This window comes from Cheilinus undulatus, linkage group 5, assembly GCF_018320785.1.
Source record: "Cheilinus undulatus linkage group 5, ASM1832078v1, whole genome shotgun sequence".
NCBI classification, from domain to species: domain Eukaryota; kingdom Metazoa; phylum Chordata; class Actinopteri; order Labriformes; family Labridae; genus Cheilinus; species Cheilinus undulatus.
In genome coordinates this window covers 51,599,115-51,671,203 of record NC_054869.1, presented here as the reverse complement: position 1 = coordinate 51,671,203, position 72,089 = coordinate 51,599,115, and the positions used below count along the sequence as shown (strand labels likewise).

Here is a 72,089-nt window from a genome sequence, read left to right as displayed (position 1 = left end):
TAAAACGCTATAAATACCTGTAAAAGGTTATTAATCCAGTCAAAGTCATATTTAGAGGTGTTAATAAATGTATTATTTTATCAGAATACTAACTGCCAGCTGCAAGGAAATAATTCTGCTGAGAATAAAAAACATCTTTAGGAATTCTAGTGAGTTCACAACTTCGCTAGCCTATTGTTAGATAGGGAAAACAGACAAAGTAGCTTGTTAAGTTCAAAACTACTGTTATCAAATGAAGAGAAGTTAAAAGATCTTTTCTCCAGTATTTTCTGTGTATTTTGATGCACTTCAAGTCATGTTTTGATGCTTTAGAGACTGTAAACAGTAGTCGTTAGCTAGCAATGCTAACAGCTAGCGTGCCATGCTAATCGCTGATTTGTGATGTAAATATTGAGCAAAAATGCTAACTGCTACTGCGGGATGCTAATGCATGGTGTTTATGTTGAGTTATATGTTGTGTCACTTAATGTTGAAGCTTTTTCCCAGTGTATGCCACTTTTTGACCACTTTTGCCACCTTTAACTTATTTTTGGTCACTTATCACCCATATTTGCCACAGTCATTCCTTTTTTCGGCACTTTCCTCTTAGTGTTTGCCGATTTTAGCCCTTTTTTCCACCTTTTTCCTGATTTTTCCCACCTCTTTTCATATTTTTGCCACTTTTTAACATTTTTTTGCCACCTTTAACTTAGTTTTGGTCACTCTCCACCCATTTTTGCCACATTCTGCCCTTTTTCACCACTTTTTTCCCAGTGTTTGCCAATTTGTGACCACTTTTGCCACCTTTAACTTATTTTAATTAACACTTTTTTCCACTTAGATTGTGGCTCTTGCAAATGTATTTTTCAACAATTTGGCTCTGTGGTTGAGCAGGGTTGAGTTACACTGTGTTAGATAAACATTTGTAACAATGCCAATTTGAGAGTACCTTATAGTAAAATGTTTCCCAAAGCTGCATCTCTGACCATAGCTCACTTTCTCTCCTAGAAACTCCCACAACCCCCTGCAACGAGAGGGCGGGTCTTCATGCACAGGCTGCAGCCACTAAGGTTTCTGTGCTCCATCTGTATCTGCCTTCATCCCTCTGTGATGATGAGGAACAGGACACAGAGACAGCGGAGATGAGGTATGATCTGTCAGAGCCGTTTTTGGGGCGTGGAGCCCATTATGAGCCATTTGAGTGCAGCCATCTGCACCGCTCATAAACTGCTCCTTGGATAATATCTTTCACGTCATATCTGGGGTTTTCACCGTCCTTTTCCAAAAACTAGACCACTGCTAAAGCCGGTCTCAGAGGTGATGTCAGTTTGAGGGTGGGGGGATAAAAAATATTTTCCCAAGCAATTAGAACAACTGCAGCCGTGCATGCAAAGGCATGCCCACTGGGTCTAAATCAGATCTGCTTTATCCACAGAGACATTCTTTACATAAAAACTAGGAGGATGGAGTTACAGAATAATCTGTGAAAAGGGTTCTGTGAAATGTCAGTGATGAGTGGTGACATGAGGATGTTACACCTAATAAATCAGAGAGAGTCACCACTTTGTCTATCAAAGCTTTACTGTAGCAGGCGCAGCAAAGCCACAGCAAATTATTGGTTAACGTCGCTCACGCAGCTTTAACAAGGGACCACTTGTGTCTTCTAAAGACAATATTCACCCTTTAAGTCTAAATACCAAACTCCATTCACCAGGTCGTTTCTCTGGCCTCTCTGGGGACTGTCTGGATTAATGTAACTACCTCTTTCAGCGCCGCTTGACTCTGGACCACTGCCCAGTTTGATGACTTGTTAGCCAGGTCAGGCACAGCTTGGCTCAGAGCCAAGAATCTCTCAGATGGACGCTAACTAGTGTTGTTCTGTTTCAGCTGTGAGGCGCCTGTCCACCTGTCCCCGGTGAATTAGGAGTTTTATGTAACTAGAAAGTCACACATCAGCTGCAGTTTGTTTCAGTTCAGTAAAATGAGTCTAAAGGATCTGAATTTGCTTTGATTTAATTGCCAGGATGGGTGGGAATCATTATGAACAAATAAAAATATGTGAGGTCTGTTAGCCACAAAACAACTTTCACAGTGCTTATTAGAAATCTTTCATTTAACGTACAGATTGTTGATTTCTAATGCAGCAGTTCTAACACATAAAGAGAAATTCTATTTACAGGCTAACCAATAAGATGGAAATTTCTGCTTAACGATTTGATCTAATTTTACTGAACACACTTATCAAGCAACACTGTACACACTCATACTTAAAGACATTAGAGCTTACGTTAGGCCTAAAATTCCAACAGTTGTTTCAGTGACAGAAATGTGTTTTATTAAAGCGTATTGAGTGAAACACAGAGGCTTGTATTACAGATGTGACCTATTTGGGTGGGTCACTTTTTAACAGCTTTTCTCCAGCGGTATTTCAAAACTATTTAACTAAAATAGTAACATAATGTGAAGGCAATATACCACTTGTAGTGTTGTTTTTTAATTAACATTTCATGAAAAGTATATTAGCTCATTTTGAATTTGATGGCAGCATCAGATTTTAGAAAAGTAAGGACAGGGCATACCATTGTGTACCATCCGCTCTTCTTTTAACAACAGTCTGTAAACGTCTGGGAAGTGAAGAGAGCAGTTTGAGTTTTTGTAGAGGATTGCTGTCCATTTCAGCAGGGGTTCTCAACTTTTTCAGCCTGCTACCCCCAAAATAAAGGTGCCAGAGACTGGCCTGACCCAGCTCCAGGCTGCGGGCCACATTAGGCCCGGTCTTGGACTCAGGCAGAGTCCATCTAACTTTAGGAATATATTTCATAAAGCTTGTGGAAACAAACTTAAAAAGAAACTGTCTTCAATACTAGTCTGTTACAGTGATTCATCTTTATGGAAAGTCTGCTCTGATCCTACCACAGTTATTGGGATGTGTCTCTCTGCTGCCACCTGCTGGCAGGTAGACTAACCTGCACTACACTCAGAGCTCCTACCCCTCATACTGAATAGGAGCAACTATGAACAACTTATAACAAGAGTCGATGGCCCAGTGCCTTAGCTCTGGACTCTCATGGACTTTAATGATGCCAGGTCTGCAGTGGATGAGGGCTTATTATTATTAAAATGGTTAATGGGACAGCCATCATGACATCAAACTTTGCCTTGGAACAAATACCTTGAACTGTGTCAGCCCGCTAAAAGACAGTAGTTGAAGAGCAAGTTAATACTTTATGAATATTTGACTGGAAAGCACAGACAAAAATTCAAACATGCTATTAAGAACTAAAATATTTTGTGTTTTGTCACCTATATTCATTGCAGGACTACAGCAGAGGACGCTAACACTCAGGGATCAAAGGTCGACCCTGACTGTGCAAACCATCCGTCACTCCTGAACTCTCTGCACACCACTCAGGATGAGACTATCACAGAACCAGCTGAGCATCCTCTGCAGACATCAGCCAGGACCGAGAGAGGTGTGAAGGACAAAGGACAGCAGAGCATCCTGAAGATAACAGACTGAGCTAATTTGACCATTAAGAACCTTCACATAGACGTGACACCAGGCCTCTGCTGATAACTCTGCAGCTGTCCACAGATGGAGGCCTCACACATGCCTGACAAACACACATAATGAGAACACTTTAGAGAATAAGAACTGTGGGGGAGCGTGTATGTGCTGCTGGGTCACTTGAGAAAACACAGTAGTAACAGGATGCCTGGTGATGACTGATCTGGGAAAAAAACAGAGAGGAGTGGAACAGTCTTTCAAAATAAGACTGAAAAAGAGAAGAAACCATCAAGACAATGTTTTTCAACAAATTTATCTTAAAGATAAAGGCAGTGAGATAGGGCTGGGTGATTATGGCAAAAATCAAAATCATGATTAGCTTTATACCTCCATTACAATTGATGAACGGGGTTGCCTGGCGGCGCATGGGTTATGGTGTTGCCTCACAGCAGTAAAGTTCCTGGTTTGCCTCCTGGTCAGGGCCTTTCTCTGCAAGTTCACATATTCTCCCTGTGCATGCGTGGGTTCTCTCTGGGTACTCCAGCTTTCTCCCACTACCAAAAGACATGCTCGTTAGGTTAATTGGAGACTCTAAATTGGCTGTAGGTGTGAATGTGCTTGGTTGTCTGTCTCTATATGTCAGCCCTGCCATTAACTGGCGACCAGTTCAGGGTGTACCCCACCTCTCGCCCAATAACAGCTGGGATAGGCTCCAGCTCCACATCTTCTTTAAAGTATACTATGTTGCCAAAAGTATTTGCTCAACTGCCTTGACTCGCATATCAACTTAAGTGATATCCCATTCTTAACGGTATCTTGCTTTGTGCACTGGTGCACAGTCATGTTGGAACAGGAAGGGGCCATCCCCAAACTGTTCCCACAAAGTTGAGAGCATGGAATTGTCCCAAATCTCTCAGTATGCTGAAGCATTCAGAGTTCCTTTCACTGGAACTAAGGGGCCAAGCCCAGCTCCTGAAAAAACAAGCCCACACCATAATCCCCCCTCCACCAAACTTTACACTTGGCACAATGCAGTCAGACAAGTACCGTTCTCCTGGCGACCGCCAAACCCAGACTAGTCAATCAGATTGACAGAGCGAGAAGCATATTGGTCACTCCAGAGAATGAGTCTTCACTGCTCTAGAAATTCTATTCTCATATATTATTATAATTATACCATAACTAGATTAAAATGTTTTTGAGTTTACATCGACTAAAGCTCGACAAGAATTATAAAAGTCAAAATGACTAGAATAAAATGCTTTTTTGTTTTGTCACATTTTAAAGACAGACTAAACAGAAAATAGCTGCAAAATAAACAACACAGAGCTAAAAAGTTCATCTAACTGGAAACAGCCCAGCAGCAGGCCAATCAGAGAGCCAACAAAGGGTCCGTTTCATTAAATTTATTGTATGTAAAATAGAAGGAAATTATTTTATGTGCATTACTACCAAACAAAAATGCAGTTATCTATTATTTATAACTCTATAGCATTCTGTGTAAAGGTTTACAGAGGAAAAGCCTGTCACTTTCAGCTAACTATAAAACAATAACACCACCCTGACTCCAGGCTCCCTACGGGACACGACACCTTCAGGTCAAAACATTTGACACGCTGGGATGTCCTGTCGTGTTTCTGAGGCCTGCAGCTGCTTATCGTTGGCAGTGTGTCATGTCTGCGTTGTGTCTTCTAGCCGGCCTTCTCTCGGTGCAGAGGTAGCAGATCATACACCACACACTGTGCTCCGGAGAGATCTGAACTCCGTTGCTGCTCCGGAAAGACCTGAGAGCGCAGGAGCCTGCAGAAGGAACGAAGGAAAAACAGCTCTGCTTCAGTCTGACAAAGTACATTTGGATCTTAGGATCTCTTGTTTATATATTTTACAGTGAGGCAGTCGTGGTAAAAGCAAAACACTTAAGAGGACAGCGTGAATAAGCCCCGACTCACAGCCATCAGGTAAATGAGTTAGGTCATATAAATAACCTCAATTATTTACAAGTTTTATTTTTGAGGCCTCAATTCTGAATGCTTTATTTTAAGGTCCTTTGACACACATTTTTAAAAATGAAACTTTTCAAGACCTGAAGTAAGAAAAATGAAGACCACTTTTTCGTGGCAAATGATCAACAATGAAGAAGCATGTTTGATTTATCAGTACACCGATGGCTGAATTTCCTGATTTAATGAACTGTTCATGAAATGTCAAATGGTACAGGACAAATTTCTCTTTTGGCCATAAAAACCCAAATTTGATTATTTCTGGCCCATTTAAAGCCTCTATTTTATAACTATACTGCGTGTTGATATTTATCATGACACAGTTTTAGCAGGTGTGCGAACTGATTCTAAACAGTTTTATTATCAAAAAGCCAAATACTGTTTTATGTGTAAAATTAAGGGTGGCATTCATGGGTTTTTAAATCACCAACCTGGTAGCCTAGATGTTAGAGAACTGGACAAGCATTTCACAACAGTTCACAGTTTATTTAATCACAGGGGGTAACGTATTTAAATAAAATTAGAGGGCGGTCTGGGGGTCCTTCCCCAGGAAATTCTGCGCATCCAATAATGGAGAATATTTATGAAACTATTTATGGAAGAAATCCAGTTACACTATAAATACAACATCACTGATTATTAATCAGTAAAAGTGCAGTCTCCTTTATAAAGCTCACATCTTAGTTAGCTTGCATTAGGGATTTTTAATATGGTCATTTTAAACTGAATATTTAACACAAATCACATGAGAGGTCTGTTTACTTCTTCAAATAAAGACTATCTACAGCTAACCTGAGATTTAGCCTGTATAATCAACAGATTTCACCCAAAAAAGGGGATAGCTTGTAAATGTTGGACAGAGGTAATTAGCAGCACCATGCATAAGAATGCATGCAAATAGTTAAGAGTAAACAGAGTAAACAGCATCTCTGTCAACCATTTATCACATGAGCAAAAATGCTGGAACATGTGACTGCTAGGTGTGTTCTTTAACATCAGGAGTGTCAAACTCAATCACAGAAGGGGTCGAATTCTGAATTAAGGTCTAACCTGAGGGTCCAACAGGGTCCACATTTGACTGTCAACCTCATTTTTCACCAGTAATAAATTATGGGGGGGGGGGGGGGGGGTTAGCAATGATGATAGATGATTTTGAGATTTAAAAAGTCTTAATGATAAGCTAAGGCTCAAAATCTGAGACAAAAAGTCAAAGTTATTTGTTGAAAAGGTCAAAACATGGAATTAGATGTTAAAATAATGCTTTTATAGGCAAATATATATATAAAAGAAAGTCACAATCATGTTTTTTAGGCAAACATATGGCTAAAAAATTGAAAATGGTGCACCTAAAAGGTCAAAGTATGACATCAAGGTCAAAATAGTAAATTTAAGGTCAAAATGTGAGATAAAAAGTGAAAAATTGGCAGTTTAAAATATGAGATAAAAAAGTGAAAATAATTAATTGAAAATGGTCAAAATTTGAAATTGAAGTCAAATAAATTTGTTTTCCAACATTTCTTTTTGATCTATCTTTATTTTTTTTCACATTTTTATGACTTAAGGAAATTTCATATCATCAAGGTCAAGTTTACATTTTTATACTGCAGGAAATCTGCAGACCTCATACTTCAGGGCCAGTTATAATAAGAATATGATATGACCTTGCAGGCCGGGTGTAACTGTACCACGGGCTGGATTTGGCCCCAGAGCTTTGAGTTCGCCCCCTGTGTGTTACATTGATTATTTAAACAATAAATAGCACTGAACGTCTGCGCTCAGGTTCAGATTTAATGTTCCGTCACAAATAAAGCTATCTTCTATGTTTTCTATCAGATCTAGATTAAAATACCTGGAAATAAAAGCTGAAATGTTGATCTCTTGTCTCAACAAACCAAATGTTCACAGTCTACAGGAAAAATAAAGGAACTGTGTATAGTTTGTTTTGTTTTGTTTGATTTTTTGTAAAATGTCTGTAAATATTATGTTAACAATAATCATAGTATAGCCTGGGGTTAAATCAGAGTTGAGATGCAGAATTTCAACACTGCATCCACATGCGTGGAGACAGTCCGGAGCCATTAAAGATGAAAATATTTCTGTTATTATTTCTGTGAGTTGTGTGTGGACAGAACTGAGCTTCTTCATCATGAGAGTAAAGTTCTGTGTAGAGTAAGCTTCACAAAGCATGATGTGCCTATATCTAAATGTAATTAGGACTTCATGCTTTGTGAATTGCATGATGGGAGGTCAAAGGCTGTGGAGCATGAGCAGGATGCCTAGTTTAGTTTGAGTCTGTTTAAGGTTTTTACATGAAAAAAACAAATCAAACTAATAAAGGTGTGCTAGTCCATCCAAGAAATTCAGTTTTTGACTAAAATAATTTAAAGATTTTTACACGTCTAGTTTTAGTTGGACTAACCAAATAAAATTACTTATCTAATGTCCCTTTTCGACCGAGCTGGTGCTAGGGCTAGTTCCAGACAACAAAGCACTGGCTCCAGGTACTAAAAATGGTGCTTAGCAGGCACCAACTCTTTGCTGGGCCAGAGCGAAGCACCAACCACGTCAGGGGGCATGAGGCGGGGTTATCGTGACGATCATGACGCGGTGGAAAACAGTCATTCTGAACTCGGCCACAGACGGAGTACATGCTGGTCAGCTCTGTCCTGCAGACCACCGTTACTGATCCTGGTAAGTTTTATTTCATCCTGTTGTTCGCCTACTATGAATACGCTTGCTACAATATTCCCTCATCAATATTATGAACGTTACGCCAGCTAAACAAGTAAATGAAATTTCAACAATAAACTGTGTGGCATATTTTAAATGCTGACTTAATCACCTTTCACCCTGACTGCTCAGTGAAACATGAAACAGTATCTAATGTTAATGTGTATCAAATATTAAACTCCATAAAGGGTTCTAGTCAGTAACGGGTATTTTTTCATTCTATCAGCATGTTTATGCTTTGATATAATCAAAAGCTTTACCAAGGATGAAGTATGCCGCAGCACTGACAGAGAGGATGATGAGGAAGATGGTGCCCAGACCCAGATCTCCCATGGCGCAGGCATTCGGACACGCACAGGGGCTCTCCACCCAGACCTCCAGGGGCTCCTCTGTGCTGAGACTTAGGTCCTGGATGTACGAAGCAGACTGGTCTGGATTACAGTGATAATGTACAACTGTGAGCAGCTGCTGCTGGTGGGCTGGGACAGAAGAAAGACATTTATCCATCAGATTATCATGAAACAGTATGACATGATCAGTGATGGGAAATAAATGTTTGTGTCAGAGCTTACAAAAGTAAGAGACAGACAGCGTTTTCAGCGTGTCGTTGTAGTGGAACTCGTTGCCCTCATGTCTTCCATAGCTGAAATATCGGCTGACGAATCTGTTTAGCTTGTGATACCTGTTGATGAAGTCAAATATCAAATTACAAGACATGTGCTTTTCAAACTTTTAAATGAATAATATCAAAAATATCCATGTGTTGATCTTCATTGATAAATAAAACCCAAGATGTGTTAATAAAATAACCAGGTCACTAGTTGCCATTGTTTAAGCCTCTGAGCCCTAAGCTACAGTATATTGCCAAAAGTATTCGCTCACCTGCCTTGACTCTCATTTGGACTTAAGTGACATCCCATTCTTAATCCATAGGGTTTAATATGACATCGGTCCACCCTTTGCAGGTATAACAGCTTCAACTTTTCCATGAAGGCTTTCCACAAAGTTTAGGAGTGTGTTTATGGGAATTTTTCACCATTCTTCCAGAAGAGCATTTGTGAGGTCACACACTGATGTTGGACAAGAAGGCCTGGCTCTCAGTCTCCGCTCTAATTCATCCCAAAGGTGTTCTATAGGTTTGAGGTCAGGACTCTGTGCAGGCCAGTTAAGTTCATCCACACCAAACTCTCTCATCCATGTCTTCATGGACCTTGCTTTGTGCACTGGTGCACAGTCATGTTGGAACAGGAAGGGGCCATCCCCAAACTGTTACACAAAGTTGGGTGAGTAAATACTTTTGGCAATATAGTGTATTTTTGAGCCCACTGCAATCGTTTCTCCTTGTGTGCATTGGTTAAACGTGGCTGAAATACAGCTTTATGCACACCAGCAATCCTCTGGAGGATCCTGCATCCAGAGGTTCTTGGGACTCAAGAGGCACCAGCAGCTTCAACTACCTTTCTGCTACTCATCAGCAGATTTTCTCACAGCTGCCCTCTTGATACCATGAATTTGGCTGAGAAAACTTTCCTTAATACACCATTATCTGAACGAACCTGTGCTCAGACTCACATAAATCTTTCAATGTATGATGATCTTTCTTAATTTTTCCTGAAATATCCAGTGTTTTCATACCTTTTTCAAGATACTGCACTTTTTCATGCTTTCCATCTGCAGAAAGATCTATTTTATCCCCATACTGCATGAAAACTGTGGCTTGATTAATAATGTGGAACAACCTCCTTAAGTAGTTTCCCTTGAATTAGGCTCACCTGGCAAAGTAATGACCACACCTGTCTGAGATTGATGTCAGTGATGGAAACTGACAGAAGCAGCACAACTGATGTTTGTTTGTGACTCATGCATTACATTAGACTAGAGCAGAAGGTGAATCTGTGTTCAGAGGGATGAAATCAATAATCAATAATAATAGGGACTTCAGAACACCAAATTCTTGTCTGCACACAGAGCTGCTTACTTCTAATTGTTCACTATAGTGATAAACCCCATGCAATCTTACATTAAAAACTCCACTCTGCTCCAAACAAACAAAACAAACATGCAGAAATGCCTAAAAATATTTAATAAAATCTTGTCCCCAGAGCCTTTTCAGCAGTGAACAGAGATTTACATCAACATCCCATGAGACTGTGGCCGAGGCACAGCATTGAGAAATGGACCCACACATTTTTGAGGTTTTTCATGGAATTTACAGGCACCAATCAATTCACTGAATCCCAACGACATCTCATAACTAACAAGAAAGCAGTGAATAAGCCGTGATGTAGTAAATGCCCCATGTGTGTTTGACACATATGCAGTAAAATGCTGTAAATCATCAAATAAAATACCATCCCAATTTGAGGTTCAGGCCATTTTTGCTGCAAGTTTTAACAAATTAAGACAATTAGAGGCCCCTGTATATGTGAGTTTGGTGCTAGAACAGTTTGATGACAGAAAGAATAGAGATTAAATTCATTATTTTCCAATACTGAAATCATCATTTAGTATATGTGCCAGTGTGAGAAATATAAACTTTAGCACAAAAAGTCAGTAAATTAGTGTTCAGTAGATTATTTCTTTGTTGTATCAATGTGTCTTGCATTGATACAACAAAGAAAAAGCCTATTTATTTCCCTTTTAAACACAGCCACATTTGTGAGGAACATGCATTTGGGGGATGAGCAGCAGAGCTGAGTGTGTGGGTTGGGCCTAGGAAAAATATGCCAGATCTTCTCAGGAAGCATGTCAAGCAGCGCAGGTAAGAGCTTCAAAATAAAACTCTTCCTGGAAAAGACAAACAGTTGATAATAGCAGTGGGTGTGTGTTGGATCAGTAGCATTGGTGCTAGCTATCCTGGTTAATTCTTTGGAGTTTGGTAACAATTTAGAGCTGAAAAGTTTGTAAAGCTTGGATCTGATTTTGTTTTGCAACTTTTAACCACTTTTTCAGCACATTTTTGAAGCTTTTGTTTGCCACTTCTCATCTCTTTTGTGTACTTTTTACCCAGTTTTCCTCTTTTAAATAATTCTTGCCACATTTAAGCCCCTTTTCATCACTTTATTTCCAACCATTTCACTATTGATCCATTTTTGACACTTTTAACCGCTTTTCACCACAGTTCTGATATTTTTTGCCTCTTTTCTGTCATTATTACCACTTTTTGGCTCATTTTTTTTCTCTGTTAACCCTTTTTTTACCTATTGTTTTGCCTCTGTTAACTTTATTTCAACTTTAAACCAAATTGTTGCCACTCTTTATCCCAGTTTCACCACTTTTTCTGCTATTTTTGCCACTTTTTTACCTATTTTTGCCTCTGTTAACCCATTTTTGCCACTTTCTACCTAGTGCTTTGCCACTCTTCTCCCTATTCTCCCACTTTGAACCAATTTTCGCCTTTTTTTCAATTTTTTGCCCCTACTAATCATATTTCACCACCCTTTGTGTTCATTTTGGGAGATTTGAGCCATTTGGCTACTTTCCCGCCACTTTTCTGACCATTTTGCTTCTATTAACACATTTTTTTCCACTTTTAATCCATTTTTATTCCGTTTTAAGGGGTTTTTTTAATTTGAAGAATGTTATATACTATGGCGCTGGTTCCCAACCTGGGTGTCCCGGACCCCTGGGTCACCCAGCTCATCTTGTTTCAGTAGTGACATGAAAATGTGACCTTTTTTTTTTTTTTTTTTTACCTATATTACCAAAATTCACAACAAAACCACAATACAAGTTTGAGTATTTCAACTTTCCTTTAAAACAAATCAAAAAGGTATATAAATAAACCCATTTGAATTTTTTCTTAAAATGATTTAAATAATATTTTCATTCAGTGAAATTTAGGTGTTGGGACAGCCACCTCCCAATACAAAATCACATAGAAAGGAGGACATTTTATATATTAAATTTAATGCTATCTGAACTAATGCTTTTGTATTGAACATATAACATGAACTTAATAAATAACAAAGGTGTAAACATCTTATTGTATTTTAAAATGTGCTTTTAGTATGGGACTGCGATTTGCACGAATTTGGTGAATGGCCTATAGACAGAGAAAGTTTGTTTGCAACTTGAGCACAAAGTTAGAGAGAATGAAGGTAGAATGTCAGTGAAAGAACCAAGAGTGAAAGGATTGTGGGTATTTCTACCTGACAATAAGACACGCAGCGACGTTGGTGCAGTCGGCCGCCGTCGTCTCCTCTGGCAGTGAGAAGGGTTGGCAGGGGCTGAGGGACAGGAGCAGCTCCACATTCACCGGCAGGTTCTCTGCGGACACAGGCCTCAAACGCCCCAGGAAACCGTCTGCATCTCCCATAGCTTTCAGGTTAATCACCCCGCTGCCATCTTTCATGATGCATTTGCAGCTGTTGACTTTGAAGCAGCCTGACTTCTTCACTGAGTGAGGATGAGGGGAGAGGGACGAAGCAAACGTGTAAAAACAAACCGAGACCGCGAAGAAGACCGTTTGAAAGCTCATGGTGAGAGTGTGAACCAGTGCAGGGGAAAGTGACAAAATGTGTGTAGTGAGGTAACGCCAGAGCAGCTGACAGCATGTTGATGGCAGGAAAGTCATTAGAATAAAGGTGATTGCCATTCTCTGCATTCCTCAGGCCTAGCGTGCTCAGATCAACATCTTTCTCAACACAGACGTGCAACTCTGCAGCCAGACCTGGACCCAGACTCACCCAAAAAATATTCATTAAAGAACTGATGCCCCTGAGCTTGATTAATGTCACTGTAAACACCAGAAAGTCACTTAATCTCCACTGTTATTAAATAAAGGTCAACAGAGTGAATAAGAAGTGAGTCATACCTCTGGGAGCAGAAGCTGAAGTGTCTTAAACCAGCATTCTTTACAAAAGCCAGGAGAGGGCGCCATCTAGCTATCTAGAGACCCATAAAGCAATCATCAGAAGACTGCTTATACACAGGAAAATTCTCTTTTTGATGATAATTGGGAACTATTGTTTGTTATCGTGGAAGGGGGGGTTAAAGATAATGGGGGCTGTCAGTCTAAAGTTTGATTTTGATCTTGAGATGACCCCAAGGTTCAGCCTGCTGTCATTAGCTTGTACATCTTTACGGATTAAACACTGTGACTTGAGAATCATTGGGACCAATGCATGAAAATCCTGACTTGAATAGTTGACTCTATAGCAGTGACACTCACTCAACATGTGGCTCTTTTTTGATGATTTGTGGCTCTTTTATGTCTTAATTTGAAATATTATCCCCCGACAATCTTAAATGTGGAAACTTTGACCTCAGAAATTATCCAATACTAATACAGTAGGTTTTAATGGTCAAACCTTTATTTCTTTTTTTATTTCTGTTTCCATTACCATTATTTGCAATTTTGCCCCCCCCCCCCCACCCCCCACGCTTTTTTTTTTATTTTGTTTACATTTTTGCCACTTTAAATCCATTTCTGTTGCTTTTAGCCCATTTTTGCCATTTTCATCCCGTTTTTGCCATTTTTCATCAGTTTTAGCCACTTTAATCCTGCCCTTTTGCAATTTCTCCCCCTTTTGCCACTTTTAAGCTGCCTTTTGCCATTAAATTGCCCTTTTCCCCATTTTTCCACCTTTTCTGCCCATTTTAGTCACTTTTCACTTATTTTTTGTCACGTTTTTGACCACCTGTAACTCAATTTTTTGTGACTTTGCACCAATTTTTGCTACGCTGTACACAATTTCGTCCGTTGAATGGCTATTTTGCCCCCTTTTCACCCCTTTCTTACCACTTCTTTTGCTTAGGTTGAGCGGCTATGGAATGGTTTTTGGTACTGTGGACTTAACATGGAGGTGTGAGTAACACTGCTCTATAGCATTGGTTCCCAACCTGGGGTCCGGGACCCCCCAGGGGAGGCGCCTAAGATCTTAGCGGGGCACAAGGCTTTGTGTGCTCTGAGGCTGCCAAAATTAGATTTGCAAATATTTACTAAAACCATGAAAAAGTAGTTATTAAGTAGTTCATACGGAGGTCTTTTGGTAAGAAAAGCATGCATCAGTCTCTTTTAGGGTTTGATCAGTGAAACAATTAAAATCTATGTTGATTTTTGACCGCAGTGTGTCACTTTTTTTCTCTCTTGGGTCCTGGGGGGGGGCTCTGCTTTTCTTTGGTATATGTAGGGGGGGCTCCAAGGAAAAATGGTTGGGAAACACTGCTCTATAGCATAGTCCCTATAGTAACAATAAGTCTATCCATTTTGCTCCATGCACAGCAGAAATTAGCAAAGCAAATCACCTTTTTTCTGGTTCCGCACCTCCCCTGAAGTTCTGTGGCACCCCCCAGGGGAGGCCCGCCTCACACTTTAAAAACCACTGCGTTTAAAACCATCTTGTTTGCTCCCTGCTATTAGTAAAATAACTGCATGTGCTGCCGCCCCCATGTGGCCATGTAGTGTTACATCACCATAAAGCCCCCTGTTCCTGGAGACTCCCAGTGAGGTATCAAAATGTTTCTATTATTGTTAGGATTCCCCATGTCAGTCTGAAATTGTACTTCAGAAATATAAAGCCACAATATGTCTCTCTCTTTTTTTTTTTTTTTTTTTACTAGTGAGAGCTCTTGAAGTTTAGATGGCACTTTGATTAAACCTTGTCTTTATCTTGCCCTCTTAGAAATTTTTTTGACGGGCCTTCCATAACAAAAACTCTAACCATTCTTAGTAATAATTTAGTAACAGCTTAGAGTCAGGTTAGGAAGTTTGCCAATATATGTTATGATAAATATCAGTATGCTGATAGAATAGAGGCAAAACATTTGCCAGAAATCATCAACGCTGGATGCCCCAAAATTTCTTAACCCTAAATAAATACTTCTTAAAGTTTTTCACAAAACAAACCTAAGATCAAGCTAAAAACTTAAGTCACATCATCTGTTGTAGGAATAACATATGATAGCTCTAAATTCTGTATCACAACCTGTCTACCTTAAACTTTTGTTTGTTTAGCCATGCTAAAATGGCACCATTTTTCCCTGTAAGTTTAGGTCTTAAAGTCTTAATTTTCACTTAGGAAACTGTGTAGGAACCCTGTTTGTGATGAAAGAATGCATTGACTTTATTTCAACACTTCTTCTTTCCATGCCAGCTACTGATATTATTTCATAAAAGGCTTTGTCAGATGCACCTGAATGCCTGGTTTATTTATGCACTGTTGGCTAAACGTGTATATTTGCTCAATCGTTTCTTACATGCTGTAAATTATAGTTTATGATGCTGGGATATACAAGTCTGGCCTACGTCTTCTGTCAGAAAGACGCCAGCACTCCAGGAATTTTGTCAACAACTTTAATAAAGTCCAAGGATTGAGCAGTTTCCATGTGTATGTGCATGTGTGTGTGGTTTTCTGAAATAAATACAAAGAAAAACAAATACAGCTATCAATAAAGCGCTCATACGAAACTATAAAAACGTCAAACGGTTCAAACCCAAATTCCACAGCACATGCACATATTATATACACTACCCCAAAACGTCCGGCAGAGGTCTCCCTACTACACAAATGGCTTTTGGTTAGCCTACTTAGCTTGCTAAAGGGGTTATACACAATAAAGAACAGCGTGGCAGGTCTCCCAGCTGTGGCTATGTGTATAAAATTAACATTCAAGTTGGTATGAAGCTATAGGAGGTATGGACTACTGAAATACAACGGCTGGAAGAATTTATAACACATAGAAGGTCCTCCCCTGATGTGCCATCCTCGGCTTCATAGCTGCTAAACTCGCCGTTAGCCACGGGCAGTGTTAACAGTAATTTATGACAGTAACCGTCGTCTTCATCCGTTTTTATCTTTACTGGTGTTTGAGGATGAGCTAGATGAGCGGTAAGATGTATGAGAAGCACATGACGCTTTTTAATCTTCCATACTCTGTTGCTTCTTAGGTTTTAGAGCCCAATGCGTATTTTCTCCCCATTTTTGTGCAAACAGGATCAACAAGAAGCTTAGCACGGCACATCACATAGTGAGCGTTCATCAATCCCATGATGCATGGCGCTAGACTTTAAAGTATTTAGACGTATTATTTGCTTCCCAAAATGCAAAAGTTCCTCATTCATTGTTGTTGTTTGTGGCGTTTTTGTTCAAAACATTACGATTTATGTTGACTGCAGTCACTTTTGTTCCATTTTTCTTCCTGCACCATGAGTGAGAAAGCTGTTACTGAAATTTATATTATCTTAAACGGTGAAGATTACTTCCTTTTCAGTAGATTCCGATGAAAATAGGTGCGGACTGGCACTTTGATAGAGCCTCGCATTTAAGTTATTTGTCCTGAAAGTAGGTGGGAATAGGAGATCTAGTTAAACCACACCCTATGTGAAGATTAAGAGCAAGGCACAGGTTAGACTGAGGAGGGAGAATGAAGACAAGGTCGGTCAGATTGGGGACAATGTGAGGCTGGAAGCAGAAAAGGCTCCAAGAAAACAGCAGCAAAAATCTCAACTCTGGAAACACCAAGTCCTCAAGCATGTCTTAAGACCCTTTAAAGTGAAATCCAAAGTTTTTGTCTTAGCACTCAAGAAATGTTGGAATATGGTTGCTGTAAACATGTGAAAACTCTGAGATCTACATGAGACTGAATTCTGGATTCAGGCCATTTCATCTCTTTCCTGGCTTGGTTTCATGTGGGCGGGGCCAATATGTGGACTCACGATGTCATAAGCCCACAGTCAGAGAATGACCCCGCCCCTAACACTACAATATTGTGGAAGGAAGCAGTCACCTGGAGCAGGGCCTTCTGGCTCATTTTGTGCAAAGGAATTCAGTCTTGTACTCTTGTACCCTTCTATAATGTTAATGTTTCATTGCAAAGTTATAGTTATGCATGTTTTGTTTATTGGTTCATGTTTTTAGGGGAAAATAGTTTTCCAAGTATGACACCATGAGTGAGGGGGTTAATGCTGCAGACTACATATGTCCTGAGTGGGCGTGGTTTTAGCTCATTCAACGGTTATGCCCTCACCATCCTGGAGCAGATTTTACTGCCTCATTTTTCATGATTTCAAGTTTCATTTCATAAACTTGGAGATGCTTTATGTGACTGATATCTGACCTGGGGGGTTCATAACACAGTGATCTATCATACCAAAAACCTAAATACAGATTTATTTTTACTTTATGACATGTAAAGTCGTGTACTTTCCTTTCAGTTCCTTTCAGTTTATTTTCAAAAATGACTTTTGTTTGTCTCATTTTTTAATTTAAACTGTTTAAACGGAGCCTGTGTGCTCCACTTCTCTCTTACATTTAATGTGACGTACTGCTCTGCCTCAAAGAGCTTCTTTTTACATCTGCCTGATTTCGTCTACTACTGTATTTGGCCTAATTCACTGACTAGACTAGGCTACAAAAGCTGATCTGCCTAAGGTGGACTGATGTTAGTGTGTAAAACAATTCAAAATTAGAGTTGGGGACACATGTACAGCATCATCTGCAGAAAACAATCACTGAAAATGTTAATATTTGGCATGAGACTTGGCACTCTCATGAATGAACGAAGGGACAGTGCTTCTTCCTCTCTGCTGCTGATAGATGATAAGAGAGCTGGGAGAATTTCAATCATTTATTGATCATGGATAGCTACAGATTAGAATTAAATGTACAATGTAGAAATGTACAGGATACACAAAGGAAATGTTACCTGCAAACGCTGTGTGCTTTATGTTGCCTTTTGTGTGGAATTAAAAACAATAATGAACTGCACATTTTCATTGCAGATTTCATGCAGCACCTCCATGTTTTCCACCAGAATTTTTTGTAAATTCCAATATACCACGACTTATCCTGTGCTAATATACCAACACCAAACAATGAAGTGAGGAGAGCATTTATACTTTTTATCAGAGGTCTCCAGGTATTACTAATCCTATGTAATAGTTGAAAAGGTTTACTTGGCTCAATAAGTGACATATTTTGAAATGCATAACATAAAACAGGATATATAAACTAATATAATGTTGGGAATAAAAATGCCTTTATTATAAGGTCCCCTTAAGAATGCTCTGCCCGTGATTTTGACCAAAAATGAAATCTAATAACACATTTCCCTAATATTTAAAAGAAACTACCTAACATTTCTATGAAAAAATTCGTAAACACTTTTTTAAAGTTTCCTACAAAAAGTACCCCAAACTTTCATAAAAAATTTCAATGACACTTTATCATATTGCCTGAATTTTTGTAAGAAAAAAAATCTCTAAAAAAAAAAACATATTTAAATTCCTGGAAAATATCCAATAATTCCCCTAAATGACAAAGCAAATTCCTCAAAACATACAAATATATTCCCCAAGGTTCCATGAAAAATGAAAGAACATTCCAAAGACTACCCCACAACCCGATTCCCAAATTAAATCATTGAAAGATAAATTTCTATAAGCATACCTAAAAATTCTGATGCATTTCTGCACCCAAAAAAATCAAATAAAATTTCCCAAAGATCACAAATACTTTTCCCAAATTAAAACAAAATACTGAAAATTCAAAAAACATCCCCTAAATGTAAAAAAAATCCTAACCTTTTCATGCCAATAGTGAATAATTCTAATGAAACTCTATTTTATATTCAATAATATACCAAAATGGCCATAAAATTATTGAAAATTTCCCCCATATAATCCTAAAAATATCAAAGAAAACTCCTGAAAATTTCAGAGTAAAGTCTCACAGTATTTGAGGGATTTACTTAAAATTCAAATGGACAGCCGGAATAATTTTCTCAAAAATTCTAGTAGTATTAATTTTTGCTATGTTGTAGGTAAGCTAGAATGCGATGTCCTCATATGTGTACGCAGGGTCTTAGGAGGATATATATCTAAAAAAAATAAATAAATATTGATCACCATAATAGAACGCTTGTGAGTTATCATTCTGGATTTATGGTATCATTCATATAAGGAGGATTGTATTGCAGATGGATCTACTGCCATGCTTCTGAATGCTTATTTCCAAAACATGTTTACATAGATTTAAATTTGGCTCCAATTTCCATCATATTAAGAGAAAATTAACAAAAGAAATTCTTCAGCCACAATGAACCAATAATGGATAGACTTAATTCATCACATTTAAAAAGCTGCTGAGGAAGGTTATATGACCACAGATGTCAGACAGAGTTTAAACTCTGCTTGAGTTTAATGCATTCATTTTTTCTGACATAATTCATTCAAACTAATGCAATATTTTGGTAAAATTACAAAGAAAGTAAGTATGCTGACATGTTTTCTCTCCTCTCTGCAGCATCGTGGGGTCAAAGGTCAAACCTCTGCAGGGCAGCTGTGATCTCTGCGGCAGCAGCACCATCTAGTGGCCATTGTACAAAGCTGCATCCAGACCAGGGGTGTCAAAACTTTGTCATGCAGCACCTTTATAAGTTTCCTTGTTTTTTTCAAATAACTGATCAATCTTATGGTTGGTTTATTGTTTTAAGGGTCTTTTTGTGAATTCTTTTATGTTGTCTTTACAATCAACAGCACAAAAAAAGAAGTCAATTGAAGGTGTGGGAAGAAGATGTTTCAGATTGAAGATGCTTTGACTGATGAGGTTCTTCTTTGTCACCCAGAATCAGATTGAAGACAAAAATAACTGGGTGATGGATAAAAATGATACAGATGAAAAATTATGTGGAAAAAGAAAACATCCCACTGGTAGGTGTTACAGACAGGTGAGAGCTGAGTTCAGTTGGCACTGCAGTGAATGACACCACCTCTGGGGATTATGGTGAGATTTATGGGAAATTTTCACTGGATTTCTTTAACTGTGTGAAACAATACTAGTCCAATAGAGAGGAGACATAACAACTTGGAAGTCTGCAAGGGGGGACAGGGACCCAGAAAGCATCATTCTCTAAGGCAGGGATTCTCAACCTTTTTAGCCCCTGACCCCCAAAATAAAGGTGCCAGAGACTGGGGGTCCCCACTGTACCTGAAAGTGGCTGAACAAAGCCATGCACATTCAAGTACAGTCATGTGCAGATTTTGCTGGCCCCCAGCCAAACTGGGGGCCAGCAAAATCATGGTCCACTGTAAAGTTAAGCTGTGGTATTTTATATTTAACCTGAATAATAACCACTCTTATCAAAGAAAAATATTTTAATTCATTTGTGTAGTAAGTAGCCCCCTTAAAAATGTTAATCCTTTTGTTTAAAACAGAATTAAAATATGTTAAATAGCTAAAATAGGTTAAAAATTGCAAAAAATGGTGGGAGGGTGGTGTAATTATATTTTAAAAGTAGCAGAAATGTGTTAGAGATGCCAAAAGTTAGATAAAAAAAGTTGCAAAAAATAACCAAAAAATGGCAAAAATGGGCATATTGAGTGTTAAAAGGGGATTTGAAAGGGGCTATGATGGCGTTAAAGTGACAAAAATAGGTGGAAATTTGGTAAAATGGGATGAAAATTGATATAAACTGGCAAAAAAGGGGTTAGCTGAGGCAGGAAGAGTCAGAAACAGGCAAAAATGGGCTTATCAAATTATGAGATGTGGCTTAAAAAGTGGTAAAAGGGGTTAACAGTGGCAATAATGCACCAAAAGAGCCAACAATAGGCAAAGAGTGGCAAAAACAGGCAGAAAAAAAGATGTGGAGAGGGTTTAAAATTGACCAAAAAAAAAAAAAAAAAAAGGTTTTAAGTTGCAAAATTAGTTAAACTTGGTGGGAAAATGTGATAAAATGGGTAAAATTAGGCAAAATTGGTGTAAAGTGGCAACAGTGTAATTGAAAAATGTTGTTAGTTTTTGTTTTTTTTAAGGCATCTGGAGACCCCCTCTCAGTGTCTCACCACCCCCAATGGGGTCCCAACCCCAATGTTGAGAACCCCTGCTCTAAGGGACTGGTCATTTCTGGTCAAACATCTGACAGGACCTAAGCTCCAGTGCGGTTAGGGTGGAAGGCATCCACATTCCCAATATTCATTAAAATTACAGGTACATCTCAAAAAAATTAGAATATCATGAATCAGTTAAATATTTTTTGTCACTCATTTCAGAAAGTGAAACCCATGTATTATATAAACTCATTACACATAGAGTGAAATATTTCAAGCCTTCATTTCTTGAAATGTTGATGATTATGGCTTACAGGTAAGAAAACCTAAATTCAGTGTCTCAGAAAATTCAGAAAAAGTTCAATATTATAAAGTCATGGTGTCACACCCTCATCAGCTAATGAACTCCAAACACCTGCCAAGGTTTCCTGAGCCTTTAAATGGTCTCTCAGTCTGGGTCAGTAGGCTACACAATCATGGGGAAGACTTCAGAATGATAGATGTCCAGAAGACAGTCATTGACACCCTCCACGAGGAGGGTAAGCCACAAAAGCTAGTTGCTAAAGAAGCTGTAACTTCAATTTTGTCTAATTCCACCACTGATTTCTACACTGGATTAATATTGTTAACAAACAAGACTGTCTCAAAGTTTTGGAGCACTTTTCAGCAGCAGCTGAAATAGAGGTATGAGAGCATGTTACTCCCAGCGCAGGAGGATATGAGTTCATGTGACTCGGGGCGCAGGTGGCCGAGTGGCTAAGTCGCGCAGTATGTACACGGACGCTCGGGTTCGAATCCGGCCTGAGGCCTCCAACCGCATGTCGCTCCCCGGCTCTCATCCCTGTATCCGACTCTATCCACTATCCTCCTCTATCAAATAAAGGTCCAAAAATTAACCTTAAAAGAAAATAAATGATTTCATTTCATCCCTCTTCTTCTTCAGCCTGCATCTCTTTCAAATCTCTTCTGTCTTGTCCTCTATTCTCTCTTCGTTTGCTTTAACAAACTTGAGCACTTGTTGTTTCCGGAGGTGAGATTTTTGCTGGTCTTTTCTCAGAGCCTCTTGTGCCTCCAGCTTCGTATTCACCCCGACCTATCTGTCCCCGTCTTCTGCCCTCCTCTGTCGCTCTCGCTTTACATTTACCGATGCCTCATCGAGCTCATTCATTTCACATATCGTTAGGCTATCTGACGTTGCCTCTTTCACAGAAGAATTCGATACCTGTCTCTGTCAAGAACCTGACAGGCATCAAGTCTCTTTTATGCCAGCTTGCGAAGTGCAAGTTTGCTTGATAGCCAGATATGCAAAGCCCCAAGATATAACATAATAAAAGTTTATTCGTAACGTAGTAGTTTAAGATCATTTTAACTACAGCAACAGCCTTCTCACTCATGGTGTTGAACATAAATAGAACAAAATTTACTGCAATCAACATAAATCGGAATGTTCTGAACAAAAACCCCATGAACAACAAAAATCAATGAGGAACTTTTGCATTTTGGAAACAAAATAATACCTTTAAATACTTTGAAGTCTAGCCCCATGCACCATGGGATTGATCAACGTTCACATGTGATATGTTTATATATGTGATAAGCTCTCTGTTGATCCTGTGTGTACCAAAATGGAGACAAAATACGCGTTGAGCTTTAAAACCTAAGAAGCAAGAGAGTAGGAAACATTCAAAAGCGCCATGTGCTCCTCATACATCTTACTGCTCATCTAGCTCATCCTCAAACAACAGTAAAGATAAAAACGGACGAAGACAACGGTAACTGTTCGAAACTACTGCTAGCACTGACCGCGGCTAACGGCGAGTTTAGCAGCTATGAAGCCGGGGAATGCACATCAAGGGAGGAGAACTTCTACACCAGTACCTGGAGAATCCTATGAGATGGAGGATACCTGTCCACCAGCCACCTCCGTCCCGTCAGCTGAACAGTTCCTTCGTCTGAGGTTAATTAAGAGCTGTTTGTGTTTGTGCATGGAAGAGGTCAGACTGTCACACCTCGCTGTGTTGTGTTTAGTGAGGGGCATAAACACTGACAGGGACTAAGAGGTTAGCAGCTTAGCCATCATGATGGAGAGGAGGATGAACCGGGACATGTACAAGTTCAAAGTTTGTTAGCTAGCTTGGATTATTAAGTTCAGTGCAGGATCGTGGACACACGTGGACTACAGTAAACACAGCAGACTGAGCAGGGACAGCGACTCATGAGTGAACCATAATTACCCTTTATTATACCATTGTTTCTTGCTTTCTATCTTCGATTTAAAAACGCTGGTCAGAACGTCAGTTTCATAATTACATGTTTAAAGTGACGTCATATTATGAAGTTAAAAACATGGAAGGGAAACAATATGACCCAAGGAAAACACAGGAGATCCACGGGCAGGTAATAGCGGTCTCCACAGGTGTCACGGCGGCTGCTATTTGGACGTAAAAGTTAAGTTACTGTGTTGCGCCTTAACCAGGTGCACAAATTCATAGTCCATAATGTTCCAGCTAATAATGGCCACTAAAGGGACACAGATCAGAGCAGGCACCATGGAGAAATGGAGCATTGAACATTTGAAGACAGGGACAGCTGCCTGGCAAAAACATAAACGCACAGTATGTACGCTACTTCTGTCCTACGATAGAGGAGGAGGTGGAGGAGCCTATCAGACAGCTGCGACCGCAAAGGAGGACTAGATTAAAGACCCTGTAAAGTAAAAATAAATCTGTATTTAGGTTTGTGGTATGATAGATCACTGTGTTATGAACCCCCAGGTCAAATTTCGGTCACATAAAGCATCTCCAAGTTTATAAAATTAAGCTTCAAATCATGAAAAATGAGGCAATAAAATCTGATCCAGGATGGTGTGGGCGTGCCTGTTGAATGAGCTGAAACCACGCCCACTCAGGACATGGGTAGTCTGCAGCATTAACTCCTTCACTCATGGTGTCATACTTGGAAAACTATTTTCCCCTAAAAACATGAACCAATAAATAAAACATGCATAACTATAACTTTGCAATGAAACATGAACATTATAGAACAGTACAAGAGTACAAGACCGAATTCCTTTGCACAAAATGAACCGGAAGTCCCTGCTCCAGGTGACTGCTTCCTTCCACAATATTGTAGTGTCAGAGGGGCGGGGTCATTCTCTACTGACTTTACAGGGTCTTTAACGTCACAGCCACCCTACGATGGAGGTGGCTTCCGCTTCATGTTGGAGGAGCCATAAAGATGAATGAGAGTGGAGGTCTGCATCTGGACCCCTTTCAAGAAAGTAGACACACTTACCGAGGCACAATCTCCTCCATTGGCTGACATTGCTGATGAAGCTTCGCAGCTCTCTGTCACATGACCGAGGGAGCGTAACCTGATTGGCTGGACGTTAGATCAATTGAGACAGGGATTGATTGCTTCCCCCTGGTGTACTCGGTCTCTTTGGATGCTGAAGTTGAATTTTTTGCCGTTGAATTTTTTTGAGACGTTGATTTTTTTTAACACTGATTTTTCTTTTTTTTTTTTTTTTGATTGAATTTTTTTACACTGAATTTTTTATTTTTTTTGAGATTGAATTTTTTTACACTGATTTTATTTTTAGATTGATTTTTTTAGCACTGATTTTTTTGAGATGTTGAATTTTTAAAAACTGAATTTTTTGAGACATTGAATTTTTTGCCACTGAATTTATTTTCGCATTGGATAAAAATTCAGTGGCAAAAAAATACAGTGCGAATTTGATGGTTATTCCAATTCAAAATCCAATTTTGATGCTAAAAAATATTCAGTTTTAGAAATTCAAATTCAAACTCAGATGGCACTGATTTACTTCCATACTGATGGACAACAACAGAAGGAGAACAAGAGGAAAAAAGATTTCAGATAAAATATTTCAGCACCGCAGACAGCGCAGTGTGCTGACAGGCAGACAGTGACAGCTGACTGACAGGTGCTGAACAGGTGAACAGGCCAGGTGTGCTGTCCAGTCAGCACCACAGCTATCTCACATAGAATAATAGAAAGACGCCAAACTTGACTTTAAAAACAAAACAGACACGGTGGTCTGTAAGAAATATTCACGTAAATTCAGCCTAGGTCTGAAACGGCGCAGGCAGTGTTACAGATACAGGCTAACATGTTTGAAACATGTAATTATGAAACTGACATGCTGACCAGCGTTTTCAAATCGAAGATAGAAAGATACAAAACAAAGGAATAATAAAGGGTAATTATGGTTCACTCACGGCTGTCCCTGCTCAGTCTGCTGTGTTTACTGTAGTCCACGTGTGTCCACGATCCTCCACTGAACTTAATAATCCAAGCTAGTTAACAAACTTTGAACTTGTACATGTCCCGGTTCATCCTCCTCTCCATCATGATGGCAAAGCTGCTAACCTCTTAGTCCCTGTCAGTGTTTGACACTGAATTTTTTGAGATGTTGAATTTTTAAAAACTGAATTTTTTGAGACATTGAATTTTTTTTACACTGAATTTATTTTCGCATTGGATAAAAATTCAGTGGCAAAAAATTGGTGCTGATTTGATAGTTTTTTAAATTCAAACTCTAATTTTGATGCTTAAAAAAATCAGTTTGAGAAATTCAAATATAAACTCAGATGGCACTGATTTACTTCCATAATCAGAACAAACTTGGAGGTTAAGTGGCTTTATTGGATGTTTTATCAGACATAAGTTCTGTTAGAGATCATGTAGGACGTGTGTGTTTTTGATCCCCCATAATCCCCCATATCTGTACGTAAATTAAAAATTCGAGGGCAAATCACAGACCATATTTTATCGCACATAGGTCCTCATGTAATAGGCTACTGATCCCGTGCATCTCGGTAATTTGAGGTGGTGGTTTTATTATGGTCCGTGCACTTTTTCTGCTCCGTTTTCTGATCGGTAAAAAAATATTATTAACAGGCTGTGTAGAACAATGTGAACAAAGCTATGACATGTAAAGTCTCGTTATAGTACTTTTCTTCCAGTTCATTTCAGTTTATCTTCAAAAATTACTTTCGTTTGCCCAATTTCAACCCAAACTGACGTCATTTCCTCTGTTCTTTCTGCCTGTAAATCGATGAACACAACACTGCTCAGTAAAAGTTCTCACACATCATTCTCTGAGGCTGATCATTTTAAAGATCTCATTTCAGGCTGTCCTGAAGCTGCTGACCAGGGGACCAGAGGTGTGAAACAGAGGAGACATGGACGTTGTTGCTTGCTGCTGCTGGGAGTCTCTAACAGTGAGTGGTTTGACTTAAAACTAATGACACATTTCACCTTTAATTTCTTGTACAAAAATAAGTTTTTTAAGGACACAAAGATAACATTTCCATCTGTTAGGTATCTGATAATTCTATATATATTTCTTAGCTTTGGTTGCAACAGGGTTTAAAATAATTTTTGTATTTAGGTCTAAAACACAATATCCGTCAAGCTTTTAGCACCTTTGTTTTGATTTAATCAGATGGCTAGTTAACTAACTATCTAGATACACCATTTAATTTTGGTCATATTGCAATTCAGTATAACTTTTAGTAATTCAGTATGATTAGAAATGAAGTTCAAAACATTAAATATGTGTGTGAGATTATCAAACACAGTGTAAAAGAATTAAGCTCTTATTATACACAGTAGGTTTGCATCAAGCAATTTCTTTTCAGTTGCGTTTTTGCACCAAGCAATTACTTGTCATTCGTATACTGAATAGTCGATAATCAATAGTGCTACAAAAAATATTATTAAGAGTGTTTTTTAATCCCCAGGTGTAGAAACACACTGTGATGGCAGACAGAATGGAGCTGTGTGTTTTGGTCCTCTGGGAGGAACTCTGGTCCTCCAGCTGATGGATGATGCCTCCAAAATATTTAGATATGGCTGGAAAAAAGGAGAAACAAACATATTACAGGGGAGGAAGGATAGGTTTATAACTAATCTGATTAAAAATAGATCCCCATTTACTCCCAGTAATGGAACATTTAGGATTTTTAGTTAAAAACTCTGTTTCTGTTTTATTTCAGCCCACTTCTGCCTAAAGCTAAATGTGTTTATGTAAATACATTTTGTGTTTTTATATACATTTTCTGATGGTTTCTGTTTCCTGCATCATTTAACTTAAAAAAAGAAATTGATTCCTTCAAGTGTTTATTGGAGGACTAAGAATTGTCCTGTGGTTTTCAGAATGCTCTTCCCTCCTTCATCTTCTTTGAACTTTGGATATGAACCCTAAACTTAAGGTCATATAATACACACACATCAATGTTCAAGCTTTATCTTCTTGTATTATTATTATTATTATTATTATTATCATTATTATAGCCTCAGGTGTGTATTGCTTATATGCCTAAGGAGACTCATAATAAAACACATCTTAAACAAATGAAACTGTCAAAGCCTTTATTTGGTTTCTAAAGTTTCGTGTCTTTAAACCTGTCAGTCATGCCACCTTTTTCTGAGCAAGGTTGTCAGATGTCACAAGGACAATGAAGACTAGTGCAACAAGCAGCAACAAAACAAGGAACTATTTTGTCTGACTTTTGAAAGCAGAAGACTGGGGTTTGACACTTTCATGAAGGCGATACAAACACATCAGTTTTCTTTAAACAGTAATCCCAGCAACCTGCACAATTCAAAAAAGCCTCCATGGATATAGAAAAAAAGTTCAGAGCACATTTTCCTGTTGACTTTAAGCAGGGGTGAAAACTAACTACTCAGATTACTGTAATTGAGTAGGTTTTTGTGTACTTGTATTTTTTTAGTACATTTTGCATCAGTACTTTTACTCCGACTTAAGTAGGTTTTTTACCAGAGTAAATATGTTTAACTTGAACACATATCCTTGTACTTTCAGTACAGCACATAGAGAGATTGATTCCTCATCACAACCCAAAATAGCTGCTGTACACTGCAGTGACAAAAGGTAACAGGAGATCATATTTCTTCATGATGCACCAGATTTAATGCAAGCAAGACTGATTTCAAAGATCCACATACCACTTTAGTTCAGATTATTTTTCTAAATGCGCCCTTATTCTCTCACATTTTACTGTAACTTTTTCAGTAGGTCACCATTTTTTCCCAGGCATTGTTAGCGACTTAAACATGAGCTAAAGGTAGTCTGTAAATGCAGTGATTTTGTCATCACTCAGTCCCTGTTTCATTCATGGTATTCATAGTAGTGCATTCATAGTTTGTGTGTTTCTCTTTCCTTGTTCACTGATGATTTGGATCAGGGGTGTCAAACTCAGTCACAGCAGGGGCTGGATTCTGGATTTAGGTCTAACCTGAGGGCCTACTAGGGTCAACATTTAACCAGACCCGTCAACCTCATTTTCACCAGTAATAAAATATGGGAAAAAAAACAGCACTGATGATAAATCATTTGGAAATTCAAAAGTAAAAAAAATTAAAGGCTCGAATCTGAGATAAAAAATTCAGTTTTATTAGTTCAAAAGATCATAACACAAAATTGAAAATAGAAAAATAATGTTTTTAAAGAGCAAATATATGAGGAGAAAGCTGAAATCATAAGTTTGAAAGGTAAATATACAGGATCAAATTTGAAATCATGAGTTTGAAAGTCAAAATATGTCTTAAAATTTTGAGTTGTGAGTCTGACAGATCAAAATATGGAATTAAAAAGCAAAAATTAGGAGTTGAAAATGTCAAAATATGAGCTAGAATTTCAAAAAGATGACTGAAAAATTAAAAAAAATGACAAATTCAAAATTGGGAGTGTAAAATGTCAAAATATGATAGAAAAAGTAAAAAATATTAATTTAAAATATCAAAATATGAGGAAATAATTGAAATCATGTGTTTAGAAATCAAAATATGGTATTAAACAGCCAAAGTAAGCAGTTGAAAAGGACAAAATAGGACTTCAAGTTTAAAATTGGGAATCTAAAAGATAAAAATGTGACATATAAAGTCCAAATTATGAGTTGAAAGGGTCAAAGCATGAAATGAAAAGCCAAATCATAAGTTTGAGTGGTAATCTTGAGATGTAAAATTGAAAATATGAAATTAAACACAAATTAGGCCCCCCCTGCAGACCTCATAGTGGTGGGCCAGTTATAATACAAATATGATATGATCTCACAGGCCGGATATAATCGGTCCACTGACCGGATTTGGCCCCCGGGCCTTTAGTTTGACACCTGTGATTTGGATAATTCATTATTTAGTACATTCTTAAAGATTTTGACAACATTTCAGCAGATAATCATGATGAACGGATCATAATCACAAAACTCTCACAGCAGGTTGCCTCCCCTCATTTGTGTGTGTCCTTGCTGCCTGCTGCCACTGGAGGGCGCCACAGTCTTAAAAAATACAGCACACCGCCTATGAGGAGCTAAATACACAAGCTTCAAACCACAAGTCAGTTCACATCTCTGTGGGCCAACAGCAAAGTGTGGAAACATATTCTGGTTTTTGTATTACACCATCATCGCTGACACCAGACATGCAATGATCTTCTGATAAATATGTTTACCCTCAAATGACAAGAGAAAATTGGATCAACACATTATTGTGCAGAGACCCCTAAAAACAAAAACCAATCATTAGGGGTAGCAACAAGTTTTTAAAAATTATGAAACTAAGTCAAACCTGCAACCATTGAAGCCTGAAGTCAGGTCTGACGTTACACTATTACTCCAGTATGTAAGTAGCTTTATTAAAAATTATGTTCATGTATTATGCATTTAAAATCTTTGCTTGTTTGTTTGTGTTTCTGTTGATCTGGTGATCAAAACTTTGATGGGAGGTTGTGTCCATTTCATGCATTTTGCATTCTTCATTTTGTGATCATTTTGGCTGTGTTCATGTATATGGCATGGATTTTGGCAAGATTGTGTATTTTTTATTAGATCTAGTTATTTCTAGCTCAGCTCTTACAGTGAGACTAAAATACACTGTTTAACCCTCGCTCCCTTGTAATTTTTAGCTCCATCTGTCCTTGTTTGTCCAGAAAACGAACATGCAGAAAGGTGTTAATAAAATAAACATTTTTTAACATTTTTTTTTTACTTTCACTGCTTCAAATCTCTTCAACAACTTCAACCCTGACCACTAACAAAAATTAAAATAAAAAAATTCAATGTTACACCCTTTTTATGCCAGTTATTGTACACCATGTCACTGTTGTTTTTATGGTAAAAACACAAAGCACCATATTTCCCATATAAAATGATCTAGATTAAAAAAACTTTTTTTCAATCAATACAGGGCCATGTCAGTGATAAGTAATAAAATTGATTTTGATGCATTGATTTTTTTTTTTTTTTTTTTTTTTGTAGTGCCAAATTCCATATTTTAGCTCCATCTGTCCTTGTTTGTCCGAAAACGGACATGCAGAAAGGTGTTAATAAAATAATGAGTTTTCAAATTTATTTTTTAACTTTCACTGCTTCAAATCTCTTCAACAACTTCAACCCTGACCACTAAAAAAAAATACAAAAATAATTCAATGTTACACCCTTTTTATGCCAGTTATTGTACACTATGCCTATGACTTGGATTCAGTGAGATAGCGTCCATGCTAAACAGATGAGTCTATCGGAGTGAAAAACACGCCAGTTTTACCATTCTTTTCTCAAGCCTCCTCCTCTACCAAATCATATGGGAGCGAATGCATTTGTTCATGTTAGGTTTATTTTATGTGCAGGCATAAAGAATCAGAGGACATATGTAGGATATGAATCACTAACACGCGCATTTCCACCTCTAACCAAAATGTGAACACAAATATGCCAATTACGCGCATATACTAGTATAAATTTACTGCACATTTGAGATATAATATATTCTTACCTATTGATCAAATTTGACTGAAACACAAGATATTGTGCTCTATAAAGAGGATCAGTGCTCAGTGAAGAAATCCCTAATCCATTACTATTGCCTCCACAAATCAACCGTGCAGACCCATGGGTAATAAGAAACCAGCACTTCTCAGGGGTTGTCAAGTGGGAACCCTCCTTCGTCAGTGTTTCGTTCAGTTAGTCCCACGACACCTCCAGAGGGCTGAACAGTGATCTCCAGCGTCCCAGAGCCACCCCCCTCCATGCCGGCTCTCACCACATGCAGGTCCATCCACTTGCTATGAAGTGAGTCATGCAGGTGCAAGAGGGGGCAACGCCCCCTCAAACAAATGCATTGCCCCCTTAAATCAAATCCGCCGAAAAGGGCACAAGTTTCCTCATCGCTCTCTCCCCTCCGCTCCGTGCTGTGGCACTCAGTCGCCCGGCTCGGGTGGCTGTATGGGATCACTGTCTGCAGTCAGCAGAGACCCTCCCCCCAGGAAACACCCAGCGCTTCTGTAACCTGTCAGTCACTCCGAGTATCCTGTAGAGTTCAATGGAGGGAGCCGTGATGTGATTGGGAGAGAGTACGTTGTAATGGTTGACTGTTGTTGCATGTCATTAGAGGAGCTATTTTTGGTGTACTTAAGCTGTCAGTGGACTTTTATGGAGTTTTGTTCGTTCATCAAAAGAAAAAGGATTACATGTTGATTATTGGGATTTTTTTTTTGTGCATTCTGGCGGTTTTTGGACAAGTTTTAGGCTGGAAACTATCAGCTGTATCTGGCAACACTGATGCGCAGTGAACTGTATGGAGAGGCTTGGCTGGTTAGCATAAACGGCCTGTCATACATAAGTGTGGTCTGAGGTTTGTCTTTGTCAAGGTCTGTACTTGATGATAATACTGATAGGCCATTTGCACATCTGAGCGACTACATTAAAGTTGTGCTGTTGCGCATTTAATGAGAGAAGTTGTCAGTCTCATTTCTTGTATAGCATAATGTGACCATGTATAGATAGATACTTTATTATACATTCATACTGACTTGTAATTCTGCTTGATTTTTTTCTCAAAATGCATCAGATTGACGCTTTTAAATATGAAATATTCAAAAATTTTCTTATGGGGAGAATTCCCCCGGGCCCCCCTAAAGGGGTCGTATCCTTCTCACCTTTTTCACCCCTGACCCGTTTTCATGCCTGCTACAGAAAGCTCCACCCAGTCTCTAGTTCTGCATGCTGGTTTGAGGTGGTTTGATGATAATACGAATAATAATAATAATAATAATAATAGTAATAATAGTAATAATAATAATAATCACAGTTATTTTTATGCTGGAGCATAATGTGTACGCATGCTGCCCCCTTCACATTTCTGCCTGCCCCCTCATGTATGCATGCCTAGAACCGGCCCTGGAATTGAGGGTAAAGTTGCAATTGTCCAAAGTCCCCCTTTCTTAGTCCCAGACTGCAGAATCCAGATGTAACATTTCCTACTGTAAACAAACCACTTATGGCATGTCCGGTTGAAAACATAGGAACAGATTCACACCCGAGCACACACATAGGAGCACACAAACTTTTCCTTACACATGTAGCCCACTCTCAGACATCAATATCTAGTGGCATGAATCAGTTCATTTAATTCTGATGATGTTTAGTGGGTGAAATAGCGCTTCAAACAGTCTGAGTCCATGGAGGGAAAACCATGTGTGTGTTGCTGAAGGGGTTAAAATGGTGTGCTGGGACCATCTGCTGGATCACTATGGAATGGCGAAATTTAGATCCCTGGTGATGGAGTGACTGCAAAGAAACAGTTGCTTTAAGTTGTTTTGGTGCGATAGACACAAAGTAAAAAAAAAAACGCGTTTTTAATGGAAGTCCTATTTCGGACAAACAAGGATGATGGAGCTATTTCGTGTCAATCAAGTTCTATGGGCAAGATGTTTTTTTTTTTAATATGAAGAAAAATAAATAAAAATTTAAAATAAATAAATAAATATGAAGAAAAATAATAACTTTGGCCAAATTTGATGCCTCAATCTATAAAAATGTGACTATCAAGTAAAAAAAAGATGATAAAAATGATCAATGTCCTCAAAATGGACAAAGTAGGATCCGAGGGTTAAAGTGATAATAAAGGTAAAAATTGGGCAAAAAAAGTGGCCAAACAAAGGCAAAAGTGGGTGAAAATTGACAAGAAGGTGGCATAAATGGGTTGAAAGTGTCCAAAAGGTGGAAAAATAGATCACAAGTGGCAGAAAAGTGGCAAAAAGGGTTAAAGTTGCAATAAGATGGTAAAAAGGGGTTAAAAGTGGTTAAGAAGGAGTAAAAAATGGCCAAACAACAGCAAAATTGGCTGAAAAGTGGCAAAAAGTTAGCAAAAATGGGTTAAATGTAGCAAAAGTTCAGAAAAAGGGGCAAAAAATGGGTCAAACGTGGTAAAGAGCAGTGGCAAATATGCAAAAAAGCAGCAAAATGGTTTAAGCTGTCAACAGAACCAATCCAATCAACCCAAAATTAGCTTGCCATGCGTTTTAGCTCTAAATTAGGTAACTGTTAGCCAGTATGCTAACACCAATGCTACTTATCCAACTCACATACACTGATATCATCTATAAAGTTCCCAAGGCACACCTAGACTTGCCTCAAGGCACACTAGTGTGCCCTGCCACACCATTTGAGAGCCACTGGTGTACAGTACAACGATTAACTGCTAAATATGGTGACATATTCCCTCTTATGATGGACCCAAGCTGTTTGGAAACGCATCAGAGGCTTCAACAAGGACTTTAACAGGCAAACATATGCAGCCATGCAGTGCATGAGAAACAAACTGTAAGTGGATGCTGCAAAATATCTGACAGCAGATGAATCAAATCTATAGGGGTAGTCTTTAAAACCCTTTAAATCAGGGGTGTCAAACTCAATCACAGCAGCGGCTTCTGGATTCTGGATTCAGGGCTAACCTGAGGGCCTAACAGCATCACCTTTCCAATCATAGACCGTCAACCTTGTTTCACCAGTAATAAAATATGAGAAAGAAAACTTAGCACTGATGATAAATGATTTAAAAAGTTAGAAAGATAAGTTTAAAGGCTCACAATCTGAGAAAAGTACATTTATTAGTTCAAAAAGGTCAAAACATGAAATGGAAAAAATAATGTTTTCAAATGCAAATATATTAGAAAGAAAGTCAAACTCATGAGTTTAAAAGGTCAAAATATGAAATAAAACTTGTAATCATGAAATTCAAAGGGAAAATATGATTCAACATTTTACTATGTGATTATGAAGTTAAAGTTTGGAGTTGAAAATGTGAGGTAAAATACAAAATAATTGGTTGAAAAGGTCAAAATATCACTTAAAAATTAGAATTATGAATCTTAAAGCTCAAAATATTATATGAGAATTCAAAATTATGAGTTTAAATGCTCAAAGTATGAAATAAAAGTCAAAATCCTAAGTTTGAGTCCTAATTGTGAGATGCAAAATTGAAAATGTTAAATTAAAACACAAATTAATTTCTATTCCCATATTCCTGACTTGTTATCTAAATATTTTTACTCCTTACTTTTTCAGATTTTGTGACTTAACAAGGATATCTTAAATCATCAAGGAAAAGTTCACATTTTTTTTCATTTTTTCCACAGGCTTTCTGGGGCCCAGCCAAACTGGGGGCCAGCAAAATCATGGTCCATTGTAAAGTTAAGCTGTAATATTTTATATTTAACCTGAATTATCAAAGAAACACATTTCAATTCATCTGTGTAGTAAGTAGTCCCCTTAAAAATGTTAACCCTTTTGTTTAAAACAGAATTAGAATATTTTTAAAAATAGCTAAAATGGGTTAATAATGGAAAAAATGGTGGGAAGGTGGTGTAATTAGATTTTAAAAGTAGCAGAAATTAGTTAGAAATGCCAAAAGCTGGATAACAGTGGCAAAAAAATAGCCAAAAAATGGGCATATTGAGTGGGAAAAGGGGATTCAAAAGTGGCTATGATGGCATTAAAGTGGCAAAAATAGGAGGTAATTTGGTTCAATGGGATGAAAATTGATAAAACTGAAAAGAAACGGTTAGCTGAGGGAACAGGCAAAAATGGGCATATCAAATTATGAAATGTGGCTTAAAAAGTGGTAAAAGGGTTAACATCAGCAATAATGTGCCAACAGAGCCAACAATAGGAAGGGAGTAGCAAGATTTAGTTTAAGAGAGGCAAAAACATGCAAAAAAAAAAAAAAAGTGGCTGCCAGGGTTTATTAGTATTATTATATTTTGTATACAGCGCTTAACAAATTTATTAGACCCCCTGTCATATTTGTCTCAGAGACCATCCAGCATCATGAAGTGCTTTAATGCGGACTCTTTCATTTTCAGTGGGCACTCCACGTTTTACCATTTTGAACAGGAATGAGGAATTTCAAACTCAATTCACCTTTTTATACCCAAATTTGAGCCGGCTCACTGGGCTTCTCTGAGAAGTCAGAAATGAATCAAGCAAAACATTCAACCACTAAAACTATTTTTTCTGTTCAGGAATGCAAGTAAATAACTATAATTTAACATATTAATCAAGAAATAATAATGTGCTTTAATATTTTTTCCATTTTATTGTAAATCAGTAAATTTAAAAAATTCTAGATAATATTTTAGCATTAAAAATATAATTTGGGTTAAAGAGCTTCTACATATTATCTTATGTATTAACCATTGCAGAAACATAAAAAAATGATTTTGGTAATTATCAATGCTGTTAATTTAGGGCTGCTGTGGCATAAACCTTACTTTGGGTGGTGGTCTAATAAATTTGTTAAGCACTGTATATATTGTACAGTAACTTAACCATGGCATGTTATTGTGAAAATAATTTACTAGAATTTTCTATGAGCATGTGTCATTTTAGTTCTAAAAAGCAAAATACACATACACACCTCCAGTTGCAGTATATTAATACGTCAATTATCTACATTTTCTGGCTCTTTGATAGTCATTTTGAATCATTTAATTAACAAAAAATATACCTGTAAACCACTTTATATACAAACGACTCATTAACATCATTTAAATGTAAACGTGTGTTTTTAATCAAAATACTTAGCAGCACTTCACTATCAATATTCAATCAGCACTTTTTACTGCACAGCGTTTGTTCCAGTCATTGAAAAGACTCCAGGAACCATTTTTGGCTTTAACAGTTGAGAACAACTTAAGAGGTTTAATTAAAAAAAAAAAAAAACATTACATTCAACTAAAACCAATAGTATTTAATAAAAAGCTTCCTTATTGTATTTCTCACAATTAAAAATTGCCATTAGTTTATAGATGTTAATCACTGCATTGCTGTGGTTGCACATCAACAGGTTTGTTAGCTGCATCTGCACACTGATCATTAAATTTGCACATCAGTAACACTGTAATATAGTGGAGCATTTTTAACTGATTTCTTTCTCATTTATACATTCAGACTATTCCCTTAAATGCATAACTCAATTTCTGCACGTGCATTTCTTGGTTTATGTTAAGGTTAATTTGCCATTTGTATTTCTGATGCTTTTATTCCCCATCCATCCCTTTCTTTATGCCGCATGCAGGTGTGATTTTAATGTTTTGATATTCTTAAGAAGAAACTACACACATTTCTGGTGTTTTACACATTTTATTTTACCAATAGAAAAAGCCTCTAAGCTTTGACAGCAAATTTGCGGACCGAGTACAGGAGATCTTTCCTCTGCTGTTTCTTGGTGCGCAGACCCTCTTCATACTTGTTGAGCCGGCGACGCAGAGCTCTGGTCTTCTTGGGTCTCAGATCCAGGGGCTTGTACTTCTTACCCTTCAAGATATGATATTAACTTTGAGTCGAGCAGGAAAAAACAATGTCAGAAAGAAAACCAAGTAAAGGAAAAGGTCTGCAATGTTGCAAAAACTGCACTTTCTTAGAACTTGTAAATAAATTTGGGTTTTTTTAAGCATGTAGTTTTTCATTTGAGCACATTCCAAGGCTTTATATTTTACTTTTAATCAGTAACATGCAGTCACCACAGCAAATGCTGGAAAAGAGCACCTGCTCAAATTAGAGGCCACCTCAAGGACAGATGGCATGCAAAGGAAAGAAGCCAAGTATCCCAATGCCATGTAAGAGAACGCTGAAAGGTCTGCAACTCTGAGCAGAGCAGGTACAGAAAAGCGTTTTATTGAAGGACGGCAACATCACTGCTTTGACTGATGGACTCATAGGCTTAACTGGGACTTCCTTTTACAAACTAGCTGTAGGAATGTGAACTAAAACCCCAGAATAGAATCAAATCAAAGTTTAGAAATGTTGGGAGTCCAGGCTAACATGTTTATGCAATACAAGGAACATTTAGGTCGTCTCAAGTCTCAGTCTTTTGGTAAGCAAGTGTGAATGCATCAGCAAACATCAGCTCAAAAGTATCATCTTTAACAAGAGCACCACGTTCCAAGCAGGCATGTCACCAAGGGTGAAGCTTTGTTAGTTTAATCCCAAAGGTAACATCTTCTCTTACCTTGTAGAACTTCCTCAGGTTCTCCTTCTGTGTCTGGTTGATGACCGTCAGGACTCTGGCGATGGATTTGCGGACAACACGGCTGCAATGAACAAACAGGAAAGTAAAAAACCTTTTCTAGACTTCATGTTCCAGTTTACAGTTCAAATAGATTCAGGAAATAAAACTGTTCAGAAGTCAATCAGCTGACAAAGGCGGCAACTATCTGTAGGTTTTAAATTGAATATTCCTGATGGAGAGTAGTCGTTTACTTAAAAAAATAAATAAATTCTGAAAAGTTTACAGAAATCTACAACACTGAGTGTGTATTCAGTGGTGTTTCAAGGCTGGATATTTGTGTCCCAGTTAAGGTTTTGCCTTCACTATAAACGATCTGAAGGCAAGATGGGAGACAAAGTGATTGCTTCTGTGTTATGCCATCAGAGGAAGTAAGGGAGGTTTGAGAGAGGTGAGAATGGGATTGGCATGTCTAGAGGCATAATGATGGCAGAACTTCACTACAGAACATGGAAAACGCGTAAATTTGGACAGAATAGGGCCTAAAAACGGCCATCTACTGTTTCCCCTTATGCCAAAATGGGAGAGTTCAGTTTAGATAAATCTCTTTTCAGTTTAAGGGTTAAGACTTAATATACATGCAGATGAAAGATGCTACTCTAAATATTGCATCGACAAGATGAATTATTAAAGGCAAAACTACAAAGTGTACAAGAAAGCACTTCCTGGAATTAAAAGTATCTGAGGTGCTTGTTTAAATTTGGACTGCAGTTGTAGAACTGATAGAAAGTGCCTTGGAGTTTTTTCTTTCAGTTATATGGTTTATCACCATAATGGATGATTACCATCTGCTTTGACAGACATCGGCCAAGCAGCAACCTCCGGTCCTGAAAAACGAAGCCAATGCGGAAATGCAAAAATTTGCTATACAGCGAGTGTCCACTTGACGCTGGCTGCACAAACACCAGATGTCATGTGCACAACACATGTTAAAAAGCAGTTATTACAATACAAACATGTTTACAGTATGGTTAAAAGAAACAAGACATGTCTCATTAGCTAATGTCTTCATGTTTTTTTGTACCACAATTGTTTCGATTCAAGTGAGGAAAAACCTCACTGCGCACTGGTTGGTGCATCTCATTTGATTGACAGATAGCTTGACAGGCAGGGACTTCCTTTTACATACTAGCTGTAGAAATGAGAAATGAAACCCCAGAACAGAATCAAATCAAACTTTTAGAGTACAGGTTAATGTAGTTATGCGATATGAGGAACATTTAGGTTGTCTCAAGTCTCAGTCTTTTGGTAAGCAAGTGTGAATGCATCAGCAAACATCAGCTCAAAAGTATCATCTTTAACAAGAGCACCACGTTCCAAGCAGGCATGTCACCAAGGGCGAAGCTTTGTTGGTACAATCTTGACAGGCAGGAGGCTACCCATCTGTCCACCAGAATGCTAGCTAGCCAGCTGACAAGAAGTCAAGCTAAGTGGGCAAGCGGTAAGGTTGATCCAAAGTTTGGCAATTTCAATATGGAAGCAGCAGCTTTTAAATGCTCCAAAGCGGTTTGAGTGAGCCTATTTTAATCAAACAGCTGACGTCACACAGGCTTTATTTAATTCTTTCTACAGTCTTTGATATCAGCCTTTTGGCAACTTATGTGACAAACAGGTCTATGACCAATTAAGCTTTTTCTGTCTTATCAATTAAAGCTGGCATCTACTACAACTATCTAGTTATTTAAAGAGGGTTTATAGGGCATAAAAGGTCTGGATAAACTGATGTTTTTATGCACACGTGAAATTATACAATTGTATATCAACTAGGGCTGAATGATTTGGGAAAATAATCTAATTGCAATTTTTTTTTTACCCAATATTGCGATTGCAATTTTATATGCAATTATTTCTTAAGTTACTCATATCATGAATTTTCCAACAAAAACAAGCAATAATTCATTCTATACTATAACCAACACAATATCAGATTAAACTAGGGCTGGAGAATTTTGAAAAAACCATTTAATTGTGATGATTTTGACTCATCTTGCAAACTGAGTAGGAACTGTTGTATTACAGGGAGTGCTGACTTTTATGTAATTCTCATATTTAACAAGAAAAACATACAAAAATGAAGAGAACAGGCATGTAATGCATGACATCTCTGCTGGAAAAAAAAAAAAAAATTAAACTGTTATTTTGTCAAAAATTTCAGGTTCAAGAAATATTGCACCTTCTGCGATTTGAAAATTGCAGCAGTCCATATCGTATATTAAACATAATTTAATCTCATGTGCGATTAATTGCCCAGCCCTAACATCAACTCTTAATTTCGTTGACTAAAACTATGACTAAAATGTTTGACAACCTTTTTCCATGAGGATGGTAAGACAGGCTCGCAAAAAATAAATCTTTGATTTTAAAAAAAAAAAGACTCAAAATTTATCTTCCCTCAATGAACTAAAAAAGACTTTTAAACTGGACTGAAATGTTTGCGTTTTCAGCGAAAACAAATAGACTATGAAGGGTAAAAATGTCTAAAATGTGACTAAAACTAAGCATGTTCACCTACAGTCAAAGATTAAATTGATCATTTCTGACAAAATTAACTTTGCATCACCACTATTGCAACATCTTTACATGGGTTACTAATTAAATATTTATATTTACATTTTCACCTATTTCTACATTTTGCTTGTTTTTATAAAGTATTCAGAATGCATAGGTGTTGCTTAGATGCGGTAAAATCAAGAGGTTATAGTGTTGAGTAATCACAATCTCAATGACAGAATGATTAAGATTTTTCCCACAACTTAGCAGCACAACTGGTTATTCATGACCACAGAATGGTAGCTTTACAGTAAAACACAGGGGGAAGAATCTGACATGTCGGCAGGTGGATTGGAATTTTCTTCAACCACACACCTGTACTAGAAAAGCGCTTCGTTATTGACAATGACTGATGGTCTCGGCCCATTTCTTGGTACAAGTAACCTAGAAAGGCAACTTCATGGCCGCTATCGTTAGTTTCATAGACTACACGAGTGCTTGTCATGGTTCTCGGAGTACGTCTTTGAGTGTCCACAAAACGCTATATAAGTGTGATGTATTATTATTATTTATTATTACGTACATCTTGGAGAGCTTGGAGGCAGCTCCACCGGTAACCTTGGCCACACGGAGTTGGGACAGCTCATTTTTCAAGTCGTCCAGCTGCTTGAGCAGTTCCTCCTTCTTCTTACCCCGCAGATCTCGTGCCTTGATCTTAGCCTGGAAAACAAGAAACACAGTCCCTTACTACCGACATCACCACATTCAAATCCGACGTCCGCACTAGTCAGTGCTATACCATACTACCCCCGTATAACAGAGGACTCCTGCCGCCATGTGTTAGCCAATCTAACACTATGTAAACTTAACATTACGCTTCTAATGATTATTCGTTTGTTAAGACTAAGCGCGACCAGCAGTATTCACATGGACAGGCTGGTTCTGTAGACTATTATCATCGCAGCAGTTAGAGCTAACAGGCCGTGTACAGCCTGCCGTATCAGTAAAGCTAGCAACACCGCACAGCGTTCTCAGTCGCTACCATCGCTACATAAAATCACATTTTAATCAATTATTACGACAGCCAACTAACCAACGCCAGCGGGTTCTGCTGCATAATAATCTTATCTCAACATTAACACAAAAACCAGAGAATAAATATGAGTTAGACACGGTTAAAATCATAATTAAGGCACGAGTATCGATTCCTCACCATGTTGCCTCTCTATGCCCTGTTGGAAAGGCCGGACACACCGCGTGCAACGAAAAAGTAGCTTCCGGTGAATTTCTTCTTCGTTGGTTTTGTTTTACTCATAAGAAGTGTACACAGCGCCACTGATGGTGAGAGCCTGGTAGACAGCGTTAATTTGAACAGCAAGTATTTTTAATGACATTTTCATACATTTCAGTCACATTTAAGTCACGCGGCTAGATTTGGTTGGTCAAATCTTAAAAGTAGATTAGTCCAGTTTAAGTCGGTAAAAACTTCGCACCTTTTAGTCCTTACTTAGTCACAATTTTATTTATTTTGAACTAATTTAATGAGCCAAATTCTGAAAGTAATATTAATGTAAGGCACTCGGATTAATGCGCTAACTAATTAGTAATTGACCAGTAATTAGTACTTAATAACATTTAATGTAATTTATTATGTGAAATATTATAATATCAAAGATTATTTTGAGATATTAATTTGAACATCATTATAAAATTTTAAATTTATTAATTATATATATATATAAAGGCATTAGTGCCTTTGTTCAGATAGGACAGTGATTATATATATATATATATATATATATATATATATATATATATATATATATAATCACTGTGCTTAACAAATTTATTAGACCACCACCCAAAGTAAGGTTTATGCCACAGCTGCCCTAAATTAACAGCATTGGTAATTACCAAAAAAATATTTTTTATGTTTCTGCAATGGTTAATACACCAATATGTAGAAGCTCTTTAACCAAAATGATATTTTTAATGCTAAAATATAACTATTATTGTTATCCATGAATTTTCAAATTTACTGATTTACAAAAAAAATGAAACAAAAGTGAAGCAAATTATTATTTTTGATTAATATGTCAAATTATAGTTATTTACTTGCATTCCTGAACAGAAAAATTATTTTTAGTGGTTGAATGTTATGCTTGATTCATTTCTGACTTCTTATAGAAGCCCAGTGAGCCGGCTCAAATTTGGGTATAAAAAGTTGAATTGAGTTTGAAATTTCTCATTCCTGTTCAAAATGGTAAAACGTGGATAGCTCACTGAAAATGAAAGAGTCCACATTAAAGCACTTCATGATGCTGGATGGTCTCTGGGAAAAATATGACAGGTGGTCTAATAAATTTGTTTAGCACTGTATGTGTGTGCGATAAAAGGGAACTTTTACTGGAGCAAGGTCTGAAGGATTTATGTAGTAGGGTAACATTTTGTTGAAATACCTTTTATTTTTTATTAACTTGCAAATGTAAATTTAGCCCATGTATTTGAAATTTGTTTATTTCAGAAGAAGCACTGATTTTGGATCCACACTGAATTCTGTATGTCTTGCCAGCTGGTCTAGAAGGGCTTCATAATAACTCAACTTAGGGCCTTAATTTGGCCAGGAGTAATTATTCTTTAAGCTACTTGAAAGGCTGGGCTGTCTTATTTATTTACTTGTTTTAGTATAAATAAGCACAGGGTTGGTAAAAATTAAATGGGTCCTTTTTAATATTTCAGTTGTAGAATTTCACACCAAACAAAATGGAAAAAAATGTAGCTGAAGCTAGTGGACATGACTTTATGATTAATTTATTATCAATAGATGAAGGACAATGAAGCATTTGTACTTGCAGGAAGCAAAATCCAAACAGCAAATCAATCTGTAGTGATTGCACAGAAATGTTTCAGAAGAATTAAGAAGGTTGAAAAGTGCATTAATCAATATCTTGTTTATCACTGAGATTGTATATTCCCCAACAAACTCCTGTCAACTCCATCGTTCTGCTACTATCAGTGACACAAAAAATGATGAGCTCTGCTTTTAAAGATGTACTCCTGCATCCTGACACACTAACGCTGTTTTCTGCAGATGACATGATCACATCTTAAATGTGGGTTGTTTTTTGTGACTGCTAATGTTATGCAGTCAGCATATGTGTTTACCTTTGTATGTAGATTTCTGGAATACATAAAAATTCAGAATCCAACAGTTTCTGCAACATAAAATTGTAAAAACCAAAATAAAATAAAATAACCAGTTGCTTTTGAAATTTAAAAACAGTTTGATATCAGGCATGCAGAATCCTTGGGCTTCCCACTGATGTAAACTTAACATCATCAAGTATGTAGAAACTCATCACACTGAGGGGGAAAGACAGTGGGACAAACGAGCAACACGCTGAGGCAGAAACATGTAGGGGTCATGTACTATGAAGATGATAAATACTGCAAACTGGTCACATCAAACCATTTACATCCACTGATTTATAAAGTTCTCAAAGCATACAGTATGTACATACTTCTATGTATAAATAGACATGTGGAATGTACTTTAATTTACATTAGCAAAGGCAGGTAAAGGTAGAGCACGTCCTCCACAGTTCACTTATATCTTCACATTGTTGTTATTGATTTCCAAATGGGCAAATACAGTCTAAAACCATTCTCAAAGGTGTCAAAGGAACTAAAACAGATGAGAAATTGCAACGGTTGTAAAAAAAAAGACATTTTAAACCATGAACTGAGCTCTCACAGAAGCACTTCCTCTACGTATTTATTAGGTCTACTGGACAGATCTCTGTTTATTTCAACGCCACGATGACAGGAAGTGAGGACTCCTAAAGGCTTTAGTTCATGGTCATTTTTTTAACAGTCAAATGGCCAAGCAGGAAGGGTTTCATTCCTTTTCTCAATGTGCTGTTAAACCATAGCCAGGCTAATTTTTAGTCTCCAAGTATCATTTGAAAGTATCAGTCAGAAATTGTAATGCTCTTTCTGCGTTAGTCCACCAGAGGGTGCTGACAGGAAGCTTTCTTCAGTTTTAAATGATTTGTCCGCAAGGTGTCTAGGCCACTATTTTCATTAATTAGGACACCTGTCCCTAAAATATTGGTAAGAATGTATGTAAAATCACAATTCATACCAATAATATTAACCTCAAAGCTCACAAGATAATTTTAGTAATGCAATATGAGGAAACATGATGAATTTGTAGCTTTTGTAAGAGAGGAGTTTGCCTAAATTACATCAACAACTGACTTATTTGATCATTTCAATTTTAACAAATTCAATAAATCCTCATCAACCATGGCACAGTTTGGGGATGATCCACCATGGATTCCTATGATCTTTAGAAAAGCTTTTTTTTTTGTTTTTCACTAGTGGCATTTTTTTTAAAGTGACTTGGCTATATATATTTTTCTTTCCTAGAAATACGGAGATAAATGGCTCTTTTCTGACAAATTCAGAAAAAAAAAACTCTAAAGTTTTTAACAAATCAAAACAAATTGAGACTTTTTTGACACACGTGTGGTATCTATGTCTAATGAGCATACTTTCATTTAACAGCCTTTAGATGTTTATAATTGTATTTTAATAAAACTAACAGGTCCTTTGTCTGTTAAAGGCAATAATATTTGTCCAGTGATGACTGTCAGAATAAGACCCTGTTTATATTTTGCATTAACATCCGTGTTGGGCGATCACAGGCCAAGCTGACATGCTAATGGGGTTTTAGGTCACTGAAAACTTTTGGAAATTTCCCTCCAGGGAGAAGATTTTAGAAACTCTCTTACAGCACCGTGATAAATACCATACTGTGGACTTGTTATCGAGGTAATACCGAAATGTGAGATTCTGATACCATCACATCCCTGCCCCTTAGCTCATGGCTAGATCCCTGCATGCTACTTGCAGTAAGGCTTATTACAATGATAATGAATTGGTAAGAGGCTAGTAGTGCTTTTTTAACAGCTTTTCTCCTTCATTTTGTCACAAGTACAAAGTAAACAGTGTTATACTATTTTTTAAATTAACCTTGTGTCCAATTCAAGATGAGTGACCAGCAAGACAGGATGAGCATAAATAAGACACTGACGTCAACCTAGGGTGTGTTCACACCTAGCATTAAGGAATACCAGTTGATCCCCAGCATAGATATTAGTGCAAGGTGTAAACAGGGTCTAAATAATATATGTTTCAGTTATTAGAAAAGCAAATGGGACTATGTTATGAATAGAAATGAGGCTGTTCCTTGAATAAAACTGAAGTCCTTTTTTCTTGTTGTTTTTGGACGACTGAACATCTGATCTTTGTCTTAGGTCCAGGAAGAAAATGATCATTGAGACACTTATAACTCTTTAACCGTCTTTACCATGTGGTTACAAGTCCATCCACCTTCACTATTAAAGAGAAACATTTTCAATTTAAAACCCACAGCTGATTATGAATGGGCCTTTATCCCCATTTCCCATTGTGTGCAGTCCTTCTCCATCTCCAGGGAGCAGAAAACCACAGTCCCTCCCACACAGGGTCACGGTAAACTGTGGAGGCCTGTTAAAAGTTTAAAGCTAGAGTCCTGCTCAGTGATGGGAGCCATAGCCCAAGGACTTCTGGTGGTGGTCCAGAGATCCTTCCTCTCCATCACTTGAGCTCTTTGAGCTGCTCATCAGCTCCAGTGAGTGAAAGAGCCTGAGACTGAAGGTCGGATGATACCCTTTGGAGAAGGTTTGGATCCAAACCAGGACATCTAGAAATGGAAACGCACCAATCACAGGGTTAGAAAACAGTCTCAAATCAGGGTCATTTCTTTTTAACCTGTCAAAACCACAGTAACAATGTTTGATACACAACTTTTTTAGACCTCTGCATCCTCAGTGAGATGAGCTTTTCCTTAAAAGAAAAACGATAAATATGATTGGTTCCATAAGGTGCACAAAAATCCACCAGGGGGCAGAATGCATGCCCCATAGCACATTTACACAGCAACCAAAAAAAGGTCAGTTAAGTCCATTATTCTTCATTTAATGGGGACATATTTTACCCCTTTAAGACAAGGTTATATTGACCTCAGAGGTTTCAAAAATATGCCTGCGAATTTTGTCGCTGAAAAAACACTCCAGTATTGGATTCTTGCAGATCTACAAATCCCTCTATTTCAGCTCTGCTCAGAACGAGCTGTTTCTGTGTCTGTGGCTTTAAATTTGCTGAGCTGTCTGACTCTGCCCATGACCACGCCCATCTCCAGAAATGGATAAGACTGAATTGATGTGGCTTTCCTGATGCTCTTAAGCTGCCAGCTGAGACATCAGGAGAGAGGGGGGAACTTCCTTCCAAGTGGGGAGGGCCAAACGAACTTGGGGGCAGGGCTAACTCCCCAAATGACATCATGACGGGAAAATCTGAGAACGGTTTGTTATAGGACACATTTTCTGAAATGTGGAGAAAGAAAGGCGGGGATGGAATGGATTTTTCTTGTACTTGAGGGGATTGTGGACAGGCCAGGGGCAGATATTTTTGTTAGAAAAGCCTGAAAAAGTGATTTTTGCACCTTTTTGCCACCTTTCAGAGGATACTGGTCTCTTTTTCTCCTGTTTTCACCCACTCCTCATAGAGCAGACAGTCGTGTTTTGGAGCGCAGCAGAGCAGTCACGTAGCATGCTGAAAGTGACATCAGTGCAAACCTCTATCGTGTGTGTAGCTCCACCTATTTGGGACGGACAGGTATGGGTCGTTTTTCTTGGGCCCCATTCCAACTCTTGATAATGGAAATGCAAAATAACACGTACTGTGCTATACTGAACTGAACTGGACCACTTAGTAGAAACAATCTATGAGTCTGATTCAGAAAACTACTAAATACTAGTGGGTTTTACATTAAATGTAACACCAACCTTGTACTCCAGAGTTTGTTTCAACATGTCCTCTTCCTCACGAGTGAAGTTCAGCAGCACAGAAACAGCTCGAATCAGCTGGAACGCCTGGGAGTGGGAGACACACGCTCAGACTAATTTTGGAACAGAGCCATGGTCATTCAGAGCTGAATAAAAATTCTTTAAGCCAAGTGAGGAACTTCAGTAACAAGTGCTTAGATTTACCTCAGCCTCCCTGGATGACATAAACTTGAGGACCACGTGTTTCAGATACTCAAAGTTGATTTCCCGTGAGTCGTTGAGGTCTGACGTGTTGGTCACTGTGGTGTTGGAGGTCGGGGGGCTTGGGGATGATGCTGGTGGAGGGTCCAGACAAACCCTCTCTTGTTTTTCTACTTTACACTCTGGTAGCTTCTCTTTTACTTCTGCTTCTGGCTCAGGCTTCAGCTTCTACAGGACAGAAAAAAAGACAAATATAAAATTTATCTACAAAATACAACTCCTGCTGAATATGGCACAAAGACAAGATATCTCATATTTAGACAAATAAACTTTAAGTCTGTTTACTTTTTGGAAACATACACACATCCTGAATTTGATGCCTGCAACACAATCCAAAAAATTTGGAGCAGGAGCATGTTTACCCCTGTGTTCCATATTTTCCTCACCAGTTCTTTTTGCAGCGTCCTCTTCAGTTCTGCCAGTCTCTGTTGCAGCTGCTTGATGGTCTGCAAAACAAAAGAAATGTGTCATTTTCATGTGTGATGATGGTGTATCTGCTAAATCAGCATCAGCATGAAGCTATGCCGATGTGTTATTGAAAGACACAAAGATCCACTGACCCTGTTCTTGTCACTGAGCTGCTGCTCCAGCTCTCTGTTGACCTTCTGAAGCTGATCCAAGTCGTCCACCGTCACGCTGCCGTTCTGATCCTCCTCACACACTTCTGGTGTGTTTAGCTGCTCTGTGAGAGTCTCCACCTCTACCTCCAAGTATGAGATCTGGGCAGCAAATGCAAAACAACACTGAAAACACTATTTCCAAAAAAGGCTAACAATTTACTTTAAGTCTTTGAATAATCCTTGTAAGGAAAAAGTTCAAAATTTGAGAAAATGGAAGTATAACCTGGCACAGAGCTTGATGGACGTTGAGCTAAATATCCTAATTTGGCTAGCTCAGTTTCACAACTCATGAATACTGTATGTACTGTGTGTGTTGGTGCTTACCCGTGCCTGGCAGCCATCGAGTTGCTGTGTCTGACTGAGCAGCTCCTCCTTCAGGCTGGTCAGCTGGGAATCTTTGTCCAGCTCCAGCTGCTTCAGCTGGGTTCGCTGCTGCTCCAGCTCCTCCTGCAGCTGGATCAGGGATTCTTGCCGATGCTGCACCTCTGAGACACACAAACACAAGAGAAACTGATTTAGGCCAAAAAAAGGCACGTGAACAAGTAGACATTATGGCGCAAAATCTGTGTTCATTAGAGAGATCTATGGAAATATCAGGTCTAGTATGAGTGGAGAAGCCTTAAAACAACACTGTTAGAAATGTCCTTGCATATGTGTGCTTATGTACCATCCTGGAGTTTTTTGATGGTTTTCTCTCTCATTTCTAGCTTCTCACTGACGGAGGAGAGCTCCTGCTGTGACGTCTGCAGAGATGAGGTCAGCTCTCCAACCTGACAATAAAGAAACATACACACTTTTTACCACATGGTTCATGCTTTGATGCCCAAACTCAAACTGACAACAAGCTTTGACAACCCTGAACACTTTCTTATAATAAGAAGGTGTCTACTGAGAAAACATCCTGTCCTGAAATAAGAACATTTGTGCCCGACTATTTCAGAGAAGCACAGCTAGATTGTTTTGGAAAACTACATGCTAGCTTTGCATTTCATAAACATTCTGTACGTTTGCCCTCAGACCTGTGTTTGCAGATCCTCTTTCTGTCTTCTGCTGTCCTCTAGAGCTTTGGCAATTTCTGTGCTCACTGTCTGCCGGCTGATCAGCTCCACCTGAAGGAACACACACCAAGAATAGAGACAAGAATTAGGACAAATACAGGCTTCTGGCTGGTGTCAGTCAAGACATACAAGCTGGAAATACAAAACCCTCACCAGTCCATGTAAAAAAGTAAAGCTCATGCTATCATAATTTATATTTAAGATAATTTAAACAGACGTAAGGAAAATGATCCCAGAGCAGCTGCCTGCTGGTAGCTCTTACATATGGGATAAAACAATGAATATCAGAATAGAATACAAGTTCTTTTTATAAAAGTTAATTATAAGTAAATTTCTGTAAATGTACCCTGCACTGGTCCAGCTCCTCAGTCTGCTGCCTTAGATTTGAGTTTGCCTCGTCCTTCTGTTTGTCCAGATCAGCCTTAAACACAAGTAAAGGAAGAGGAAAGTGTTATAGTGTTATAAATAACAAAAATATCAACCACTGAAAAATTATAAACTAAACTGAGAGCAAAACATACCAGCCTGTCCTGCAGCATCTGTCTCTCTGTCTGTAAAGAGGTGATGTTTTCCTCCAGCCGGCTGACCTTTTCCTCACTCTGCTGCTCCAACAAACACATCTGCTGATCTAGAAAGGCTTTCTCTGCACTCCACTCTCCTTCCTGAAAATACCCACAAAAACATGGTTCAACAAGGGCCTAAGAAGTATGACCAGACTGAAAATCAGATAGATATATGTAAGACACTTGACTTTATTAATCAGTATTTACTGTGGCTGTACAGTGAAGTTATATTATATTATGCATAATATTATATAGGTCTTGTAGCGCTCACCATTTTCTCCATGTGCTGCTGTTTCTCTGTTATCTGCTGCTCTGCACTCTCCAGTCTCTCACTGCAGTCTGAAACTTGCTGCTCCAAATTTGCTATCTGCGATAAAAAAAAAAGACATGTTGGATTTTGTAAGAGCTCCATACAGTTTTAGTTAGTTTTTGTTTTTTGGTAAAGCTTAATTTTTATTTAGTTTCAGTTAATTAAAATGATTTTAGAATTTTAGTCTTAGTTATTTAGTTAATTTTAGTTAACTACAATAACCTTGATCACAAGGAAACCTTTATAAAATCAGGTAGGGAGCAAGGCAGGTAATATCCATGACTCCTAGACACCGATGGTGGTTTGAAATGTTTTTAACGACATAATCATTGATTTCCATGCCTTCATTTTAAGCTTACATGCATCACCCTCCTCTCTCCTTTATTCTTATTTAGTACAGTGAGCAGTAGACAGGTACAAGTGTGATGCATAGCCTACGACACTGGTCCTTGAATAAACATTTTCCCAACCCCTTTATAAGTAGAAATCAACATTACTGCATAACCATGTGTCTAAGAAATTAAACATATTCTGGGTTAGGTGTAAAATTTACTCATTTTTGCAGTCTTTAAATAAGGCTGAAATAACTCTATAATACAAACATGCATGTAAATATGCTTCTTGTTTTAAGCTACAGTTGAAAGAATTCTTTTTATTGTCCACATGCTTAAAAATGAAAAACCTTGTGTTTAAGTGTGCCTGATAACACTAAAACAGAAAAAAAAAAAAAAAAACAAAAGCGGACACTTCTCCCATGGTTCATAAAGAACTGGCTCGTCGACAAACAAAACATCACAAGTCCTTCATAACTTAATATCTTGAATTGATTTGTCACTGCAATCTAACCACTGCTCCGCAACATTTATGTTTATGACAACATGAGGGAGAAAAGTGGTTAAAGAGGCAACAGAAGCCACAGTAATGGAGCCACTGAGATGGTATATGGGTGGCTTTTTGCATAAAGCATAAGTGTGTAATCAAAATGCCTAAAACACATTTTCTATAAAATTATAAATGGGGCATGATGGACAAAATGCAGAAATACAATCTGCTGTGAGGGACGAGCAAGTCATAGTATTTGTTGGGTAGGTTAACCAGAATTTTCCAGTAGTTTCAGGGTTGAATGTGTGAAAAAAGGCTATAGACCTTATGTAAGAAATGGTTATAAACACCAGGACATGAGTAAACACATTAACACTAATGTTGACTAAAACAAAACCAGAAACAAGGGAAAAAGGCAAAATGATGCCAGTTAATTGACTGGAATCTTGTTTTTTCTTTTTTGTTTACCTGTGTGTCCGTTCGTTCTCTGTAGGCTCTCGAGGACTCATCTTTGTGTCGGAGGAGAGTCTGTAGCTCTGTGATGCTGCAGCTCATCTTTGAAACCTACAACAATCAGAGGAGACAAAGCTTTTAGAGCATTCTCAAACACTAATGTAAGACCTTCACATACAGTTTTTGTCAATCAAAGCATTTTCCTTCTTGATTATTTAAAATGGGAGAGTTGCATCTTATATTCATCCATTCATCCACTATAGTACAAATGCTACACCTGTGCTGGGAAGATCCTCTATATCCACCTAAGTTTAGGAATCTATTTACATTTTCTCCCTGAGCATCTCAGCTGAAAAACTGTGGAGAAGAAAAGCCCCTTAAAGCATTCCCATCTGAATGTTTCCAGTAGAGCTCCTCATGTTTTCACTGGGGGGAAAATGCTGTGTTGGACACAAAGTCTGACATACAATTCGCACAGGACTAGTATTACCTGGACCTCTGGTAGTCTGTGAATTACCGCCTAACATCAGTGTTTTGTGCTGTGCATTCACATGGGATAAGCAAAGTCTGTAATGTCCTTGTATTTACAAAAATTTCGGAAGGAAACATGACGGTGAAGTTGCAATGAAAATGCAGTGATTTTTTTATTTTTAAAATTCATACAGAAAATATAGTATTGTGCACATCGCGTTCTGCAGGTGATGCTTTCTTCATGTGGCCATGTTAACCAGTGTTCCTAACAGACTGCATGCACTTAAGCGCGCATATATGTTATGCATGAAGTGTATGGATAAATAGAAACTGTAGGAAGCAGAGCAGAAGCGCAGTGCTCATGAAGAGAGCAGTGGTGCACACACACATTTTGAGTTTAAATAAATAAGCTACATAAAATAAATCTTTTTTTTTACACACAAGCTGAAATAAACTGAAAGAGTAGAACTACTAATAACCATGTGTCAAATCTCCTATGCTGCCTCTATCCTATTTTGATCACAAAAAGGTGCACGGACTGTAAAAAACAAAATGACCACCCTAAATCACAGAGATGCCATTTCACACAGGATTGATTGAGTACTACCTGTGATACTCTGTGTGCACTGAAATATGGTAAGTAATTTCCCTGAAATTTTTATCCTGCAGATTACAGACATGGTTGATTAGGACAGGATTAAAAACACAAACGTCCTACACAATTATTAAAAATTACCAAAGGTCCCTAGGTAAAACTAGTCCTATGAAAACAGGGCAGTTTTGGACTAGTTTTATTGGAAAAATGAAAGAAAAAAATAGGGGAATTAAAAATGGCTCAAATCTAAATGGAAATGGTCAAATCGGTGGAAAATGGACCAGCACTATTTTTAGTCTCCCGGGCCAGTAAAAAAATCAACTTTTTTTATGGTCTATGTCAGCTTATTTATACTACTACACTGCAACTATTTGTCCACTAAAACCACTGAAATTATAAAAATGGAACAGAAAAAACACAAACTAGGTTCAGAGGTGGAACTTCTCCAGACATGACGTTTACCTGTGTCTCCAGGGCGCTGACCGTATCAGCGTGATTCGTCCTCGCCACTAGCAGCTCTGCTCTGGTTTCTTCCAGGCTTTGCTCCAGGCTGGATTTCTGCAAAAGTGAAAAATAGGACTCTATATAACTTTTCCACATTTCAGTATGATGTCTCTTAAAATAATTTTCCTAAACAAGGAAAGAGCTAAGTCTTAAGAAGATGCATGTATACTGATCATTCTTACATGTAGTTCAAGGGTTTTAATTCTTAGTAACACAAAGGACCCTCACTCCTTTATTCAGAAGTGATGTAACGCGTTACCTGCTTGTCTTACACTTCTTCCTTTTTATTCCATTCCATCAAGTCTGCTCTAAACAACCTCACCTCCTGCAGAAGCTCTTGTAGGTGTTCGTCCTGACTCAGGTTCCCCTGCAGCCGTCTTTCCAGAGACGTCACTTTCTTTTGAAGATCCACCACCAAGCGTTCTTTGTCCTCCTCCATGACAGCAGCCTGATGATGGCAAGAGAAGATATGAAACGGAAGTTTGACAAGTTTGGATTCTAATTTTAATGACAATAAGCCCCTCAAATTTAACATTCTTTTATAATCTGTGAAGCCATTTGTACATTTCCTGTAGCAGAAACAGAGCCAACTCCATGAATTTCCCTTCTTTGATCACATTTTAACCTTGAATGACTTGATAATTAAAGAGTTCAAATGTAGCCTCACACCATGTTGAATATTTAACATGAGAATTATTATTGCTATTACCTTTTGCTGTTGCAACTTCAGGGCGTCATGTTCAGTTTGAACATCCAGGAGGGACAGCTCTAAAGTCGACACCATACTTTGAGACTGAAAGACAATTCCGGAGCTTCTTTAGTCAAAGACAATTGCCATTATGAATGATATTTGAATGAATAATTATAAAATTAATACAAAGAGTGGAGCTTGGATAACTGAGCTGAGCACTGACCTTCTGGAAGTCTTCAGAGACCTGCTGGATAACTGACTGCAACTCTTGGCATCGTCCATCCAGCTCACTGACCTTCTTGTCTGCCTCCTCTCGGAGCAGCAGCAGTTCTTCTCTGCAAAAGTGAAATAGGCTGTGTTTATTAAAAAGCATATTTACAATTTATGAAAAAAGTTGTTTTTAATAAGAAATTTAAACATTTTCATCGATGAGAAGTTCACAGAAATTTTCAGCCTCACAATCGTCTGCTTTCTCTGCAGAATGCAGAGCTCACCAGTGTGGTTGTGGAGTTAAAAATCCCATCCAGTTTCTCCATAATAACATTTAGCTAAGATTAAAATCGTTTAATAAGATTTGATTATTAGCCTTAATGATTTAATCACCATAGGTAGACATCATGAACTACCTGAGAGTAAAATGATGGTATATGCTCCTATAGAATCCACAAGTTAGTATTATATCAACTTAGTTTTTAAAAAATAGTTTATTTGCAGTCTTGGACATAAGAACTACACTACCCATAATTCTGAGTGTAACAACGATGGCTCTGATTGGTGGTGATACTGATAGTGTGGAAATATTAACAGGATCTGTAAACTTTGGCTGCTGATGATGACTATGAACCTCATTCTTTTTATGAAGTGTGAAACAATAAATTACAAAATATTAAATCACTATAATCAACAACATTAACGCAACAACAAAGATAATGTAGAAAGGAGACTTAATTACATTTAAAAGCTTTCAAAGCCATAGTTTGCAATGACTTAAGGGAATTGCAGTGGATTATGGGATGTGTAGTTCCTTCACTCCAACAAAAATAATGATGTCTTTTTCTTCATTTATCATGCCTGTTTTTGCAACTAATCAAATGCTTTGTCGTCATAAGTATCTGGGTAGCAGGTTGACTTGAATAGACCACTGACTATTTTCTAACTTGTCAGTGGAGAATTCCAATTGGGAAATTTTCATCCTGAACAAGAACCACAGAAAATGTGGCCAATCACTTCATGGCACCATTTAAAGTTGCATGAAATAAATTTTGCTGTCTGTTGCTTTGCTTCTTTAACCTTGCAAAGCAGATGGATTCGTCCGTTTCCCTGTTTCTCACTGGAGAATCCATCTTACAAAGCCCCCGTCTGAACAGATTAGGGCCTGTAGGAAAGTGACAGGACCAATCAGGAGTAAGAGGCAGTACTTTCGGGCACGGCAGAGTCATGAAGTAAGCAAGCAGCAACAAGAGGCCGGTGCAAATTATGTTGGGAGAAATTAGTGTGGATGCTGCTGATGCGCTAGTTATATCAGAACTTGACGACATGTCTTTGTTAAAAGAAGAACAAAGAACAGCAGTGAGTTGTTTTCTTTTCAGAAACAACAAAAGTTGTGTACTGACATGTCTACAGCTGTCATGGTTCGCGTTACGCAGTTCTCTATGGAGTTTACTCCTCGGTAAGGGCTATGACATGACGTGTTTTGTTGCTCTGATTTGTCCGTAAAGATGTGACAGACAGAATGTTCATTCAATCACCCTCCAAGTTTTTTCAAAGGCTTTGCCCTTTTCCAAACACCATCAATGGGAGGTTGTCTAGATCCATCTGGTGTGTCAGGTTACTGCTTCTTACCGCTCTATTTCAAACTCCGAGTTCAGTCGACTGCTCTCCTCGTGCTTCTTTTCCAGGGATCGGAGTTTCCCGCGAGTCTCTGACAGTCCTCGCTTTGCTGACTGAACTTCAGCCTCCTTCTGTTGGAGCTCCTGCTCTCGCTGGCTCAGCAGCTCCTCTTTCTTTAGCAGCTGACAAACAAAAAAAAGGAAATACATCAAAATAACATTACCAAAGTGATCAAAAATTATTACAACATGTATTATTTATCTTTGTAATGTACTATAACAATAGAAATGAAAAAGGATATGAAACGAAAAAAATATAATAATGATGAAGTCAAAAATAGGAAAAGTTAGAACCCAGGTTGTTTCTATATGTTTACAACAGAAAAAAATGTTTTAATACAGGTGTTCAAAAAAAAAATATCTGCTTAAACAAAAATGGGCACGAAGGGAGATAAAGATTTTCCATGTTTCCGTTAATTCATGAAGTTTCTTCTTTCGCTTTAATGAGAAGGTGATTAATTCCATTACAAATATTTTATAGATTACATAATAGTTGTCCTCTATAGTTGGAGCTTTTGGCTTAAGCCATGCAGTTTTATTTAATATAACCTAAAAATGCAGATAAGGAGTTAAAAGACTACGATCTTAAGAATAAGTGTTATGTTTTTTAAAATAAGTTATTTTGTTATTCCTTTTTAAACAGGATCCCACCTCCTTCCCAAAAATAGTAAGATTTCATGTTTAATATTTTATGAAAAAAAAGGGGAGAATGACAAAAAAACCATCAGCCAAATTTAATTTTACTATTTAATTTGTTGAATTTGTGAGACCTGGTGAGGGTGTTTAGAGAAGAAATGCATGTCAAAAATCACATGCTTCTTGGTTATTTTAATGTGATGTATGACACAGCTGAAAATGATATTCATCATCTTTGTGAGGGTTATTTAGTATTTACAAAGATATTCACAGTATGTCATATATATACTCATACACTGTGCATATATACTATCATATGTACACAGTATATCATAGACAGTTTATACAGTTCAGAGTTTAAATTTTTATTGTGTTCACAATATTTTACTGACTCAGTATAATCAGCATTTCTCTTGAACAACTACTAAAAACCTACGCTGTGTTTTTAACTGTAAAACTCAAACTACCACCTTTCAAGCCCGTCCTCTTTGATAAAGCATTGCTATGTCAGACAAAATCTCTGGTCAATGATCTCTTGAAACAATCTAAAACAATTTAAAATACCCTGTAAACTGGCTAATCTTGATCACTTTTTGATTGTTCTGATTCTTTATAAGCCTGGCATCCACGAAAGATGTAACACTAAGATGCACTAGAGTGTATGAGAATAAAATATAATCTGTAAAAACTTGTTATAATTTCTGAAAATATTACTGATAGTAGAGGAGTGGGTCAAGAAAAAGGGCTGAGGTGGTTTCTGTGATTGTGTGATTCAAAGAAATCTTATAGGCAAGAGAAAAACATGACATTAGGGCCAGTGACACATACCTTTGACCTCCAAAATGTTATCAGTTAATTCTTAAGTCAGAGTGGACATTCATACAAAGGTTGTAGAAAATTCCTAAAACATTCTTGAGCTATGGCATTCATAAATAATGACCCAGATGGTAATAACAATGTATGATCAAATGTACAGATGGACATTTACAACCTTGGCTATTAGCAACAAGAAGCAAAAAAGCAACACAAAACTCAGAAAACATTTGTATTTATCTAATTTCATTGCAATTTAGGAGACACTGTTAGGACACACTGAATAGCTCTGCATCCAAGAATCCTCTCTGCAATATATCGAAGAGTTGCTGCTGAATGTTTTCACAAAAAGAGTGCCTCCTCCCTGATGTAAGAAGGCATTCCCAATATTTGCAAAGAATGGGACACCTGCCTGAATAGCACAAGAGACTGTTTTTTTGCAGCAAACAGAAAATTTTAAATGGTTATTAAGCCTTTTAATATTTGATTGGTATTGTAAATCCAGCACACACTCACCATGTGTTTAACTTTAGCGAGCTCCTGCTGCTGAAAGCCCTCCAGTTCATCCAGGTCATCTCTTTTCTGGAAGAGTGCTAAGCTTTGCTCCATCATCTCTTCTAGTCGCGCTGACATGGCGGCCTTCTCCTAAACAAACACAACAGTCTTATTAGGCCAAAGTCCTGACACAGACACACCGCCAATTTTCAAGACGTGCACATTTCAAGAAGACAAATTTCAAGATGCAATCTTAAAGAGCTCAGTGTTTTTCTCATACAGTCACAAGACAAAAGATATAAAATTATCTTTATATTATACATATTCAAATTGCAGAAATTATTACTTTTGTTGTAGGAAAGCCAGAATGTAATGTCCTCATGTATCACTTTAAAGAATGGGTATAAATATGTCAATATATCAATTGAAATAACCTAGTAATTAAAGAATGTATTTATTTATTAATATTGTTATTAATTGAAGACCTTTTAGAAGGAGGTTGCAGCATTATTAACAATTTAAATGTAATTTATTCAGCCTATTTATTTAAATACAATTTGTACAATTTAAAAAATAATAATAAATTCTGTTATTTATTCGCTTTTATTACCACATGTAAGCGTACCAAACTGTGATTTCAAAACCGAGGTACGTACCAAACTGAAATGTTTCCATACTGTTACACGCCTAGTGCACACAGGGTCTTCAGAGGTTAATGAGGAAAATAATCATCTTTTCTTTGTTTTTAAGCCTGTCACATGGCATTAATTATTTTTATTCGTAAAAGCTTATGATTGAAGTCTTTTTCAAAAGTGAGCTAAATTTAACTTAATACTGATTTTAGCCTTTCTGCATACGCATTTTAAAAAAAATCCAATAGAAGGGTCTAACTGAACCACCATACTGATGTAATTTTATTCATCAAAGGCTGAATTAAACATTTATACAGTAGTTTACGAGATCCTAAAACATCCCTCTCTATATATTGTGTATTGCTGTGTAGCCTTAAGATATTATATTTGTTTTAGGCCATATTACCCAGCCCTAATTCACATCCATCAGCAGAAGTAAAATGAAAAGTGTTTAGTGAGAAATAAAGTATCTCTAAAGTCATCAATCTTTCCAAACACGTAAACCATTACCTGTTTTCAATGCCACAACACCTTTATAAATATATCATCAAATAACTCAGCTCTAAAAACGTACCTTTTCAACAGCAGCTATTTTTTCCATCCATTCCTGTGGATAAAGGATAGACAGAAATAAGCCCATAGGTAATAACAATAACTGTATGATCAGTGAGATGCCCACATTTTTACCTGATCCTTCTTCTCCAGAGCTAAAGCCATCCCTTCAGCTAATTTGGCCCTGCTGGCCTGGTGGGACTCATTCTGGTCTTGCAGTTTCTTTATCGACACTGTGCAGGGAAAAGGGAGAGAGAAGGAAAAAGGGAAAGGTGGAAACCGTACAGAGAAGTTTTAATTTATCCACTAAGAAAAGAATGATTAAAAAGCACACAGAGTTGAACCGTTAGTAGCTGTGAAGAGTTAGAGTCTGATTTAGAAGTGTGTTCATCCCAGAGGCAGAGAGAGGCAAAGGCAAGCAATGCATGGAAAGTGACAGAAACTACATAAAACAGGTTGTGAAAGCTCGATCACAGCTGCAGGATCGTAGTAAATTAAGAGAAAAAATATCCACCCTGAAGACTTAACACTAAGCTCTTCAACATTGTCCATTAGAACTCAATGTTCAGAAGACAGAATCAACAACAAACGCATGGTTCAACGTTCTGACAGCCTTAGTTACTTCAGAAAAATCTCAATAATGAGCAGATATTTAGAATAAACTAAACTCTTTAAGTCAGCTTCACAAGACCAAAGAGAAAAAGCTGTGATGTCATTATAATCAAGCAGCTTGTGCTAAGAGAAAGGGATCAACTGTGGCACTTGAGACTTTAACCACCCTATATGTAAATAAGTAAAAACATGAATATGTGTTAACCCATTATATCCAACAGATGCAGCCGTCCCACTTTTCTGTGGCAATAACACCCTTTTGCTCCAATAAGGTTACATTTCAGATAAGAGGATTTTAAACTAGTTTATTCTGTTGCTGATGTATTTTCAAATAAATTCATTCTGGACACAGCATATTTGTAAGTTTTTATAAAATTCCCAACTATGACAGCTGATGATTTTAATCATCAGATCTTTATATCTGTTGTATTTTATCAATTTAATGCCAGCATGAATCACACCTGACTTCTATGAATCAAACTTTGCAAAGGTAAAACAATGACTTTTATACTGAATAGAAGTCTATGCTGTGGTAGTGACAAATTTGGGGAAAGTAAAGTTATTCAGAAATAGTCTGAAAAACAAAATGAACATTAAGTTTACCTTGACTAAATATGTATCCCTTATATACACAACGCAACAGATAAATGGTAAAAATGTTTATGAAATAGCATACAAATTTCGATCAATTTTCAACTCTGAATTTGCACCAATTTGGTAGAGTGGCCCATATACAAGATTGACGTATGAATCCTGAGGAGATGAACAACATGCCATTATTGAATCAGAATTGCCAGAATAATGAAACTATTATTAATCTTCTGAAGAATCATGAGTCCTCTGTGCGGTCACTGAATCTGTGTTAAGTGTCAGCTCTCACACAGACGGACTTTTCATGAAGGGAAATTTTGTGTTTGTTTACTTCCTGTTATTTTAAAGTCATGATTGTCAGGGCAGCTGGGAGCTCCACTGGGTCATCCTGGTGTCTTTTACATTCTTGACAAAAATGAAGTTATATAGAGAATCATGTTAGAGAAGAAAATGTTCACCTCCTAGGTCAGATTTATCTATTTGCTTGAAAATCACAAGGAGATTCCACCACAGTATTGGCGGCTTGTCAGCTCGCTTTTTATTGGCTTTGTCTTTTCCTTGTTACTTTTCAAAGCATGTAGTACCTGCTTCACCTTAATCACCTGAAGGTTAGGGCCAACAAAGTACATCAATACCTTTGCTTGTTTTAAAAGTTTTACTACATTGATGCCATCTATTAGAAATTCCAAATAGGGTGTGGTGACAGCTGCATTCTGTATACAGAGGGATTATTTTGTGATATTTCTTGTGCACAACCTAAAGGTCTAGCCTAGCCAAGCAATGTTGTAAATTCAGTCAATAAAAACATTCTTATTTTAGTACTGAAAGTATTGGATCAACATTTCTATTGATGTCAGAAAACTAACAAAAGCATGGACAAATCTATGAAAAGAGCCAGATAAACCAGTTCCCTCCCTGGCAGCAGAACTGTACAGAATGCACAACAGCCTTAAGCCATGCTGCTATTTAAATAAAAGGGTGTGGCACTTATCTTTATCCTTACTGCTGCAGCAGCTGGTGAGCTGGGTTTACAATACATCTCAAAGAAGAACTTTTAAATGCACATGCTTCCAGTTAAAATGATTTCTAATTGGACCCACTGTGACCACAAAACCATGATCCATAGCTGCTGTGCTGGGCAAATTAAGGGAAAATGGGCACACTAACACACAACAGATAACACACACAAAACAGTAAAATAAATCATCTGAAAGGACAAATATCTGAGGGTGTATTTTTAGATTAAAAGGAAAAAGCAATCAGCTTTCCAAAGCTAATCTCTAAAGCCTATGATATTAGCAACCTGAATAAAAGATTATCTTGATAGAAGGAAGCAATGGCACGCCAGGTGATGTTACTAGAGCTGACAGACAGATGAGAGATAAGAAGCTATATGGGAGGAGAGTAAAGGTACGTACAATCCTGATGCTTTTCTAATGCAATTTCAAGCTTGTCCTTGGTCTTCTGCATAATTCGTAGCTGCTCAGCGTAGTCTAGTGTCGGGAGGTCGGATGATAGTGTGATAGGATGGGGTATCAACATTACATACACACACAAAAACACACAACCAAACACACAAAAACAAACAAGGAGGAAGAACGGACACATGATGGTACAGAGAGGCAGGAGAGAGTGAACAAAGGAGAGGGAGAAAGCAAAAGGGAAAACATGATTGAGAAATAATGGAAGGTAAAACTATTCAATGATTTTCCTTTCTGAGAAAACCATACTGGTTTGAATGCTGCAGGAAAATGTTCCATCTGAAACCTGCTCTATGTGTGCAAAAGTCAATTTTAATCAACATTTATAGGAAAATAATAATCAGGGTCAACATCATCAGTGATGCATTTTTTTGCAACATGTACATCTTGATCAGGTTTATGACTATATGTAAGAATCCAGAGACCATTCACTTGTGCCCAGCTTTGGTCAAAGTAAAAAAATAAAAAATACCTTCTTGGATTAGACTCTGTGGACAACCGTATTTGCAATTCAACCTATTAATCATCACATAGAATACTAATATATGCTCACAGTTCTTTGTTGCCTGCCTTTGACCCACAAACTACAGTGTTTCTATATATTTTCATTGGCTCATTTTTGTTGTAGTGCTCATGTCTACTACTGGAGGCTACCACTACCCCATACTTTTGCCAAATGCAAAGACAATGATACATAAAAAAGTTCTACTGACTAACTCATACAGTCCATTTGCACCATAATTGAAAATCTGTGCTTACCAAGGTTATTATAGAGAACTAAAGCTAACAAATTAACTAAAACGATCATGCAAAAGTCATTTTAGTTAACTGAAACAAAAATGAAAATGAAGCTATACAAAAAAAAGAAATTAAAGTAAAACATTATGTGCTAACAACTAGCTAAAATGAAATAAAACTGAAGTCAAAAGCAGAGTGACTGGTACACCCTTTACGAGAGTGCAGAAGTTGGAAGTGTTTTCTTTTTCTTAAGCAATGTTCTTTAAATAATCTAAGAACTTGGGGAGAGCTTGGACACTGACAAATGGACTTGCGCAGTAATGAGTTAGTTTGTGTGGACACGAGAGGATAAATGGTTTTAGAATATTTTTCCAACAATCATCTGTTTTAACCTCTAGTATTAAAGTAAATATGGTGGGCCAACCATTTCTCCTGTCACTTAAGCCTGGGAATAATAGTAATTAGCAATGCACCAATGTATCAGGAACATCCGCATCGGCCAATGGTGGTCTTGTAAACCCTCATCAACAAAAATTCTGACATGCGCCAAAAACAGTAGGTGATATTTGTCAGCTGTGGAAAATAGGCATGCTAGGGATGAACGATTACAGAAAATAATCTAATTGCGATTTTTTTCCCCTAACATTGCAATTGCAATTTGATAATTCGATATGCGATTATTCCTTAACTTTCCTTTATTCCAAACAAGGGCTGAACAATTCTTTAAAAATATTGAATTCTGATGATTTTGACTCATATTCGAAAGTGGATTAGATTCGATGCATTGAGGGTTTTTTGTCATTCTCACATTTAATAAGAAAAAAGTACAAAAATTAAGAAGGTAGGATTTTTTGGGAGGCTATTCTAAAAAATGGCACTTGAATAATTGCATATGTCATGCATAACACCATGCATAACTGTTGCTGCAAAAAAAATGTTTAAAACTGACATTTCAACACAAATTTCAGGTCAAAGAAATATTGTACCTCCTGGAATTTGCACACCATATTGCGATTTAATCTAATTTTTAATTAAATGCCCGGCACTAGCGCATGGTGCTGTGAGAGAAAATGCTAAAATATGACAAAAGCAATGATTGACGGTGGTCTGACAAGTGTCTGCACCCTCCAGCTGCCTGTCCAGATCTGCTGAGTTTACAGGTCAGTGTTTCTGATGTGATTGAAATTAGCCAAAAAATAGCTAGACACTACAAAATTCTCCTGTTGTCTACTCACACCAGCAGATTGTGCAGCCGTGAAGAGCACTCAAACATCTTTATACTCATGGAGGTAGACTCTGATCACAGTGTAAAAACTGCACTAAACTACTACTTCATTAGAGTATGCTCACAAAAGATTCAAATAAAAAGACTCAGATCCTCTTTTCTGCACACCTTCCATATTAGGAACATGGATCGCTATTTTGATGAGGAAGAGCTGCAACCAGGCAGAGAGGCTAATCTTTGCAGAGAAAAACATGCATTGAACAAAAAGTAGACTATGAGGTAGGGCTGGGTAATATAGAATTTTTTTATACCACTATACTATCTAATTGAGAAATAGGATTAAGCATGATTGTTTATGGCAATATATCGTCTGTTGAAGTTGTTTTGAAAAAAAATTAGTCATGATTTATTTCAGGCTAAAGAAGACTTGTTGCAGTAATTATTTTTTAAAATTATTTTCCATTGTGAAATGAGTTCAAATAAGAAGTTCTACTGTGGATTTCTATAGTTGGATTTGTCCCCTCTAAAGTGAAAAAGGTTAAAATTATACTGTTGTTCAACAAAAAGAAAAGTAAATTCTAGTCCCTGGCCTAGATGAGGAAGTAAACAATGACAACAGTTAATAACAAACATTGGTATTGGCCAAATTGTTATTTTAAACATCGGCACTGACCCTGATTTTCACAATAGGTGCATCACTAAAACTAAATAATAACAATTGCCCGTTTTGATTGGTCAAGATTTCACCAAATGGCAGTTCTAGGTCTTAGATTGTACTCAAATTTTCAAATTTGTATAAATAAAATGGAAAATAAAGAGCAGCCTCCTTCAATTTGTTTTCAAAATTGTCTTAAGGTTACTTTTTTCTGGTCCTTTTGCCCTCGTCCCTCATAAGAACCCTAACACTAGAACTTATATAAACTATAAAAAACAATCATTTCTGCAATATTGAAACTGAACTTCACTAACAAACCAGAAGTAAAAACTAATTCAAACTAAAATAAAATTGAAAAAAAGGAAAATTAAATGAAAATAAAAAATAATGAATATTCCAAAACTGTTATAACCTTGGTGCGTACAATATGGAAATCAGTGAACACGTTATACAAACCGGGCAGTAGGGCTCAACAGTTCTGGAAAAATTGTCATTGTAATCAGACCTCCTTGATATAAGAAAAATGCTCATTTAGATTACATTGTTTAGTTTTGTGATGATGATATGAAATGTGATAAATACACAAGTACTGCAAAAAATAAACTAATATTTACTATATCTCCTTCTCTTTATAGACACATTCATTGCTTTAAAAGTTGACTCCAAGCATCTTTGGTTATGGGTCTTTCTCTCTTTTGGAAGCTGCAGACGACATCACTTCAGCTGCTCCATCTGTAGTCTGACCTGACATACCTGATAGCTTGGCCTCCAGCTTCCGTATCTGATCGTTCCTCCTGAGCAGCTGGGCTGGCAGGTCGTCCCTGGAGCTGCTGCCATCGGATGCCTGAAGAAACACAGCAATAGATAACACTCAGAATTCATGCTGTTCTGAGAGGAATTCAAGACAAGTCTTTAGCAGATGGTGATCTTTCAAAGTCAAAAATCAGGTTCTAAAATCCACTTCTAATTTTTCATACTGCAGGAGACACCACTGAACTGTCAAATTTGCTTATCTTGTAAGAAGCCAAACATTTTTTCTTTACACCTGTAAAGCAAATAAAAACAGCCCGGAATGAGGGTGCTGACGTGATCCTCTCAGTAAGGAGCCCTGGAGACTAGGGCTGAATGATGTGGATTTACTGCAATGTTTGCATGTGCATACACATTTGAGGATGTTGGTGTTGAAAATAAGCAGATGCCTATTCCGAGCCAATAATATAATATAATTTTACAGCAGGATGTTAGCCTCTTATTAACTTAGTAGGTAGGTAGGCAGGTTGAAGCAATGTCTGCAGTCTGCTCTACTTTCCCATATATATGGACTGCACTGACAATATTGTCTTACACTGTATCTGCTTGAAAAATATCTGTGTATCTTAAAATGCAATATATTATCCAGCTCCATATCCCAAGTGCAAAAAAATAGTACAATTGACACTAACGTGGTGCTAAGAAAGCAAAGTGTTCATAGCACCAGAAACACCATGTTGCATATCAGCTGGCAGTGATGCTAGTCAGTGGCTTCCCTGAATTATTTAGTCAAGTGCAACTGAGACAGCACTACAGCCTGAGGAGCTTGGCTTCCTCTGTGAAGGATTGTAGGGCAGCTCTGTTAGCTTCACTGAACACAGCTTTACCACAGGTATTGATTTCCTTTAAAAGCTAGGACAGAGCATTTCTCTTAGAAACAATAAAGCAAAAGGCTGAGATAAAGATAATCAAAATATGTCAGAATGCTGCGGAACCCATTATAAAATAATGAACAACCACCAAAACAGAAAGACACACAGGTGAGTGAGAAAAGAATGGATGGAGTGTTATGTTTCACCAGTCAGTCTTAAGACTGAAACACAATATCCTTTCAATATGCAATCAATAAGATGGAGGCAGCCCCACCTACCATTCCCACTTTGTAAAATCAGCCACCATCAAGCCCTGTTACCTAAATCAGCCTGACTGACTGGTGATCATTTTATAATCCAGCCAAGGTTTCCATCAAAGGCGCCTCAATCTTAATGATTATTTCTTCCTTAATTGTTTTCATGACATCTGGAATAGAGAATTGAAATGCAATCCAAGTATGCCCAAAATTACCTCAAAACAAAACATTTTCTGTGAATGATCTATTTAGAAAATAAATATGTAGAGATTTCAAAAACCCTCTTCTCTCTGTACTCGATAAATCTGTTGAAATGTTCTGCATGTTGCCCTTAATTCAGATGAATGACCTCATAAGATTTTGGACGTCATGGGTCAAAGGTCATTCGGCTTCATTTATATTCCTTGCTTGTGAATGTGATATCTCAAGACCACTTTGAGGGATTTTCTTCTAATTTTACACAAACATCGTCTTTGCGTCAAGGGTGAACCGATGACACCTTGGATACCAAAGGAAAAAAAAAGGTATTGGGCCTCATATTCTTCCCTTGTTTGTGATTATGATATCTAAAGTATGCTTCAGGGGATTTACATGGAGTATGCTATCCTGAACAGGTGAGTTCTGAGTCTGGATTTGAAAGGAGGAAGAGAGTCAATGTTTCAGATGTTTGGTGGGAGTGAGGTCCAGAGTTGGGGAGCAGAGCAGCTGAAAGCTCTGCTCCTAGTGCTGAGACAGGTGGAGGGCACAGTGAGGTGGATGGAGGAGGAGGATCTGAGGGAGCAGGAGGAGGTGGCTGTGTAGAGGAGATCTGACAGATAAGGAGGGGTGAGATTGTGATAAAAGACTGTTAACATTAAGAACCTCTAACAGTAATGGGTAACTGACCATGGGATAAATATACTGAAATGTTTAGTCTGAAGGGGGAAAATAAATTAATTTATTTTATTTTATCTAGAAGCATGCAATACAACACTTACACTTCTTTGTTGCCACAGGAAACGCCTTCACACTGTCCACACTTAACTAATTCATCAGACACAGTTGGTAAAAATGGGTGGAACTGGCAAGCAGCGAGGGTATCCCTCAAAACATTGAGACATGACTTCTGGTCCATATCCCCAAGCCCAAGCATGCAACACTGCTCACATCTATACATTTGGCAGAGATGCTGCACACTGGGATGTGGCACAGAGAGGATTACTAATGAAGCTGGAGCACAGCCATCTGCATCAACCAAAGCAGCCAAAGAGTCTCTCTGATGTTCAGAAAAGTCAAAGTGCTGCCTCACAGTCTGGACTTGCACAGCATTTACAAACACCCTCTGAACTGGGTCATACTATGAAATACCAGTATTTTTGCACATAGCCAGATTATCTCTTAACCCACAAAAAGTTTAAATAAATCAACAAAGTCCTTTGGTCACATCTGCCTAAATCTGAGAACAAAATCTGATGGTCCATTCACAATCTGCTCTCCTTGTGTCATCATCATAAAGTCCCTACAGTAATCCACTACCTATGGCCTCTGAGCTAAACTTGTGCAAAGGTCTACCATTGTTCTTCTTGCAAGTGTAGGAGCTGCTAGAGTAATGTGGACCAGATAAACTCAGAAAAGAAGCTGCTCCGTTGTTGGCTGCACAGACTAACATGTGTCTTTGCATTGCATTTCATCATCAGAGGACCTATGAGAGAAGTGGCTACACTTTACGAATGTCCCATTAGGAAATGGAGGAATCAATCAAGGACTGGCCGCCTAACTCCTCCTGAAAGACGGGTTGGTATCAACTCTGGGCAAATCTATTTATGAAGGAAATTTAAGTACTTTAAATACCAGCATGTTTTGTCTTTTTTTAATCGTCAAGTACAAGCTAACAAAGTCAGCAACACTGGCTGCAAACCTAAATATCAACTTGTTCATTCATGTATTTGGGTTAGAGGGGATGGTAATTTCAAGCAAAGTTATGAATCAAAAGATGCTAGCAATTCTCTTTAAAAAAAAATGTATTATTAAAAATATGTAAGCCATAAGCCTGCAACAAAAATCCTCCCCTTAGTGATAACCATTTTTTTTTCATAAAAAGGTTCTAGACATTTTGTTAAATAGTCTGTGTTTTTCAGTCTGATAATCCTCTCTCTTTATTGGAGGCAGCTGTGCAAAAAGACAGGCAAGCACCGTCTACTATTCTTTTGAGTTATGGATTTTAGCTGTCTTAATTTTTCACTGAATGGTTATGATGTCATTAATATAAACTTCAGTAAAAAAAGTAAAATCAAATCATTACACAAATCAAAATTAATCTATTGTTTGACCTGCCCTGAGTCACGCAGCAACCTCTGGTGCTGAAAAATGAAGACCATGTAGAGGTGCCAAAATTGCACTTGAGGCTGGTTGCAGAAGCACTGAAGTCTCATAGACCAGCCTCAGCTCCACCACTTGGTCTATGACGACGGAGAGTTAGTTGAAGATGGTAATTTTAATATGGTGACCACCTCGGATTGGCTTCAAAAGACAGCAACAGTAAACAAACCGGTGATATTACTCAGACTTCACCCAGGACATTATTATAAAGCCCAGCAATAGCAGTAGCTGTACTGTAAATGCTAAATCAATCAAACATTTGGTCAGTCTACAAACAGGCAAAGTGGGCATACATTTCAAAGCACTCACCCGGAAGTCAACCCCCCCACCCCCAAATTATGTCCATTTTTAAAAACTCTTAACCATATCAAAACAAAAACAGACGAATTATAAAAGAAAGTCGCTCCTACGCATTTGCAAATAGGAAATATTTAACAAAATTTTTAAAAAACTGGCTGTATACATGTTTTTTCTGCAGTAAAAAGGTACATTTCCATTCATTTTTACATGGTGCCTAAACATGTGGTTTAAAATTGTTTTTGCCAGCTGACACTGGAGTTGTTATTTTGGTTTCATTTTTTGATACAGAGCATGCTGCTTAGCTAAGTATGGCTTTCCTGCTGTAGATAAGTTGTACATTACAGTGGTTGGGTACTGATTAAAGTCCTTCCTGTGAGGCTCAGCTAGAGAAAAAACCTTTCTGTGTTTTGTATCAACAAGAAATTGTTTGCGCTCGCTTACAAAACTCAATGACGGCCTAAATGAAAGACTAGCAAGGCTAACATTTTGCTCATTTAAGGCTGATTGCTAAAAAGTAAAACTTTTTAAAGGTCTGTATGACCAGTTTTTCAAATGTAGCACAGATCATTTTTAATGGCCAAAGTTACAGTCTGGGAAAGGCATTTATAATGTTTAAAAAGATGCATACAGGCTGGTGCTTTCCCTATTTAGAAAAATACAAGTTAGGAAAACACTCACTACACTTTTAAAATTACTGTTTTTATGACAGACAAGAGACAGCCAAATGAATTAGTAATTTTCCCTTAGACCAGGCCAGGCACAAAAACAATAAAGCAGTTAGATTTGTTAGTCATCTTGAATTCTAGCCATTACTTTAATGACTTGTATTTATCAGGCAACTACTCAGCTGTACTTATAAAACCCTATTGATTTTACAGATATAGGATGTAAAATATCTGCACTGAAATATTGAGATTAATTTAAAATTGACCACTCCTGTTATTTTTTTAAACCGAGGTCTTACAGAATTTTAAATATTTGGAAAATAATCCAATTGCAATTTTTTCTTTAATATTGCGATTTGATATGTGATTATCCTTAACTCTCTTTTATTCCTTAACAAAGGCTAAAAAAATCTTTTAAAATATCTAATTCCGATGATTTGGACTTGTACTGCAAATTGGATATAATTGTTGCATTTAAGGGGTTTCGTCATTGTCATATTTTCTCAAAAGTACAAAAATGAAGGCAGAATGTTTTTTATAGACTATTCTAAAAAAATGGTGCTTGAATGATTGTATGATATGTCATGCATAGCATCTCTGCCAGCAAGACAAACAAAAAAAATGCTATTTTGACACAACCTTCAGGTCAAAGAAATGTTGCACTTTCTGCGGTTTGAAAATTGCAGTAGTCCATATTGCGATTTAATCTAATTTTTGATTAATTGCCCAGCCCTAGTTGAGAACTTGATTTTTTCTTTAGTTTATTTGTCCTTTATTATGAGAAAAAGAAAACTGTCATTCAGTTTCATAAATATACTTCATGAGATGCCATTTTTACTGAACACAGTCCTCAATTAAAACAAGAAGTAAACAACAGATATGGCCAGCACTGGTCTGTACTCGTCGTACTGTGTTAATGTTTTGGTTGAGAGCCTACTGATGGCAGAATTTTATATACCATGTTTTTAAATTTGATGAATTAATTTCTTATGTGCTTAAATTATTCCAAAAAGCTGCCCTATAAGGATGCACTATTATCAGTAACCAGCCTAAGCACACAAGGTTGTACTCATAATACACTAGCAGTACTTAATATCATTTTTAGGATGATGTGTATTCTAATTAATGCAGCTGGAGCTGTTCCTGCAGTTTGGTGATCACTGAACATAAAGAGGAAAGCAGATTAGTGTGTAAAATATGCACTGATAGACTGTCAAGGGGAGGGTGAAGAACATCTGATGAAAATAAAACAAATTTGAAACATTTTTCAAACTATAAGGGTATTATTAAGTATTTGTATTTTTGACCAGAATCGGTGTGTATCCTAAGGTAAGTGCTGGACAAAAGTGGTATCAGTGCATCCCCCTAAAGTCTTACACTTTACACTGGGGTACAAATAGCAGCAGCATAACTAAGAGTGTGTTATTAGAGTAAAAAGCAAACAACTACAACTAAAAAAGGTCTTAAAATGATTGGAAACTAAAAAAAAAAACATGAATCAAGTAAGAACAGCAATGACAGATGCATTACACTAAAGATTGTTGATGATTTTGTTGAGTACTTACAAAGTCATCCCCTGAGTCTGCGCCCACTGAGGTGATGGATTCCTTGCTGATGGTGCGTGGTATACGAACGCCAGTCCTTGGTGCCGTGGCCGCTTCTTCAGCAATCTTCTTCTTCAACTTGGCAAACATGTCTTTCCTTTTAGTGTCTCTTTATGAGTGCAATTTGCAGTTCCTGGAGAGAAGGCAACTTAATCCAATGCATTGAGTTTATGGCTCCTTGTTTTGAGGACTGAAACAGAGCCACGTCCTAGTGTGATGACACTCAGAACATGTGTGTACAGGTAGTTCCATCATGTTTTATCTAGAAAAACAGAGCAAAAGATGTTAAAATGAAGATGACAGCAGCAGTCAGTGGTTCAAAATAAGCAAAATAAAACACTGGTTCTCAACTGTTACAGCCTCAAGACCCACCACAACAACCTTGATGAGAAATTGTGACACAAATTTCTGAAAGTGTTCCTCCTCTCAAATTGATTTAACAGGAAATGTGGCATTTTGGACTCAAAATGGAACAAAACGTGAATGAAAAAGTCAAAGGGCAAAACAAATGTGTTGGGAAAGAGCATCATTACAAAAGCCCTGAGGAAACGTACAGTAAAATTATAAATTATTACAGAAAAACTGAGTAAATAAAACGTATGGGTGCATGCCCACTTAGGGCTTCTGTACATTATGGACTTTTTGCCATAATTTTTTTTCCAGGCACACATTCCTAGGCCTCTATTGGTTCCCCTCCAGTTGAGTACCACTACAAATAATGCGGATTAATCATTACATTGATTTTATTGCACACATACTGATTTGACACTTCACTGACAGATAGTACAAGTATTTTTTTGGTTGAGGTAGTTCAAGCAGTAGTGTTTAGACAGCTTCATGTAAATAACTTCATAGATATGTTGAATAAAAATCAAATGATAAAGGATAATTCTCTGACAAAAATCAAAACATGGCTTCTTTGACACTAAAAAGCAGTGTTTCCTATATAATTCAAATGTTTAGCTGTTAAATTGTGTTACTTAAAGCTTCTAAAAGCTTCTTTGTCAGACTCCACCAGACCCACATAATAAATGGCTTCAAGGCGGATGAGCAAAATAATCTAACACCAAAAACATCAATTACACATCAAAAGGAATTCATAGGAATGCGAATCAGATGCTGCAGTTATATTAGATTTAAAGGCAGAGCAGCAGTGTGCCCTTACTAACCAGTTCTTCCATAGCTGAGGAGTGGATAAGTTAGTTCACAAACTGCTCCAAAGTAAACGCTGTTGTCTGTTGTGTTTTAATCCAACAAATACCTGCCAAATGATATTGTCAGATTATGTTTTGACAGACAGCTAGCCAGCTAGCTCAACTAGTCATAACAATGAGAGTTAACGTTACCACCACCGGTGATGTTAGCTGCCGTTTGCTCGCTCGTTTACTAAAGTCGCCTTTCTTTTACCACATTAACTTCGATAAAACATCAGACGTGGCATTTCAGGTGCTCAACGATATGACGTTCGCCTTTTCTCTGTGCAAATAATAGCCACTGTTGAGGCAGTTAATGTGAATTCGCCGACTACTGTCTCGACTGACAAGCTAGCTCCTGCTAGTTGGAGAGCTACACGTAATCACCCCAACACAGATGACAGACAACGTCACAGCTACGTACCTCCTCATTGGCTGGAAGAACTGAGAGGGCGGGGGCTGGTCTGTGTTTTTGGGCGACAACATGCGCCACCTATAGAGACGAAGAGTAATAGCAGCTAACATGCAGACATGTACATGCTGATTACGTTTGTGGCGATACAGCCAGGTATCAACCCGCTAAAATCAAACGTCTGATACAGTGTTCAGCATGGCCTTTGTGTAATAAAGTCACAAGTGTTCACAGTGTTGGTAGAGCT

General features: G+C 37.6%; 2 protein-coding genes and 1 long non-coding RNA gene across 5 annotated transcripts; all 3 read right to left on the bottom strand.

The window, feature by feature from the left end:
• Positions 1–4,878: 4,878 nt before the first annotated feature.
• Positions 4,879–9,974, bottom strand: LOC121510217. Its single transcript, XR_005991921.1, has 4 exons — positions 9,853–9,974; positions 8,790–8,899; positions 8,478–8,696; positions 4,879–5,287 (listed from the first exon to the last, which is right to left on the bottom strand). It is a non-coding gene; the product is annotated as an uncharacterized LOC121510217 (long non-coding RNA).
• A 26,466-nt stretch (positions 9,975–36,440) lies between these two features.
• Positions 36,441–41,217, bottom strand: rpl35 (ribosomal protein L35). Its single transcript, XM_041788429.1, has 4 exons — positions 41,085–41,217; positions 40,455–40,591; positions 37,325–37,406; positions 36,441–36,630 (listed from the first exon to the last, which is right to left on the bottom strand). The coding sequence occupies exons 1-4, from the start codon at positions 41,085–41,087 to the stop codon at positions 36,481–36,483; spliced, it is 372 nt and encodes a 123-aa protein (XP_041644363.1). The 5' UTR covers positions 41,088–41,217; the 3' UTR covers positions 36,441–36,480.
• Positions 41,218–42,666: 1,449 nt separating this feature from the next.
• Positions 42,667–71,800, bottom strand: golga1 (golgin A1). Of its 3 annotated transcripts, XM_041788135.1 has the most exons (25): positions 71,584–71,800; positions 71,407–71,498; positions 70,199–70,499; positions 64,185–64,275; positions 60,751–60,825; positions 58,265–58,362; positions 58,152–58,184; positions 56,967–57,095; positions 54,955–55,124; positions 53,336–53,447; positions 53,131–53,214; positions 52,744–52,869; positions 52,380–52,475; positions 50,867–50,962; positions 49,538–49,633; positions 49,225–49,365; positions 49,050–49,124; positions 48,665–48,754; positions 48,313–48,415; positions 47,970–48,130; positions 47,586–47,744; positions 47,412–47,471; positions 46,969–47,193; positions 46,765–46,851; positions 42,667–45,620 (listed from the first exon to the last, which is right to left on the bottom strand). In XM_041788135.1, the coding sequence occupies exons 3-25, from the start codon at positions 70,325–70,327 to the stop codon at positions 45,540–45,542; spliced, it is 2,517 nt and encodes an 838-aa protein (XP_041644069.1). In that variant the 5' UTR covers positions 70,328–70,499; positions 71,407–71,498; positions 71,584–71,800; the 3' UTR covers positions 42,667–45,539. The 3 variants fall into 3 exon arrangements, with proteins under 3 accessions (XP_041644069.1, XP_041644068.1, XP_041644070.1); XM_041788134.1 differs by having other exon boundaries at positions 71,407–71,800; XM_041788136.1 differs by lacking the exon at positions 71,407–71,498.
• Between the last annotated feature and the right edge of the window lie 289 nt (positions 71,801–72,089).

Bases quoted from the DNA above. Each gene is read 5' to 3' on its own strand.
- rpl35 (XM_041788429.1), bottom strand. The intron at 37,407-40,454 runs GTACGTAATAAT...TGTTCATTGCAG, and splicing joins GCCTCCAAGCTCTCCAAGAT to CCGTGTTGTCCGCAAATCCA. The intron at 36,631-37,324 runs GTAAGAGAAGAT...CATATCTTGAAG, and splicing joins ACCTGAGGAAGTTCTACAAG to GGTAAGAAGTACAAGCCCCT.
- golga1 (XM_041788134.1), bottom strand. From the start codon at position 70,327: ATGTTTGCCAAGTTGAAGAAGAAGATTGCTGAAGAAGCGGCCACGGCA. The intron at 52,870-53,130 runs GTAATAGCAATA...TGCCATCATCAG, and splicing joins TGAAGTTGCAACAGCAAAAG to GCTGCTGTCATGGAGGAGGA. The intron at 48,755-49,049 runs GTACATTTACAG...GTGTTCCTTCAG, and splicing joins AGGAGCTGGACCAGTGCAGG to GTGGAGCTGATCAGCCGGCA.